At 39.2% G+C, this 59,356-nt stretch overlaps 1 protein-coding gene across 2 annotated transcripts; it reads right to left on the reverse strand.

The window, feature by feature from the left end:
• Positions 1–22,505: 22,505 nt before the first annotated feature.
• zfp64 (zinc finger protein 64 homolog (mouse)) lies at positions 22,506–28,326 on the reverse strand. 2 transcript variants are annotated; one of them, XM_015054643.1, is made up of 6 exons: positions 28,050–28,325; positions 27,770–27,937; positions 27,542–27,688; positions 26,717–26,779; positions 26,371–26,622; positions 22,506–26,298 (listed from the first exon to the last, which is right to left on the reverse strand). In XM_015054643.1, the coding sequence occupies exons 1-6, from the start codon at positions 28,069–28,071 to the stop codon at positions 24,965–24,967; spliced, it is 1,986 nt and encodes a 661-aa protein (XP_014910129.1). In that variant the 5' UTR covers positions 28,072–28,325; the 3' UTR covers positions 22,506–24,964. The 2 variants fall into 2 exon arrangements, with proteins under 2 accessions (XP_014910129.1, XP_014910130.1); XM_015054644.1 differs by lacking the exon at positions 27,770–27,937 and having other exon boundaries at positions 28,050–28,326.
• Between the last annotated feature and the right edge of the window lie 31,030 nt (positions 28,327–59,356).

Below are 59,356 nucleotides of genomic sequence, written 5' to 3' on the forward strand. Positions count from 1 at the left end.
AATATTTTCCCCCTCCTAAAATTTTTTTTTTTTTTTTTTTTTTTAAACAAAAAAAAATTTTTGGAAAAAAAAAAAAAAAAAAAAAAAAAAAAAAAAACCTTTTGGCATAAAATTACTTAGGCCATTATTTTAGGAAGTAATTTAAATTAACTCAACCAGTCCTGATAAGAGTTAATAGAATCAGACATAAAACAAATGTCTATTGATGTCAAAAAGCACCACTTGGTAAAGAGACATTTACCCAACTTTTAGTGTCACTACATGGGCACAATACCATTAAAAAAAGAACATTCAAATGTTATCTTGCTTAATCAAAATAACATTTGAATGTTATCTATGTTATCATTTTTAATTTCAATTAAAAATGGCATTTCTAACCATGGATATAAACCAGATTATGCCTGTTGTGAGGTAACAGACTGATATTAAGATTCCTTAGCTGTTTTTTTAGCATGATTGTCCACTTTTCAGTGGGATTGTCAGGATGTAGGCAAACCATATGTTTTTGTGTCAGTAAGGTTGTGGGAAATGCCCATATTTCAGCATTCCAGACACCTTTGAAGTGGAGATGTGGAACTTCAAAATGACGTCACGCCCAAACTGACCACGTTCCAGCTGTGGGTTGGAAAACCGGTGGGTTCTGCTCAGTTCCACTGACCAGGCTGGCTATAATCAGCATTGCAATATGACACAGAGGCAAAAAGTTGATTGATTAAATTTTGACTGTGGCTGATTTAATGAGACACAAACTAACTTTTTATTTGGAATTATCTGTAATTTGCAATGAAGAAAGTGTTGAAGTTAGGTTTCAGGATCAGTATTTTTGATACAGTCAGCTCTCTGATACTGAATTCAACTATTTTGCTCCAGGTTTTTTTCTCCAATAAGTTCAGAAATTCAGATTTCAGAGCTCCAACTTCAGCAGTACTGCTGCATTTCAGAAATATATCTTAAAGTAATCATTAGAATGCATATGAAGAACACTTCAGTCCTCTTTTTCTCTAGTTTATGCAAAAGTTTAGGTCTCTGTGTGTGTGTGTTTGGCAGTAAATAGGGTTGGGTGTGGGGCTGGGGGTGGCACTGTAAATCATAGGCTGGACAAAAAGAAGAACCCTATGGTTTCTTTGTCTTTTGATTCCCTGTGGGCAGTAGCTTCGGAAGAATTGGACTGTGGCCACCTGTGTGTCTGCAAAGCCACTTTTACACAGGACACAGTCCTTTTCTTTGTCTTAACAACATAAAATATTTTCTTTTTTGCATGATACAAAGTCTACATAACCCAGATAATGTCACAACTACTCTTAAGCCACTTTATTTAGCTTTACACTGTATGCAGAAAACACTTCTTATCTACACTCCTTTCAGTCAGATAAAAATAGTTAAGCAACTGCAGCAGAAGTCGGCGGCTCCTTTGCACCAGAAATTCAATAAACATTTTAGGCAGCAACTCTTTGCTGTGCAGTGACCAAACCTGTATTACTTGCTTGCTCTTCACAAAACCCAGACCGGATCAATAAGTTTCTTTCTCTCTCTCGTACTCAGCACTGTACTCACACAGTTTAACACACACGCACACATGCACACACAAAAATGTGGTCCCAGAATCTTGTGACCGCTGATGCATTTCGAAGCAAAAAAAGGGGAAGTGAGGAAAGAAAGACTTCAAACTTCAGGGCATCCAAAGCTCTACATCCATATTGATTAAACAAATTTGCCACAAATCATTTTACAAATGCCCAGTGGGGGGCTATAGAGGCCAGTGGAAATACCCCATTCATGCTCTGTCCTCCCCCGCAGGGCTGAAGCCTCGACTCTTGGCTCGTTTAAGCGTGCTGACAACCTCTGATCCCCTGGCCATCTGCAGGGTGGGCCGGCCTGCGCTCAGGGGCCTTTGTGCTCGAAACTTCAGATTTAAAGGGAAAACTGCAGGACAGAGCATCGGAAAATTTTCCTCATTTACTCTTGGTTCCTCACCATTTGCAAGGCACACAAGTCAAAGGAAGAAACTGGGAAACGGAAACTGTTGTGAGAGTTTTGTTTGGGTTGTGTCACTCTCTGCAGCCCGCAGCAGCTGCCTGGTGTGTTCATGCAGTGACTCACACAAGTTTAGGTGAACTTCAGCTCCGCCTTCTCCCCCTAACCACGCTGCTCTTTGTGAATGAAAGTGGGTGGAGGCAGCTATGTGGAGCACGCACGCATGCGGATCAGTATTTTTGAATGTGGGTGTGTGTGTGTGTGTGTGTGTGTGTGTGTGTGACTGCGTGTCCATGTGCTGAGCGGCTGCCCTGCAAGGGAAAGCAAACATGACGCTGACTTTGCACATGCACAACAACCAAGTTTGAGTTTTTGGTTCTATCAGCCTATTTCAACCCACCCTGCTTTTAATTTTTTTGTATTTGTTCTAAACGCCCCTGCTCAGTTTCAAATGAACAGATATTTATCCACAGGTGTGCTGCATGTTGCTATTTAGAGTTACAATGCATTTTTCTGTAAAATTTCTCTCACATAAGATATAATTTTCCATCTGCAGACAACAGATCATTGTTAGTTGTCCTATTGGTAATGCTATTTTCAAGTAAAATATTATTAAATCAATATGAAATCTACCCTCCCAAAATACAAGCTTTCGTATGAATCTCATGACATTACACAAGGTGTAAAGCAGCTGATTGGATTATTTAAATTTTTATTTATCTTAACTTTTTAATTGGCATATGTTTTTTCTTTTGCTAAATTCATTCTTTTAGGTCTTTAAATGTAAATGTTTGAGAACCCTTGTTGCATTTCAGAAAAAAATGTCAACAGAAATAAAACTTAGCAGACTGGAATGAAACTTAACTAAGTAAAGGCAGGGATTCTCACTTTATGTCTAAAGAGTCCATGTCTGATATCTAGATAAGACATGGAACAAATAAAAATGAGCAAATTTCTCATATTACATTTGCTTACAATGTCCAAGCAAATAATATTACAAATTTTACTGTGTGGTTGTTTCTCATCCTAATCTAAGATAATTTTTGACGACTAAGTGGTGTAATTTTATTAAAAATGTCAACTTAGCTTGGCAAAATTTCATGCCTGAACAAATAAATTGCTTCTCTTTCAATGGAAGAATAAATAAAATGAATAAACTCAGTGCAAATTGCAAAAAGACTTATCAAACAAGCTGAGAAAAACGCTGCAGACACCCACAGATAGAAGCAGGTGAAGGACGAGTTCCTCAATCTGAGTTTAAGGCCTTATGAAATTAGTTTAATTTTCCCAAATACTGTTAATTATTCTTTCAAAAATTATTTGGAAAGAATATTAGCAATGGTCGGAATTTCATTTCAATTTTTAACAAAAAAAAAACATAATATAATATGATTTGATTAACATGTAAGAATTCAGCATTTTAGCAGAAAAATAACCCAAATATGTTGATATTATTTTAATGTTTTTGTAAAGGTCTTGCAATGTACCAGTCAGTTATCTCTAAATATTTCGTAAGAAATAAAGAAACATGTTATTGAGTAAAAAGCTTTTATGAGATTAATCAAATTTACCGACCAGTAATTAATTAAGGGTGTATTTATTTCTAAAGACTATGTAAAGTAGAAAATAAAGATTTAAAGGGATTCAGTAAACATCTTACCCTGCTGAGGATCTTTACATGGAAACATTGAGCTAGGCTAATATTAGCTGTTTTTTTTTCTCTGTTTTGATTAAAGTTGTTGATAATTCGGTTTATGATATCATTTTTTGTGGTTTTATGTTGAAAAACCTTAAGTAAAAACTTGTGCTTTTGCTTCATAAATGAAGTGCTTTGCATGAAATATTGTAATAACTTGTGCTATAGAAGTGGACTGCGTTGTGAGGGTTTTCTCCAACATGGCTATCACTGGGTGACCATCCCATGGAGATAAAGTGCGGACTGGGTTCGGACTGACTTACAGTCCGCTCCGGATCAGAGACCAAACTCTGAGAATTCCTGCAGAATCTATGTTGTAATCTGTAAAATGTGCCTCATACCCCATAGTATTTACCACCAACAACTGTTTTCATATTCCTATTCATATGCCTCTTGTAATGTCATTAACCCAAAGAACCAGCAAAGCAGAATTAGCTTTCTTTCACAAGTACACATAAAAAAACATTTTAGTATAAAGTCAGTACTTTATATTCTCTTGATTCCTCTTAAAAATACACATAAATTTGTGATAGAAAAAAACAAAACAAAACAGGGCACTGGATAGCATCTTTAAGTCGAAGGGGAAAACAGTCCTTATCATCTCCAAAATTTAACCATTCATATTTTAGTCTCCTCAAATAATCGCCAATCTTCCCAAATTACTAAAGATAAATCTGCTACTTCTCTCCATTTAATCTTTTCTATTAAACCCAAATACATGTTATTTTAACTGCTTCCAGTTACTTTAGATCTTCCTCAACCTCTGAATACAATCAGGAGAAGGAACGGCCACCTTAAAAACAACCCCACCAGTGACAGCTTGTGTTACCCAAGTTACAAAGGATTAGATGTTCCTTCAAAAGCTACAAATCCTCAGAAACAATTGATCACTGTCTCTTTTTTTGGCTTTGGGGACAGTTCTCGATGGATATACCATTGTACATGCTTGCATATAATATATCTGGTGCCACAGTCACTTTAAACTTTAGTGCATCTCCTTTCCACTCATGCAGAACGTCCGCCTGGAAATTATTTTGCGCCTGTTTATGCGGAAGTCGCATGATGAGTGGGCTCACAGGGAGCAGCTGAGCTGAGGAGAACAACAAAACATGTAATGCTTCCAACAGCTGTGTGACTCTTCGTGTTAGTATGGGACAAAAACTGCTGACTGGGATAAAACACAAGCTCACAAGTTCAGCTCTTAAGAGGTATGTGATTTTTATTTGTTAATTCATGCAGAATCACACGCAGGTCTGCATCAGACATTCTAATATTTACTTTTATTGCTTATTTTTGTCTTGTAATGGTCTGTAGAGAGGCCTTAAATGTTTCTGCAGAAACAATTCAACAACACCCATCACTCATAAATATGTCACCTGACTGATGTGAGCCCACAAGTTATAGCGACCCTGGGACACACAACTCTTCCCTTTCCCAAACACGAACATTTCCACTGATTTGTGTCCAATCCGTGTTCTCAATCAACCGTCAGACGAGGTACAGTTTGGCGCTTTGACGTCTATTCACTCAACGGTTGTACATTACCGTAAAAGAGCCAGCTGTTCTTAAGACAGAAGAGCAGCGGTAGGTCATCCATTTCATTTGGCTGTCGAGTTACGCACAGCTGCTTTTGAGTTGCCAAGACATAAAATCAATATTGTTCTTTTTTCTTGTTTGCTGATGCTGCTGGAGGATGGAGGACCGAGTCAATAGAAAACTGCTGATAATGTAGAGACAAGATTTTTTATTTTGGTCAGACAGCTGAGCCAAAGCACTCTGGAAAAAATCCAGTCAGATCACATTGTAAGTTTTACGCTTCAATGTCAAATCTGACATTATTTATGAGAAATAATATTAGAATTTGACACAAATTAGTGGTTTTTGGTTTATTTATTTTTAATGGACTCCCTTATGTACATCCATTCTTTCTCCATCCACCCATAGTCGGAAGTTGGAGAGGCTGGGTCCGGCCACAATGAGATAAATATACTGCTCTGTTCTTGCCTGCAGATTTTTCTCATAAAAAAAAAACCCTTTGATAGTTCAGCCATCTGGCTGGAGCCCAAAAAAAAGTCCTCATAAAAGAGGCCCAAATAAGGTCAGGGGTCACTCCCTCCCTAGGTCAGGGGCCCTGAAAGGTTGTTATAGTGGACTTTACTAAAGTTGTCAGCTCAGATCTCTTTGACAAATTAAAGCACATTCTTCTGGTTTAACAAGTATTCCCTTACAGTCAAACTTCCTCCAAATGACACGCTGCACAGGAAAGAGGAAACGCTGAGTATACATAATATCAGCACCTTGAAAGCGGCGTACGTTGGAAGATATATGAGATTATCTTTTGATTGTCAAACAATGTTGTCATCCTTCTTTGGCTAGGTCTGCAGCAGCTTTCCCCGTCAGTTTAAAACCATTTTCCATATGTGGCTAAGTAAACACTCTTTACTCAACACATAGTACATTAAAGGTGCAATGACAGTCTGTCATTAACCCTGACCTGTCTGTGTCTCCGTCCAAATGTCCAGAGGATGAAAGGCTCGGCCTGGACTTATCTCACAGAAGCATTCAGCTGACAGCCGTCTGCGTGACAGCGCAGAGAATCTGCCCGCTAACACGATACAGATCCACACAGTTTGAGATGATATAACTTTCTAAATCTGGGACTGGCTTTGACATGACAAAATCTGGTTCAGGAGATTAGTGAAGAATATTTGTTGGAGTCATTTAAATTAATAAAATAACAGACAAACAGTAACTGCTCACCAGCTGAGATACATAGCTCACTGTTTATGCCAGTAAGCTATCTTAAAAATATCAGGGGCTGAAAAGAAATGGCTGATAACTATATACTGCTAAGAGAGATAGCTAAGTGAAAAAAAATAATGCATACATTGGGAGAAAGAGAATATTTACCACATTCGTTTAGGTACAGTAAACAGGAGGCTAAAGCTGTCTCAGGACGCTAAGCTAACTACACTGAGCAAAGATGCTTTAGAGAAGAGCAAACACTGAACATTAGCTGTTAGCTTAACAGTTGCTAACAGGGAGGAGTCTTTGAGACCTCTTTCTTAAATTTTTAAGGATAGTTAAACATAAGTAAAGATAAGTAAAGCATTTACTTACTTTTTAGTAGCACTCTGAAAGCTTACCATTCACAAGCTAGCTCACTTAAATTCACAGGCCCAAAAACAAGCCAGTTCACATAGGCTATATATAGCCTAACATTGACAGTAGTAACTGTATACTGTGCTCATCTTGCCTAAATTTTTTTATAAGTATTACTATTTTCTTTCTCACTGCATATAACGTAGAAAGATATTTAATGTTGTTAACTCTCTATTTTAGTTCAATTTTATTTTGAAATATAAATGTGATTAATTTCATGTTTAAAATAAATATGGAAACTTGTTCCCAGTTGACATTGATGGAGAAAAAAAAAGAAAAATACAGAAAGAAGGAAAGAAAGAAAGAAAGAAAGAAAGAAAGAAAGAAGCAAAGAAAGAAGGAAAGTAAGACAGAAAGAAAGAAAAAAGTAAAAAAAAATAAATAAATAAATAAAAAAAACATTCAGTCTGTGACAAGGCCCATCAGTAATAGCAGCCTTAACTCCTTCAACTTAATTTATTGTCTTCCATCCTGTATTTAAAGTAATGCTGAAAAACTACACTCTGCAAACACTGAAGCATAGCAGAGGTCTGAGTTTGGGATCTGGACAGACCTGTCTGGAATCCTGACCTACACTCAACAACAGACAAATAACATCCCAAAAGCATGACTCTCTTTCAAGAGATAGGAAAAGAAATTGAAAAATTATTAAGGGTTAAAGTCTTTACTAGCTAAGACATGAACACACTGCAGGCACGAAAGCAGGAACTGATCTTTTTGTAACATAATATCGAAGTCGATAAGATGAAGCATGAGATATTTTGGGGCTTTTACCGCAGCCAAAAAAGTTATTATGACAACTAAAAGCAGACTTGAGAGTTATTATTGTAAACTGATAATAAAAGGCGCCCTATAAAAGGAAAAAAAAACACTAGAGATTTATTTGTTTTCCAGAGTTAGTGGAGGTGAAAGAGAACATGCATCTATCTTTACACAGATTTGAGAATGTGTTTGGTTTCACCACCCGAGCACTCTCAATCCCATCTTAAAAAGTTAAACAAATGACCATGACAGCTCCTACGAGTGTGGGAAAACCTTATCCACCACACAGATACTCGGCTGGAGATTTGTCTTATGCTCATTGTGTCCCCGTTTAAAAGACGTGTCAAAGCTCTCGCTGCATGCTCCAGTCACTTCCAAAAAAAGGTGTTGCTGGATGATATGTGGTGGCAGTGTCCAGTTTCAGAGGAAATGGTGAAAGAATTAGTAGTAGGGGAGGGGGGATAAGCTCCATTTAATGCCACTTTTAAAAGAAACAAGGCTTGCATCGCTCCCAGGAGCATCCCTGCACAATCTTCAGACGGGGTTTGGAATAGTCAAAGGAAACGTACAGGAGTGAGTTGTTCCCTCATAACCAGTCGCGCATCACCTACATGCTGGCTGTGTAAAAAAAACAACAGATATGAGCAGCCGGCTTCTTTTTGGTTTTATTTACAGAGATTTGAAGATAAAAGGTAACAAATGGGGAGTTTGGACTCCTCAAATTACATTCAGATGAGAATACTAAGGCTCCTGCATTTCTTACAATCAGCCTAACTATGAAAGGTGAAAAAAACAAACAGTGTTTTTCTCACAGAACTTTTGCCTGAGGGAGCCACCACCAATAGGGGCTTCATCACAGCACGCTGTTATTAATCTTACTTAATTGTAGGCTATTCTGTTCAAATGTCTGCAGCTGTATTTTTCATCATTAAGAGTCTGTTTATAGTGGCAGGAAACTGCCCTAAAAAGTAAGTGATAGATATTCTTGTTCTCAGACTGAGAAAACAGGATTAAGTGTCTTTTTGAACTTTGATTGGCTCTTTTTCTTCTGTTTATTTGTGGACTGAAAATGGGAGAAACGATGAATTTAGCTCAAGAAACACGAGGAGTTCATAAAGCCCTATTTGGGTTTTGGATCTGTGCTCTAATTTCCAGAAAATACATTATGTAGCATTAGCCTGACTTAGGAACTTCATCAACTCTTTATTTTCAGAGAAATGCAGTGGCTTGAAAAACATTCATACCCCTTGATAAAAGCTCAGTCTCAGATTGAATGGACAGTAAGTCTTTGACTAGGCCATTCTGACATGTAAATATGTCCTCATGTCTCACATCTTGTAAAGCCTGCAGCAGTTTTAATCTTCTAATCATCTGCTTTCCGGAAGAAAAGCCTTCCTAAAGCATGACGCTGCCACCGCCATGTTTTGTGGAACTTTGCAGCTCCTCCAAAGTTCCATCGAGTCTTCTGGCTACTTCTCTGATCTTTGCTCATCATGCTTCCCTGTGCTATTTCTATTTTCAGTTGTGGATTACACAATGCTCTGTGAGATGTCCAAAGCGTGGGATGTGGTGCTATAAACTAATCCGGCTTTAACCGTCTCCACCCTGGTGTTCATGATGCTGTGTTGACTGATGTTCTCAAAAAAACTACCTCTGAGGCCTTCGGGGTGAGATGAAGTTACACACAGGTAGGCTACATTTCATAACGAAGTGATCTGGCATCACGGGGTTTTATTTAAAAGTATTAGAGAAAAGGGGGACAGAGTATAATTCAGATTGTTATTAGTAAAATAAATGTGAACACCATCAGATTAACAATAATATGACATAAGATAATTTGTCACATATTGGGAGAAATTTGTCAAGGCTGCAGAACAACAAAGACAGAACAATAGTTCAAACAAATTCAATACCAATAAAAATACCACAGATAATTAAATAATCATAGCATACATAACATTTTGTGCAGAGAAGCACATTGGTACGCAAAAGAAAATGCACATTTTGCTTTGCACAGTACATCCACACAAACACAATAATGTTCTACTTTGGGTTGGTGTGTCACATAAAATCACATTAAATCTGTTGAAACAAAGCATTAAAAGTCTAAGATACTGTATATGCTTCCTTTCCTTTTGTTTGCTTTTACAGTCACACTTTGACTTAATTAAAAAAAAAGTGTACTTTCAGCTGTTAATGACTGACTGCACTATGTTGCATAATAAACATGTTCAAATCAGTTTATTTTCTAGATGATTTAACTCCAACATGAACGTGTTCTTGGATTAGACTAATTTTGATTATTTTTTTAAGATATATTATTACATACAGCCATAGAGGTTACGCTACATTAGGAAACACCTGTTTGTTTGTTTTTTTTGTAATCAAAGTGAAGATGCCTCTAATGCCCCGTAGCATTAGAGGCATTCCAGTGACGCTGAAAAGGAATGAATCATGTTGGAATAATTGCTCTTACTCTTCCCTGACCACTTAGTTAAAAAGGGATTCAGATGGTTGGGATCTCTACCTCTCTCTCCTCTACCCCTCCTCCCATGGGACGGAGAGAGGAGAGGAGCAGAGCTTGGGGGGATGGGTGTTTGACTTGGGAGAGCAGAATTTGGAAGGGGGTGTGAGTATTTACATAAATAGCCAATGCAAGTTTCCCCCACTTTACCCCCACTCTGTAAATTCAGTTCTGCCCCCCTGATAGTCATTTACTCTCCTCATTAAACAAATTGAGCCACAAATATTCTGACTGTCCAAAGCGAGTCAGACAACAGAGCTGGATTCTATCTGTATTTTAGAGATCACATGATTCCCCGGGATCTCGGATCAAGTCAGGGATTTGACACTTTTGCTGTGGGACAGCAGTTACATATGCTTGTTAACACACACTCAAACACACCTACATTCAATTTGTTTAGACAGCAGGCCAAACAGGTTTTAGGGTTTTGCGAAAATTCTCTGAAAGTGACATTTGAGGAAAATTTGTCTCGGGGGCTTCGTGTTTTGTAACCTTTTTGGCAGCTTATATGTCAAAACTATTCATTTCCACTAACAGCCAAAGTAAACCACCAACCTTTTATGTGATATTATTCTTGGCAAAATTTAGATTTAATACCATTGCTTTATTTATGTAATAAATTAATTTCTAAAGATGTTGGTTTAAGTTGTAAGATAAACCAAAACCTTGTATTTGTAATAGATTTATCGAAAAATAATCAATGTGAATGGTTTTCAGGTTATCTTTCCTGTCAATATTTATATTTAAACATAACTAAAAATTGATGCCAAAACTTTTGAAACATGCTTAACGAGAGGAAGAGAAAAACAAGTTACACTATTCATAAATAGCTCACATTCAGCAGAGAACTAAGTGACACAAAGCAGTTTATTATATATGTGTTTGCACAATAAAATATGGTTTTATCATTTTTACAAGAACCACCATGTTCTTTTGTAGTAGGTACTGAGAATGGTAAACATTTGTCATTGTTGTGCATCAGCTGCCTTTGTACGCAAATTAATTCCCATGTACTAATCTCACAATGAACATATAAAATGAATCCAGCCTTTAATCTAAATATATCTTATTACAGCAAACACATAAAGAAATAATTGTTTTAAGTAAATTTAGTGATGGCACAATTCTCAGCACGTTATTAGTTTTCACTGCCTCCGTTTTTCATGTTCACATGACTAGAGGATAATCATGTGATCAAGTAACATGGTTCATTTTGTTTCTGCCAAATTACTTTTATTTCAAATGTCCAGATATTTAGAATAGGCCATTTGCCATATATTCTTGTCAGGTTACCATGAAAACAGGCCCACTCCATCACAGATATGATATGGTCTTCCACATATCAAATCTTTATTTTTTGGTAGCTCCACAAACAGGGTGGTATATGTGGCAGACAGTGTTTATTTACTGTTATGGAAACTTAGTGACTCCAGTTTTAAAAAATAAGGTATTTTTTACATTTATTTTGAAGAGATAATCAAGATGATACTATTGAAATAAATGTTGTATTTATCTTAAGCCTTTTTACACTTATTTGCCAGAGAGAAAAACACATTTATCTCTAACTGGATATCATGTTTTCCAATAGGAGTGAGTTTTTCAACAGTTCACTGCCAACTGTGGTTTCTCCCAACTTTAATCAATGATGTCACAGATCTGTGAGATTATACAGGTAAACATTACATAATTTGATGCTACACAAAATCTCCTTTATTTCCTCAACTTTAGACCCAGGCATCCACGGCAACATAGCAACTTAGGAAACAGTATCACAGCAGAATCAGGAAACATATGAAAAACTCTATTTCAGCAGTGCAATAAAATCAATATATTTACATATATAATAATATATGTAATAAATTTCATTATGTCTGTTAGAAGTTTCGAATTCTGTTAAAGGGACATTCGAGCTGATGGAGCATTTTTAGAAAACTTCCCAACAACTCTGAAAGTAGAGTAATTAATTCCCAAAACAGACTTTCTGAAACTGATGGTTGTCTAACTCCAACACACTGTGATGTAAATGCCTGAATTTATCACATATCTGTTACTTTAACCAGTTTTATTCTTCGAACTTATCTGTCATCTCCATGCCTGTGCTATCATGCCCATGTGAGTCTGTCAATCCTATTGAGTCGGTCTGATGTTTGCCGTCCCCAGACCCCGTCTGTGAGGCTAATTAAAACAATTTCAAGGACAAAGCAGGGGAGTCCATTGTATCAAACAACCAGCAGTGCAACGGATATGGTGTCACAGGGGCGCAGTTGTCAAGGATTAGCGCTGTTCTGCCGGCGCAGATGGATTTATGGGCCTCCCATCACCAGTGATGTCATCAATAAAACAACAGGTCCATCAGAGCATGTGTGAGCCGGAGACAGAGAAAAGGGTCAGTTTCTGATTTACCTGTTGCTCGGCACATTGCTGGCAGAACCTGTTGTTCAAGACGTACATAATGCATAGGTTTCTGCAAACGAGTTTTGTCAGACATGATGTCAGTTTTCAGTTGAAAGGGATGATCTGCACTACAGTTTCAGTGGAATATTACAAAGGAAGAGGAAGAAAGAAAACGGGGATCACATGATCACACTGAGAATCAAGCAGGACAGAAACAGTGATCAAATGTATTTTAACCTGATCTTTTAAACACACAGTCTCGTGACTGTTCTTATATGTGGAAGGAGGGGGGCATTTCAACAACCCGCATTCCTTTGCGGTGCAGAGCCCAGCCCCTCTTTCTGAAACACAGAGATCTGATGGTGACAAATCTTCAGCCAGCTTCCTCTTCTTCCTTTCAACTCGGCTAATGGCCCAGTGAGCTGGACTCTGCCTGTCCTGACTCACATCCTCTGAGGCATAATATTTATGTGGCCCATTCAGGAGCTGTCCTCATTAGACTGCTGTTAATAAAAACACCACAGGCACCGGTTCATCTCATCAAATCCAGACAAATCATCTAAATCATAACCTGGGATGATAGAGAAAAATATTCAGAAAACTTTTATTTATGAAGTAAATCATTACGTCTTTTGCAGGTGCTCGTCTGAACTGAGCTTTCAGATAAGGTGACTTGGAAACGTTCAGTGTATTTTATTGGGATTTCATGAGATCATTAGATATGATTTTGATTTTTTTTTTTCACAAACAAGTTCAACCTCTCTGACTGAAACTATTTTTTGCTGCATAAACAGCTGCATGCTTTTTGGGGGTTTATCTCCTGCTTTAAACATCAAAAGACTAAAACTTTAGTCAAATTTTGCAAAATATTTTAATTATGGTCAGTCAAACTGAATAAGTCTCTAAAGTTAGAACAGGTCCCATACTTTGTAGGTTTGTAAAATGTTTCATAACCTTGTATAATATTTGAACTTCTCCATAACGGCTTCATTGATTCTGAGATTAATTCGATTTGTTGCAAAAGGCGGCTGAATATCGACATATGCATCACTTTTTGGGTTCTTATTTGCAGAAAGTGAATAACCAATGTATCATTTCTCTTCTATTTAACGATATTAAAGTATTCTGTCACATAAAATCCTAATAAGACTAATTTGTTGTTGCAACACCACAAAATAAGGCAGGAATGCTTTTCAAGGTGCTGTAAATCTGGGTGGGAATCCCACAAATGGAGGTCTTGGCACTGAAGGTTTCATCCACGCTTTCAAGGCATTGTTCTTATCATCATGTCCAGGCCATACTTATCTCAGAGGGGACTGTATGTGAGCAGAAACAATAGGCCTGATTGAGTGCATTCCCTTAAAGGTGTTAGGTTACATGAGCCTGGTGCATTTAATAGAGGATATCTGTCTACCGGGGACTTTACCAAGTGATCTTTATCTGCCGACTTGTGAGAAACGGTGCATCATTTGTAGACTAATTTGTTTTGTTTCGCTTGTTGTGTTGCAGGTTGACACCAAAACAGATTTTGAAATACATTTAAACTGTTAACCTTCATAATTTGAGTCAGCGGTAGGGCCCAGTCTGGTTTCATGAAGGACTTATTCTCTATTTTTATCTTCCTCTTTCCCTTTTACCTTTTTACCTCACCTCTCTTCTTGTCTCTTTTTCTATTTTTCCCTTCTCTTTTCCATCTCTGTCCAATGCATTTGAAATAAGCCCAGCTATATCAGGGGAATTTATATATATTACATAATATATGTATATTTTATGCATTTATATATCAAGTGGAGCATTAGAGTGAAAGTCGTAATGCTCCACTTGTGAAGGAAATCTGCTTGACTTCTCCTTGGCGGTCCACAAAAACTTTTCAGATAAGCAAAATAAAGCTATTTGATTGCAAAAATTTGGACTTTCTCGACAACAAACTCACACAAAACAGTTTATTAAAATAAATCAAGTAGTCATATTTATAGCATGTTAACATTTAAAAAACTTATAAAAATTCTTCTCAATTTATGATTTTTATTTTTTTAAATAGATCTCATTCATAAGTAACTGTACATTCACCCATAGGCTTACATCCCCCCTACTTGATGTTTTTTTGTAAGAGGAGCCACAATAATGTAATTATCCTAACAAAGGAAATGGTAATCCACGAGCCAGTATGAGTGCATGGGTGGGATGCATCTGAAATGACCCGAGAAAGAGTGTGAGAATGCTTCTGAGGTATTTTCACACCAATAAGCTCCAGGAGAGCGCAGCTAAAAACAGCCACTTATCATCTCTGGTGAGTGCAACTGAAAAAACAAAACATGTTGCATTCAAAGACATGCATTTCCCCCAAGCGCGCTTCCTGTGCTGAGGTCACAAAGTTAACAAAAAAGAGGTAATACATTAACTGGATGGTGCAAAAAAAAAAAAAAAAATCTGCAAACTGGTCATTCAACTTGCTGCCCTTGCAGATATCAGTGACAGTATGACACCAATATCAGACCACCAGCAGATTCATAGCTGGGGGTGCATTCACATATGCTAATAAAGCAGATGTCCGCAGTCCTTGACGCATTCCAGGCAGCCTGTAAAAACAAAGCGTCTTTCTTCCCCCCAAGCAGCAGTGGCCCATCTCTGACTGTCTCCAACAGTCACAAAGCTTCATAGAAACATTTTAGTGTTATAACCGGATGATCCCTGCGCCCCCCGCCCCTCTGCCTCTTCCTCCTCCCTGCCACTGCCTCTAAAACAACCATGGCAATTTGATCTCTCATTTTGGGAGCACTCGGAATTGTTTGGCCAAGGTGTGGGTCGCCCGTCTGTAAAACTTTCCATGACACTGGAAGTTTCGGGATACGACTCTGTCCAGTGTGCCCGACTCCCGCTGAAATTCATCAGCCATTGTTGTCTCTGCGCAGGCATTTATGATGTCACTGCAAACATAAGCTTTGTCCTCAGATGAAGGATCAGCCAGGGTTCATGCCCTTATGGGGTCAAACAAACAGCAAATATGGACAGGCTATGACTTGGATCATGAGGCTGAGTGGACATTATGGTGGCAGGAAGGGAGCCTACTTTAAAGAAAACTCAAGAGGGGTGAAGGCCCCGTTTTTTTTCTTTTCTTTTAGTTATCCAGTGTTAAAATAAACCAGTTTTATTAATTATGCTCAACGTCATTATAAAGATTTAATCTTATCTTTTGTCTCTGAACCTCATTCTGCTCCATTCTCGAGAAAACAGGACTTCATATCAAAATGAAAACAACAGCCTTTCCTGTGACAAAGCAAAGACTGATAGCCTTGTTGAAGTGAATCATCAACAATAATAAAAATCCTATATGGGCAAAAGAAAAAAAAAAAACTCCTGGAGGAAACTCTTGGAAAGCTAGAAGAAAAAGTTCCAAAGTCCACAAAAGGAAGCAAAAAGAGGAAGAAAATTTTAAGCAACCAAAGGAAAAAAAAAAAAAAAAACATCAATCATTACAAACCCCACATTCCTCAAAGTGCTTTCAGACAGCTCCAAATCCTCTTTATCTCCTCAACAAGAATTAATGTGGCAGCAGTATCTCTATGCATTAAAGCACTTTGGAAGAAGCAAGGTAAACACAGGCTTAAGAATGCATGCATGCATGCATGTGTGTGCACGCGCTCCCCCATACACACCCGCAGAACAATGGCTTGTATGTGTAAAGATCAGATTTCCATCGTGTTTGTTTTTTTAGGATAAGGCATGTGCGAACAAAGAAAACAGTTTGCTTGCTTGTAGCCATCTGTCGAAACTTGTGGAATCTGCAAAATTGTGCACAGCTCAGAGCGCTTGTGAAACCACTTTCATTTAGACACAAAAGTTAAGTTTAGCATTGATTGATTTATAGTATGAAGTAAAAAGATTAATTTCTTGATCAATTTTAGAATCAATTTCAATATTTGTCACAGGTGTCACACATATTTGTAATATTTGGTCAGATAAAACATTTCCAAAGGCCCTTGGAAACGTGTTAGAATTTATGGAAAATTGGATTCCTTAAAATATCAGGACTTGAAAAATAAATATTGTTGGTTTTTCAACTGTAATTCTATAGAACATTTGTGTACAAGAGTGAACCTAGAGTCTTGATTATCTAAGTTTAGCATAAAATGTAGGGAGTAAATCTAAAAATCATTAAAAATTTGTTTATTTCCCTTTAAATCTTTTTCCCAGTTGTAACGGCTGCTTGCATGTTACAAGCAGAGCTGAGTGTGCGGGTTGCACTCATTCCTACTTTCCAAATCCTCTCTGCCAATGCCAAAGATCTTCTGGTGGAGGCAGTGTGATGATGCGGGCGGCGGCTCCATCCCAGGAGAAACAATAGTTGTTGCTACTGGGAGGGAAAGTTCAGTGCAAATAGATGTCATGATGGGATTCTGCTCCCACTTTAATGCCTCTCCGTTTACAGACAGAGTGCCGTTTATCAGAGACTTCCCCTAGAGTTGGAAAAGGATGAACTGGTATGCCTGCAGCCGTGACTTAAAACCCCTCAGAAAACTTTTGGCTGCAGACGTCGCCGCTAAAGAAATCACAAAGTAATCTCAGGTTTTGGGAATCCAGAACCACAATAAGAGATGTTGTCTGTAAACGAAGAAAACATGGAGCAGTGGTGAACCTTCTCAGGACCGACCAAGAGAATGAATCCAAATGTTTATCAGCAGTTTATCCAGAGGGTTGCAAAGGAATCAGGTAAGTCTAAAACACTTTAGGCTTTTTTTTTAACAATAAGAAAGAGACCAAAGGTCAAACCATTAATTAATAGAACAAAATGGACCATCAATATTCACCATCAAAACATCCTGATGACCCCAGTCTTTCTTCAGAAGTTTTAGGGACGTTTGAGAAAATCTTTGAGAAAAGATTCACAAATGTTTCTTTTCAAAGGTGTCCGTCACATTACATTTACTATATAACCTTGTAAGACCCACAAATACATCAGTATTTCAAACAATGTTGACTTTTCTTCTATTTTTTTAGTCAAACTTAGACATTGAACTCTATTTGGTCTTGTCCATATTTGCATAAACACTTCCCTCACATGGTCACAAACCAACACAACTAGAAAAACCTCGGCTGAGTACCAAATGTATCGAGAAGAAAACTAGTGAAATGTCTTTTCAAAATTATGGGGTGTCCATTATAATCTCTAGAATATTTTTCCATACTCTGTGCCATTTTTATGCAGAATCATTTTATACTATATGTAATATTACATTTTCATAAAACCTTACAAAAATCAAAGGAATATGAAAGCATATTTTCATCTCCAAAGTACTCTTTAAGCTACAAGGTTGAACTTTTTTTTTTCCTAGTCCTTTCTGCGGTTAAAAAACAAAAATCATACTTACAGTCAAGCATGGTGGTGGTAGTATGATGGCCTGGGCTGCTTTCCTGCCTCAGTACTACAGGATCAATGGAAAATATGTGACCATCACTTTGTGACCTTAAGTCCATTTTGGTGATCTAGAACACCATCATAAATAATAAAAAGGCAACAAAATTGCCTATTTCAGGTTTCCTGAAAACTTTTACATTTTTAGGTTTCACATTTAATCTTATTCATCTGAATTATGTTTTGGTTTTAAATTATGCCAGCTCTCTTTCTAGTGGCTGGGTCAATAAGAAAAAGGCCAAACCATGCAAAAAAATGACAGGCCTGCTCTGCAAACTGTGAGAGTGCGTTCGGAGGACAGACAAAGCAATACGCTGACATGTGGGAATGATCGGAAGCCGTCACAAAACTGAGCATGAAAAGAAGAAGAAAGAAACAAAAACTCATCATTACAGAGCCAAAGGTGATGGCCTAAGACTCACACTTAGCAGGAGTTCCCAACATAACTTGCATCCTACTAAATATGGAAAAAGTGAAAACAATTGAGCAATTGTTCTCCCTTCAATACACGGCACCGTGTGCACGGCCAAAACCATGCAAACACGCATTTGTTTAGAGTTGGTGGCACAGAAACAAGACAAGGAAAACAATGGCCAAAAAGTCTTTGTTACTGAATCACAAAAGCTGATAGCTGCTTATTTGCATTCAGAGGATCACAGTCGCTGCTAAACGGTGAAACCCACATTGTCATAAAGGGAATAAAGGCCGTTATTATACCAGCCTGTGGCTTCAGGCATTCCTCCATCCAGCACAGAAATCAGACTTAGTTTTCTGCTGCCTGGAAGATGAACTTTTAATATTTAAGAAAACAACAGTGAACTACTTCCTGACATCTAATTATAGACATTAAAGCAGACATGTAACAATTTCACAAGAGGCCTTTTTAGTTTGTAACATTTCAAAAAATTAAAAACAATGAAAACTTTAAAATCCATGTCCACTGAAGGTAAACTGTAGAGGTGGGCAGATCAATCCTAAATATCAATAATATCAACAGTAAATAATATTAGCATGCTGAGATTGATCATTTAGTTTCAGATTCCATCTAATATTATTCTATTTTTGTATTGTACTTTGTAACTCTACCTGTTTTTATTTTCTCTTAAATTATAATATTTTGCTCTTTGTTTATTTTGTAAAATTGCACATAAAGCATGTTAATATGTTATTAAAGTATTTTGTAGAATGCTGTTCCAGGTTTGAACAAAAATAATTCAAAGTAAAAACCACAAGAACAAAAGGTCAAAAGTTTGATAATGTATCAAACTTAAATAAGAAGTATTGGTATTGGTATAAGCACTTTGTATTGCCTTGTTGCTGAAAATGTGCTATAAAAATAAAATACCTTTGCCTTTTGCCTTTATCAGCGATATGGGCCCCGTATTTACTTGGTATCAGATCGATACAAAAACAAAATATTCAGTGTCGCACACCTTCAGTAAAATGTTCACATATGTAGCTCAAACTATTCACAGAAAGGTCTCCAGGTGTCAGAGTTTCCCAGTCTCTTGAACTTCTTCACATCTTAAATACCTATTTCAATGATCAAAGAACAAAAACATGCAAGTTAAAGATAAAACCATCCACAAAAGCAGTGCTATCTTCAAGCTAGAGTTTGCCCCGCTGTGATTCAATGGATTCCACATGCAGACTAATAATGTCTCAGCAAATAATCACGTTGCATTCAGAAAGGCAAATTACATAGGTTTTCTTTTTGTCAGCTGGCTGCAAACTGCTGATCAAATAGCCCTATCATCTTGAATTTCTATCACACAGGCAAAAAGAATTGACCAGAGACAAGATAAAAGCCTGCAGTGCCCTGACAAATCTAAACTCACTTAAGACGTCAATAGTGTCACGCCGAAAAGATGCCTGCATTGAAAAAAACCCACCCAGAAATCCATATCAATACGCTGCCAATCAGGTAATTTCATTAAGGCATTCAATGCCATTTGCTGATGGGATAGCAAATTGTGTGCAAACAAAGCAAAGGTCAGTAAAGTATTGTTGAAGTAAGTGACAGATTGCACGTGGAGAAGTGCAGAGGAGTAGAAAAATGCAGTAAGCCGCCGATTAGACGCCTATGATAAAAGGAGACAACTTTCTAATTCCATCGGCCTGTTTTGATACAAATCAAGGCTTTTCCGTTGGAGTCAGTGTTTCTCTCCTGAACAAACTCCTCTCTGGACCTGCTTAAAAAGGAGCGCTCCACAACTTACGATTTCTTTAAGCAGCTGTGAGTGGAAGTTGCTTGTTTTTTTTTGGGTGGCGGGGTGGAGGGACGTTTATGGCCCCATTCAAAGGCTGACATCTCAAACACAGGAAGGAAGGAACTGAAGAAGTGCCATACAGTATAAAGAGGTTTGTTTTTAAACTCCTGCTGCCTTCTGCAAGACAGGCCCTTTAACTGAGGCATAATTTAGGATGATCTGATATAGCAAAGGCTTTTGCTGTATAAAAACAATCAATATGACAGAACACTGCCATCATTATCCAGCCATGCTCCTACTGCAGCCATACAGTGGGGTTTAAAGACTCTACAGGGGTCCAACCCCCACAGAAAGAGCACCGACTTCAGCCCTGATGTCACATGTGGAAGAGGGAAACGAGTGGATTGGGGGGTGTGTGTGTGTTGGTGGGACGAGCTCTCAGGATTATGGCCTGGAAGCATGTTAGATAATAGATCAAAGAGATTCGCCGGAGAGAGCCCTTCATGCGTTTTCTACCAAACACTCCTCGTTATGAGGAGTGGCAGACGCTTTTATTCCTCAAAATGATGCGAAACCCTTGAAAAAAGAAATCAAATCAAAAAAATAATTATTGACCATTTGTAACTACTTGTTTCATCTTTTGCAGCCAAGTGCTGCACAAGATTATTCCACTTATTTTATGTTTCATCTGTATTGTTTTGGAGGTTGGTCACAACATAAATCCACACATTTGTCAGAGTTTGTGATGCCAAAAAAAAATCTGTCACTTAGTGAATAATTTCAGAGCTTTTTACATCACTAATATTACCTGCAACCTGTACAAAATTTCAGAAATATATTTAAATCAATGGTAAGAGGAGTCAGTATGTCGTATAAGTTCCACTAACGCTGTTAAGGTTTATCCAAAATGAAAAACATCTAGATATCTAGGTTGGTTTTCAGGTCAGGTTAGAAAATCAATGAAGCTTCCAAGATGGACGAGTCAAATTTTTACCTCTAGAAATAACTTACAGTGACTGCGTAGTAGTGGGTGTCACCCATGTTTGAACAAATATTAGTTTTCAAATGTACGCAGATGACACAGTGGCTTTTCCACAAGCAAAGAAAAAAAAACTATATCCAAGAAGAATGCTCACATAGGATTAGATTTTAAGTATTCATCACTGAATTCCAAAAAACTGAAGGATTTTTAAAAATAGATTTCAGTCAGAAGGAAGGAACAAATCTACTTTCAAGGCATTAAATATATTATACATTGAACACAGTCATCATCAAGTGGTTTAACACAGAGATATATTGAGGGAGCAGCAGAAGTTTCACAACAATCTGCTGTATTCATGAAAAACGGAAGATTGTTCTTACAAAAACAAACCTGCAAGCCTCGATAAAATTGGCAACGCTACATTTGAAGAGTCCCAATTGTGGGAAAACTCCATCTTTCACTACAACACAAAGTACAACACTGGTTTCTGTGCACACTAGACGGCCTCGCAACCTGGCAGATTCAGAGTGATCTTGCAGAGAGGAGTGGGCAAATATTACTAAGTCAAAATGGAGAATGCTAGAAAGAGTCATTACCCAAAATGAAAAAGTGTTGTGTAAATTCATCTTGTTCTCAGTTCTTCATGGAACTGAGAACAAGTTCCATGAAACCTGGGAGTTTTAATTCCAGGTTTAGATTTTTCCATTCATGACCTTTTGACCACTGATGAGAGCTGACTGAGGGGAAAATAGCCAATTTTTTTAAATTTATTTCGCAATTTTCACCTTTCTTCTGATATTGCCCTACATACTAACTGATTTGCATCACGAGACAAAAGCATAAGTAATGCATCACCTAATTTAATCCTAACATACAGTTTTAATGAACTATTTTCACTTTTTGTAGTTTCATCAGTACCATCGTTTGAAACTTTACATGCAACGCAGTACGGTTGCAAAATGAAGCAGCAATAATATGAATGCTACAGAGCAATTGTCTCTAACCTCCACAGACTTTAACCAACATACACTTCAAGGAAAACTCAAAAACCCTCCATAATCATTCCACAGAAAAGATGAAAGGACTCCCAATTAAATCAGGAACTACTAAAGGGGCACAATCATGTTTCCCTTTGTCCAAGACAAACTAACTCTGATGTGAAGTCTGGGTGTTGACAGACATCTTCATCAGGAAGTAACTTTGCTTGAGTTTGTGCTCATGCTGAGCCTGTAAATGCAGCAGCGTGCTTCAGTGGATCCATTAGTGCCAGAATGCGAGAGACGAGGAACGAAGAAATCAATTCACAGGAGCCTCCTATTCAGGTGAAGCATCTTCTGCTTACGAATACAGAGGGCTGACATCTGTGTGTAAAAATGGCCAGAATAATAGATGGCAACAAGCAAAACACGCACTTTATTGAAAAATCTATTGCTGGAGCAGCTTGGCTTTTAGAATCAAAGACCTTGATGGTTGAACTAATGTTATTTACAATTGACATCTGTTGATTCAGACAGAGGACTGGGAAGAATTCTTTCAACAAAAATGCACATGCAGAGTATGTAAGTAAACAACACATTATATCAATCTTTACTTTTGACACTCTGCTGCCCCCTTATGGACAAAATAAAACATGCATGAGCCCGACATATTTGATTTCAGGTTCCAGTCGTTGCTCCTCAGCACTTTACAGGACATTACTCAGCTAAAACAAATCTCAAACAAATAAAAGCAAAATAAATTCAAATGAATACAAATTTATTGAAATTGGCATTCATCAGTGAGCAGGAAAACAATGTGCAAACAATTGCTGCAGTTTGTCATCACTTCTGTCAGTGTATGTCATTCATTTTCCCTCTAAACGCAACTTTCAACTGTAATTTATCTGCCTAGAGCAACTGTAGCACTTTACTTGCTAGTTACACACTCCAAAAACACAAAATCATAACCAGTATTTTTAGTTTCTAGTGCAAATATATTAGAACGCTTGAAATAAGACAAATCTAAGTCACATGTAACTTTTCCAAAACATACCGGAGCTTGTTTTAGGTCAATAAATTGTTCAAAACTACTTGTTCCATTGTAAGATATTTCTCACTTATAATATGGAAAAAATGTCTTGTGATAAGTGAAAAAATCTGCCAGTGGAACTAATAGTTTTAATCAATATTCAAGAGTTATTGACCTAAAAGGTCCTATGCCTTGCGGAAAACTAACTTGTAAGTTAGAGCACTTGAAATAGGACAAAACTACAATATTAGCACCAGAAACTAGACTGAAAATACTTGGTAACATTTGTTGTTTTTGTACTGCAGCTACATCCATGTTTTCAGCTTGGATGTGTCAGACGTCTCAGGCAAATCAACAGCAGCTTAAGTCAACAGTATTGATATGTTGCAGTTTTCCTTAATTCTTCCAGACAACTAAAAGTGCTTATAGTTTCACTTAATTATGCAATTCCTACGACAAGTTTACTTACACTCATCATGGTCAAGTTGTTGTAATAATTTTATTTGAACCATTTTTTCCCTCCATTTTCCAATTAAGATTTTAGATTTGTCTTCAAACAGAGTTAGTAGTTTTAGGTTTAAATTTTAAGGAGTAAATACCAATTTGGTTGTGGAAAAAGTTTTGAAAGGAATTAAATTTTGTGGGAGAAAGTGTTCAACTGTGTCCCTCAGGGTTTCCTGTGGGTGGTACTTTGGGAATATGGAGAAACAATATGACCAGTGTCAGATCTTGGTCTGCATTACCGGCAGTAAGTTGGACACTTTTCCAATGACAGTTGGACTCCAAAGTTTCCCTTTGCAACCTTTCTGGACAGCATTTCTAGGCAATGCCAAGATGTTGAAGGAATGTGTTTTGGAGGCATCAGGCAGAATGTGAAGCAGCCAGGATGCCGATCAGCACTTTGACTGTGGTCCCGATCTGGAAAAGGATAGAGTGCTTCACCAGGTTGGGGTCGAGGTCCTACCCAAAGTAGTGCCGTTTAACTTGGGTTCTTGTTCACAAAAGAGGGAACATTGGAGTGGGAGATCGACAGGAAAATTAGTGTGGTATCTGGAGTGACGTGAACATGTACGGGTCTGTTGGGGTGGAGAGAGCTAAACCGAAAAGTGAAGCTCTCGATTTACTATACCATCTACGTTCCTGCCCTCATCTGTGGTCACAGGCTTTAGGTAATGACTAAAAGAATGAGAGTGAATACAAGGGTCTGAAGAGAAACTCCTTCATCCAGGAGGGACTCAGAGAGTAGAGACGAGCCATTGAGGTGGCTTGGGCATCTGGTTAGGAATTTCCAATGGAAGGAGACCCAGGTCACCCTGGAGGGATTGGATTGGGAACATCTTTGGAGGATCTGGCTATTCTACACTTCAAAAAACCTGCCACATAACAGCAACATGCACAGTTTTCGAGAGCAACCATAAAGACTAGGACTGGCTATGTTTAAGTAGATATAATCGGTGACCAATTCCAATTGGCTCACCCATTGAACCTATTAAAACTTTATTGACAATGGTTAACAGCAAAACAAAGTTAAACAAACTGAAAGAGTGGTCAAATATTCAATCAAAAGGCTTGTTGGTGTTAACTAAAAGCATTTGGTTAAGGGGAAACTTGCTTAGCAACATTTAACCCAATCTTACTGGAGGTGTATGATGTGAATAATTCATAATGCATTAACATTTAAATTTGTGCTCCTGATGCTTGTTTTTAAAAAGTATTGCAGCGCATGTTGTATGAAAGGTTCAAATAAATAATAAAAAGCTCCAGAATGATATAGAACTTGCTTCCTATGATGAGTTTATGTGAACTTCTCTTTGGAAATGTGAAGTACATTTCATTTCACTCATTGTGGCATGCTTCCAGGTGTGTGTGAATCTGCGTAGAGTGTGTGTGGAGAGAGCTGCTCCTCCGCGGCCTGCTGTGGCTGAGTGCACATTATCAGTGGGACGCCCTGGATGACCACGTTCTGGCTACCAATGCCAATGTTTGGAACCACCAGTCCAGTTTCTTGACAAGGCTCAGCAGGCTTGGAGCCAACCATGTCCGGTGGAGTTGCTACTGTCACCAGTGGTGAGCTCTTTTTTGTCACGACTCTTAGTTCTGTGCCCCCATCAGGAATGAAGGTGCTGAGGCCCTCCAGATCAGAGCTGTAGGTGATCAGAGTCTGCGTGCTGCTGGAGTCCTGAGGGGTGTCAGTGTCTGAGCTCAGCTTTGTCAGCAGGACAGTCTGGGGTTCGGCCCTGACGGTACTACAAGGCGACCCGAGAGGTTGCACAGCTGCCAGCAGATTGACTTGTTGGATCATAGATTGATTGACGACGACGTCTTGGTTGTCTGGCTCCAGTAAGACCAGTTTGGTTTTGCTCGATCCATCCCCACCAGCAGGGATTAAGGTGCTTTGCTGACCCAAAGGCTGTGGGACGATGATTTTAATCTGTGCGTTATTGTATGAAACCATTGAACTAGATGGGAAGGGAACTTCAATCTGAGCATTGCTTTGCGGCATTGTGATGGGAACAAGGTTGACCGTGTCTGCTGAGCTGGAAAGCTGGAGCTGCACCGTGTTCTGGGCGTCTCTATGCTGCTTCTTGTGGCTGCGCAGCGAGTCCTCCCTCACAAACGATGCATCGCACAAGTCACAGTGGAAGGCCCGGGCTGCATCCAGTTTGGCCCGATACCGAGAGCTGACGGGTTTAGGAGAGTTTCGTCCACCTCTGCCGGCATTCCTGACTCTTCCTCTCTCTGCTTTATCCGAGTGACACTGCTCTCTGTGGGTGACCAGACAGCTGAGTCGCTTGGAGGCAAAACTGCACAAGTCACACCTGAAGGGGCGCTCCTCTGAGTGGATCCGCTCATGGACTTTGAGCGCCCCCTTGCTGGAGCATGAGTAAGTGCATTTGGAGCACTGAAAGGGCCGAGCAGGCAGGTGTTGCCTCGCGTGTTGCCGCAGAGCCGACCTGCTGGCGGACTTGTAGTCGCAGTGTTCACACTGAAATAAGTTCTCAGTGCCGTGCTTGATGCGAGTGTGAGACTTCAGGTTTCCTTTCATAGCACAGCGGTACTCACAGAAGTCACATTTGTAGGGCTTTTCCCCAGAGTGAATGCGGAGGTGCCTTTTCAGGTCGGAGTTGATTTTGAACTTTGCGTCGCACTGCTGGCACTGGAAAGGTGCGTCACCTTGAAAGAGAAAGAGAGAATAAATGAGAGGTCAGCCAGGCAAACGTCAAATTAGCTTTTGAAGGAAGCTACCGGTGTGAGAGCGGAGGTGCACAGTGAGCTGGCTAGAGTTGCGGCTGGCATAAGGGCAGATCTGGCATTTGAACGGCCGCTCGTCGTAGTGGATCCGAAGGTGCTTCTTCAAACTGCTGCTGTCTGCCGCTGCGTAGGAGCAGTGCTTGCACTTGTGAGGCCTCTCGCCCGTGTGGGAGCGGCTGTGCATGTTTAGTTTGTCACGCCGGCTGAAGCGCTTGTGGCAGAGCTCACATTCAAACGGCTTCTCGCCTGCTCAATGAGGGAAGAACAAAGTGGGCTGACTCTTTGGGCTTTTCTGCAGCTCATCTCAAAAACAGTACAGTATTAAAAGGGACTATCCTACCGGTGTGAGTCTTGAGATGTCGCTCCATGTCTTTTTGGCCATACTGCGTCTTAAAAGTGCAACCTGTAAATGTGGAAGAAAAGCCAAACTCTCAAATTATTAAGAAGCTTTTAGAACTACATTGTGCAAACAATAAAACAGGTGTTCTCTCTGACCTAACAATGTGTGAACAAATTTTGGCTCACATCTTTTTTCCCAACTTTGCTTTAATTTCGTAAAAGTTGCAAATATTTGTTTCTTTCAGATCAATTTATTAAAACAGTTCAGAGGGGGTTCCACACACCCAAAAAAGTGGCAATAATGTTCTTTCTGGCAGTGCATACCAACTCATGTGGTGAAGGGACCTTTATCACTGTAGAATAGCAAACTTTATGAGATTAGCATTTACCCTGTCTCTCAAAGAAAGCTATTGCCTGAGCATTTAAAGCACTTAACTGTGAATGTGCTCTATCTGCTTAGATGCATTTCTCTCTTAGATGAAACCACTATAGAAGATATTACAAAGATCTAATTTAGTTACTTGTGTAACTACATATTTATTTACTCATTTACATAGAAAGTACTTCCATATCAGTGCAGTCATGGCAGAGTCTCCTGAGCCAGGTTCAAGAGATGCTTATCCAAAGAAACTACATAAATTAACTGAATTTAACTTCCTTCATAATTTGAATATAACTTTAAACTTTTCCTACATTGATAAACAGTAACTATTTATTTTTAAAAGATCATTGCTGATGCATTTTCTTCTCTGCATTGCATTAAAAACACCTGTTTGGTTCAGATCGGTATTTATGGTTTGAGGATCAGCAACTTTACAGAACCAACCTGAGAAACAGCAGGAGTGTCTTTTGGAAGTCAGGGCAGGTTTTAGTTTCTTGGATGGAGTTTTCTGTGCTTTGGTCAATGACTTCTTGATGCCTCTCACCACACAGACCTGGTAAGCATCCTCAAGAACAAACTCTGTGCTGGAACCTAAGGATGGAGGAGACCATGTCAGACGTGCATGAAAAGGCTGCTTTTAAGCGAGTTCCCATTGAAATATAAAACTGGAACCTGTAAGAGAGGCTGATACAGAGCTGACCGCGGTGTGAGAGGAGGGAAGGGAGCATCCGTTTTGCTTATGGGCGAGAAAAACCTCATAATTATTGTATTGCTGTTTGCAGAAGCCGCAGATGTGGATGTCTGGGTTCACCTCCACCGCAGCACAGGATCCTGCATTTACTAGATAACGAAAATAGGAAATAATGACTTCACCACAAAATTTATATATTTAGATTTGTTATACTGACACCCAACAACAATTCTGTGCTGATTAGGAGCTGCTTTGTCTTACCTTCGCTGTTGCATGTTGCCATTTTCGATGTTGTTTTGGTAAAGCTCAACTTATTTTTCGGCTGCTGTGTTCGAACGGACGCTTCATTTTGGCGTAAAACAAAAGCGACTCAAATGAAAATACGGCCATAAATAAAACCGCATATTTTCAACTGCGAGCTCCATGAAGATTAGTTTCCACCGAGAAAAAATAAGAGTTCACTCTTTCAAATACACCGACACTTTGAGGTTTTACGACACTATCGCTACAGTTTGCGGCATGCTAAGTTACAAACCATGTTGCATTGAATGCTGTGGGAAAAAGGAACTTCTTTCTTTCTTTCTTTCTTTCAACAGATGTAGACCATGTTGATATATCATTATATGTATAATTCACATTATATAAGTTTGTTCAAAGAGTTGCTGTAAATGCTGATAGCTGTGGCCAGGAAGAATCTCCTGTAGCAATCTGTATTACTACGATTCTAAAGAACCCTCTGACTGAAGACACTGCTGTTGCATAGCAAAATCATGAAGAGGATGCTCTTGGTTATTCGTAATGTTTTTCATTTCATGAAAAATCCGTTTTCGCACAATTATCTCCAGAGATGGCAGAGAAGTCTTTGTAAGTCCCTGGCTCTAATGCTGCTGTCCAAACTAATGATGGAAAAAGATATCATATTCTCTATAGCAAAATTACAGAAAATCTGCAGCATCTTGCTGCAAACACTGAAAGACCTAAGCCTCCTCTAGAAGTAAGATCTGCTCTGTCTTTCTGTCCTTCTTGTAAACCTCTTCATTGTTGCATCACCAGTCCATTCTGTTTTCTAGGTGAGATGAACACCGAGATGAATATCTGACAAAGACAAAGGAAAATCAGATATAAAGATGCATTATTCACACACAATCCTAATGCATAATATATCAAAAAAGATATGGGGCAAAAATAATTTCAGCTGCCATGGAGCAGATTTGGAAATAGCTCCATTTACTCATTTATTGTTACCACTGATAACCCACTACAATATATTTTACCCACAAAATTACATGTTTTCTGGCTTAGTTTTAAAAGTATCTAATGTCTAAACTGAATATTAAAGTTTCTTGCTGATTCATATGGCAAAGAAAAAATGTTTACTTCACTTAGCAGTCATGTTAGCATTTCCAAGGACCTGATGTGTTATGTTTGAAAAACATCTAGTTCAACTGTAAAAAGGAAGTTATTTCTAATTTGAAATTTTGATATACCCTTTATAAAGTTTGTCATGCTTAAGAATGTGAGCTAGCAGGTTAGCTACATCTTCAAATTCAAGTAGTTATCTTCTTTAGCTGACTATCTGTACTAAAACCGGCCTCAAAGACATACATCAAAACTATTTTAATCTAAGTTAAAACATTGTCTTATTATATACTATGAGGTGTATTAAGTCTTAACAGTTGGCTCAAAAGTAAACTTGAATTAGCTAAATGTAGCTTTAGCACTTGTTACAGGAATGTAAAGATATTTCTTGTGTGAGTTTTCAGACACAGCAGCTGCTGTTGCTGAACAAACAGCCATTTTCAACTAAGGACAATTTACTGGGATCGTTGGGGTGAGGGAATGAGAAGGCCTCTATTTATGCCGAAGCAGTTGTGCTGGTGTGAATAAGCCATGAAAGTGAGTGACACACAGCTCCATTTTCAGTGGCAGCTCCTTAACTGCCTGATTGCCACTGTGAAGCTGAGGAATTTCCTTACGCTGACTTTCCCGAACAGCAAAGGCACAGGACTGATTCCTTCCCTGCTGAAACAGCAAATCCTTGAGACAGACAGGAGATCCACACCCACGCATACAAGGCTTACACACACGCACACACACACACACACACACACACACACACACACACACAAACTGCGTGGCCTTTCATGGCCTGCCTTCATGACTGTGACAAGTTGATAATCGTCTTCTTTGAAGAAGATTTTGTAAGGATACTCAACTATTATATTCAGATACCTCCGTGGGGCTGTTTGTGTCAAATTAGTTACAAAAACAGCTTTATTTGCAGTTTTGAAATGTGATGACACAGAAATGACATGAAAAGGAGCTAATTAAATAAATAATTCGATACGTCCAGAATTTGCTAATCTTGTGCACATACAGTAAATCCCCGTCAGACTCAAGACGTGTCCCCACCCCCTTTCTGCCGCGACCGCAGCCTGTGGAGAGCAGGCTGAATGTTTTGATGAATTTTAATAGTTTCAGGAAAACTGTGCCTTTGGTTTCAATTTTTTGTTTGTGATTCACTTGGCAACACCCCAAAGTAGGAATAAGATACAGTGCCTTGCAACAATATGCATCCTTTGAACTTTTCCTCATCTTGTAGCATTACAGCTACAACCTCAGATGGGTTTTAACTGGGATTGAAAACAATAGGACAACATCATGTTTCTAGATGGATGGCCATGTCTTGGTTGCAGTTGCATCAAACTCTCTGATAAAATGAGCAGTGCTCTGTGAGATAACAAAAGCTTGGGTATTGTCGTACAACCTAACATGGCTTTAAACTTCTCCACAACTTTATTTCTGACCTGTTTACTGTCTTCCTTGGTCTTCATGATGCCGTTGTTCGCTAATGTTCTTTCACAAACCTGAGTGGCCTTCACAAAGCAGCTGATGGACTCTATTTAGCACTCCAGTAACACTAGAAGCATAGAAAGCTGAATACAAATGCACTGCACACTTTTCAGATTTCTGTTAAAAAGATTGAAAAGCGTTAACATTTTCCTTCAACTTCTGTCACATGAAATCCAAATAAATACATTACAGTTTAATGTGATAAAATGAGAAGTGTTGTTTTCAAGAGAAAGAAAGAAAACAATTGAAGGAACTTTCACAAAGAGAGTTCAAGGATTTTCATTAAAAGAAACTTAACTGGCATTTTCAATGCCAGTCAAGTCATCGTCTGACATTATTCAATAGGATCCAATTAGTTATTGAAGTCAAAAGGAAAGTGTCTTTTGGATATCAAGCTGTGTCCAATTCCAAGACATACCTTTCTCCCATTTAGTGGGACACCCACATTTCCAGTGAGTGATGTAATGTCCTTCTTTTCCCCAATGAGACAAGGGCAACAATAGGGGGGGGGGGCAATGCCTCTGTCACATTATTTCCCCCCACCGAGGCATGCCAGCTGCTTACAGTTGCTTAATGGCCACGAGCTGTCACAAGGCATCACAGCCTGCTGCCACACAGGAGCGGCAGATGCTTTAATTGCACAATGACTTGTAGGTTGTCAACAGCAATTATACCAGGCTTCCACCTGAGGGCACCCAAACAACACAGTCCACTCGCTTTAGAGGCACGGAGGCTCTCGAGCTATCTGCAAAATCTGATCTAAAGGTTTTGTCTCTGTCAGGATGAGAGCCACACGTTTATTCCAAGTCTCCTTTTAGCCTTAAAGCTCAGCCATGTGATGCAAAAGACCTGGGCTGGATTGTTACACTGCAGGCGTAAGACCCCCAAAAATCATATTTAGACATAAAATATTTAGCTTTTGTCACCTTGGGGCCCAGGGCTCACCGTGCTGCTGTGGGTCGTTGTGTGCAGAGTTTGAGTAATTCCACTTATTATTAATTCATATTTCCCTCCACCCCCCTTTTTATATTTCAGGAGAGGCTAATTTCACCAGTGCCAGTCCAAAGATTATTATCATTAAGAGGTGGAAAATAAATGTGTTTAAAGCTAACCTGCTACAGCCCACATCTACAGTGGCAGCAATTTAAAAGATGTAAAATGTGCGTCATGTTGTGTGGCCAACTTAGGGAAAGTTTTTTTATTTTATTTGTGTAATACAAAAATGAACGAGTAGAAATGATTCCCTATTTGTTTTGAGTCATAAGATGAATTATACACATGTATGAATTCCTCTGGTTAACAGCTGCCGACTTAGCATCAGATAAACACAGAGCCGAAGTCTGGCAACCCTCCCAGCCCCCTGACCGTCCCCCTTTATCAATAAAAAAAAAAAAAAAAAAAAGACACAGCACATAAGCGCTCACACATACAAAAGGAGCACATGCTCACACGCAAATCAGCACATTGCTCTTTGTATGTGCTAACTGATGCAGATGATAGGGCTACAGATGAGTACGGGCTAACCAGAGAGAGAGTACATGTGGCTTTCACTGAATAAAGCGAGCCGTAGCCTCAGGAGGAGCGGATTCAATCCAAAGATACATGCTGGGAGAGAAATTAAGAGAGAAATTTAACCCTTTTGTTGCATAAAATCCAATTCAGGGGCATTAAAATCATAAAGAATAAAAGTTCTTGTCCGGCTTTTGTCAAAACAAGAGCTGTGCTTGAAAAGGAAGATCCTCCAGAAATTTAGTATTTTTCCTTTAGTGTCAGCAGGGGGTGTCCAAAATCAAGCTGGGAAAAGAGACGGAGCGTATTCAAAGCAGCTCAAGCAGCCGCTGCTCCAGTTTGTAATAGCTGACATTTTGGAATCAGTGGGTCAGCAAAATAGAAAAGCCACAGAGATGTATCGAAAAAGCAGCGGCACACTTTTGATCACACATTTGTTTTTACACTCAGACCTAATTCTTTCTGCTGGAAGTGACCATTAAAGGGGTAGTTCTGAGTTTTTTTAAAAGGTTTTAAAAGGTTAAAGTAGTTAATATCTTGCTTCCATTAGATGACTCCTCTCGTCTCCTCATTTGGTATAAATCTATTATAGTTGGTCTTGAAAGTTGAAATATGTGGCAAGTTGAAGGGGAGCCAAGACCAAAAAGCTCTTTTCTCATCTTAGACCTCCAATCAAAAACGTCATTGTGCTTTATGCAAACTTTAAACTGCTGGCACATATGGATTGGATAATTATCTAAAAAGAACACAATGACTATTTTTCTATTTTACCTCAACCTTCTGCAGTGGGATGCCTGGTGTCCTACTTCTATAATGCCTCTTCTTTCTTCTGCATGTTCATAACGTATCAAATCAACAGATTTTTCTTGTAGAGGTACAGATTTCACACTTGCATGGCTTAAAGCAACTGCGGCCTGCTACTTGATACTGAGTAATGCAAAGGGCTAACTGTGTGACGCAGTTTATTTTTAATTACTCAATGATTAGTGATTTATCTATGAGCAGATGCTGATCACATTCATTAATTCTCATAATTATCAACAGTGATTTAACAAGGCAGGAAATAGATAAATATCAGTTTGCAACATTTTTATTTCAATCGCATTATTATTTCTCACAAATCACAGACTTTGTTGCATCATTTTCCCACATTTTATTTGTTATGAAATGCTAAGCAAAAATCATCATTTCAGAGTTTTGAGATAAATCTGATGACATCTTGTTCTAATCACCAAATCTGCAGCATTTGAAACAAAAGCAGCACCATCAATCTCATCATTGTTTAAAGGGGTAGTTCTGAGTGTGGCTGCATTTCTTTTATAAATGTGCGCAAAACTTTGTTGATATTCCGCTAAAGTCACAAAAACAATTTTGCGATTTGGGTGTTTCCATTATAAAAGAAATGCAATTAGAAACACATGTGAAGAAGCTTATTCACGAGGTAAGTCATTTAAAAAAACCTCATGCCACTTCCTGTCATCTTCTTTGTCAGCACTAACATTTGGTTGTTGATGACATGATTTGTGTGATTATAAAATGAAAGTGAAAGTGTTTCCATTTCAGTTTTGAAAAATAAACCAATTCTCATCAGGCCAAATAAATACCTTATTGGAGCTTCAAAACTTTTTAAAGCCAAAAAAGAGTTTTTATTTAAATTGGCATGTGTCCATTAAGCAAATTTAGTTTTGAAATGTCAATGTTAAGGTTCTTGAGGTTAATGAGACACTCACAGGTTTCATTCACAGTAATAAAACAGAACTCATCTTTCACTGTTAAAACTGTGTTTTCTTTTTGTTTTCTGCTTTTCAAGCTCAGAAATGTCCAAGATTCTTCTAGAAAATTCAGGAATCTAAAATTTCTGTGATTTGTAGGGAAATTAATTATTTTTTTTTCCATCTACTATGGCCTTAATACTCTGACTTATAAAAGAACTAAAAAAAAGCATTGTCCCCAATCCAAAATAAATTAAAAAACAAATAAGAAGAAATTGAGTTTTGTCAGCTTGAAAAGAGTTAAAAACCCAACAAACCAAAGTGAGAGAGCCACAAATGAAGGGAACAGTGCAGAACCTTCCCAGGTTGACTTGCTGACCAAAACTACTCCAAGGGTGCATTAACAACTTATCTAGGAGGTAATAAAAACACCAGGCGCAATATAAAGCACCGCAGAGCTAAGGTCAGAGGTCAACAGTTCAACAAAAAAGGGATGCTGACTGAATCTGATATCCAAGTTGAAAAGAAAACTCACTCATCTAAAAAGAATAATATCAAAGTGGAACACCTTTTAAAAGTTTCCCTGTTCTGTATGGGACGAAACTAAAACAAAATTTCAAATTTCAGCCTGACAGTCAGAGCTGGTACCTGACTTCTTCAGGACCTGGACGACTTCCCATAAATGATGAAACCATCAGTTCTGCTCTGCATTAAGCTGCAATTTGCAAAAAAAAAAAAAAAAAAGCTGTTTATTTCACCTAAAATCCTAATTTTGAGTGTAAACACATTTTTTTCACAGCATGATAGCTAAATAAACTAAAAAAATCCATTCGTGACTTTTGGTTTTGGTGTCCCAACATGATTAGTGGTCTCAGTCTCGCCAATACTTAGCTAACTCTCTGAGTGCAACCCTGTCACTTTGGTCCTGACCCCTCTGAGTTGAGCTGTTAGCTCCACTTAGACAAAATTAAAACACCAAGAGAGTTATCTAAAGCAGGCAGGATATTAACTCCTCACCTCCTTTTCTGTGGAACCTTACTTCAAACATCCAGAACTGTCCTTTAATGTGGCTGCAGAATCAGGTTTCAGGTGCTGCCTCTTTTCCCCAGCAGTGCAGATCTGGAAATTAGGCTGTGGGCTGAATATTTAGGGGTTTGGACAGATCTAAAGAGATAAGTCATGTGTGATGTGAGAATGGGAATGTGCTCACGTTTCTCGTGTGAAATTGTCAGTGATGTCATGATGGAGGAGGAAATCTTGATACTTAGATAACTACGGACCCCGTTTTTTTTTTTTTTTTTTAAATGCCCCCACACACACGTATATATGCACGCACACACACACACCTACATAGACACAGGGCATCATCATCGTCACAGAGGGAGCAAGGCTCATAATTGGACAGAGGTGTCTGTAGATAATGAAGCCAGACCTCACACCTGCCAAACCTTGGGGATTTCACTTGACTGGCCACTTAAATCTTCCTCACTCTGTGGGTCTGGAGGGCAAGAGAGTGAGTAAGGAACTAATGGGAAAAAAAAGCATGCGCGACAGGGAGGATCCCTGTCAGCATGAGTGTAGGGTACACCCCACCCATCCCACACCCCACACCCTCTGTCTCATCCCACCCTCCATCACTAAATCAGCCCCCACAGCTCGTTCCATACAGCACCCACCTCACTTCACTTCGCTTCGCTTCACTGTAAATCCTCTGGTGTCAAGAATTTCAGACGGAAATGGGGAAATGCTGCACCAGCTATTTTGTTTCAAACTCTCAAAACACTCGCTTCTGCCGAATTGTCTTTGGTGACAGCGTTGTGTGCGGGGAGCGTATTGTGCCAGCTTTTAGTGGGGTGTCATTCCAGGTGCTGAAAGGGAAATCAGATAGACGCTTCAACGGAAGAGGAGGGAAAAAAAATAAAAAAAACCTCTCTGTGCGGGAAAGTTTACCTGACAGTCGTCACTGAAGGTGTGACACTGTATCACTGGTAGCAAATGCTACACCAATTAGGGATCGGGTTTAGGCTGGAAAAGTCTTAACAATTTATGGGAAGCAAAATGGAGAGCTGCTTCGTCTCCCTGCACGACTTGATCCATAAATGAGGCACTGAAATCATTGTCAATCTGAATACAAATTAGGTATTAGATATAACACAAGTCGAGACTGTTCTGTTCTGTTTTATTCATTTGTGTGTAGTTCTAGAACAACACAGACAGCTTTGAGACAGCTGGGGGGGTATCACTCTTTGTTTGCTTGTCATTGTAGGCAGCCACGTCAGTTTGAGCGTGTGCGTCTGCTGTCAGAAAGTGGCTGATAAATGATAAGAATCAATAACTTTGTAGAACCAACAGTCACAAAGAGACTGATGGTTTCTGCTCGTGGGTTATCTGTATCCAAATGGCCCGGGTGCATCATTCATGCTTTATTTTTTTTCCACTCCTGCAGATATTGGATAATAAGCACAAACATGCGCCTGTCAAACTCTGCTGTCTGGTGGAAGTTGTTTTGTGCAACAAGCAGCCAGGCCATGCATTAATGCTGTGACTTTGGGGCTGGAACAAGGTTACATCGACAAACCTCTGTCACATTTCTCAGAGCTGAGACTCTCCTGACGGAGATTTACATGCAAATTTACTGTTTATGCGCTGCTGCAGCAGCAAACAGAGTCGCACAGATAAGTATTTAGCTGTCACTGAAACTGCAGGCAGCGTATACAAACATATTTACAGCACCATAGACTAAGCAGAATAGTAATTTCCGATATTTTATAGTTATGGTGCAACAATAAGCAACATTCGTAGGGGGGAAAAAGATTTATTTAATACAAATTTTCAGCTTGTATCTAACTGATCTCCCCAGTCATTCGTGATGCTGTTTTATTACTTGAGAATAAACTATTCAAATTTATTTTTCATAAGGATCCTTTTATGGAATCCAAAAGCATGAGCATCATTCTAAGAGATGTGAAGAGGAAGAAAATGAAGGATACAAGCATACAATCAATAAGTACTTCATAAACCGCCCTCCAAATCTTTTCAGACCCTTGATATAGATATATAAAAGCTTAGAAATAAATTCATGTTTTATTGCAGTGGTTTGGGAAAATGTAAACTTTAGCTTGAGTACATTTATTCAGTAGCTCTATGTATGTAACTCTATTGCATTTAATTTATCAATATTGTACCTACTGGACATTTTTTGGATTCTGGATTTATAAATCAGGGATCTATGCATTTCTGTTTTCAGGTTTCCACACTTCTAAATGGGAAAGACAAAAGACAACACCATTCATGTAAATCTGCAAGAGAATAGCTATAGCTATAGATTAGTGCAACGGATGCGCAGTTCCACCATGTAGTTTGCTAATTTCTGCTAGCTAGTCTGAAGGAGTTGAGTGGGGGAGTCACAGGTGCTCTGTGAAGCTTAGAAACTGCAGCTCTGAGATGGAGCTGCGTCTCGAAGGCGGCGCTCGGTCCACCCAGGCAGTTTGCACAGGTGAATGGTTGCCACAGGAGATTAAGAATCAGGGCTACACTCCAGGTATATTTTTGATGAGGGAATAACATTGTAATATCATGCAAAACTGAAAACAGTAGACTTTACAGAATACACTCCCTTCAAAATACAAATATCAAATAAAAAAAACTCTGGACCTGTGATACAAAATGGTGGTAGAGTCAGTCTGGGCAGAATGGTTTCCCATCACCGATGGAAAATATACATAATTTCAGTTGTTAGAAATGTTTAAGCATCTACATGAGCCCACATGGCTTACCTGTGGGCTCATGTAGATGGAGATAGTTAGTTGGATAATATTGCATGCCCACTTGTGGTTTGTGCTCTAAGTGCTGAAAGGTGAAAGCTCCACTCTTGCCCTACTGATGGACAGATAAAGGATAAACAAGAAGAGAGAGTGTGAGCTCAGTCAGTTTTGGGAAATGCTCAGTAATCGTAGACCTTCCAACATCATCATCTCTCCATCTTCACCAGCTTGAACTGCCACAAAAGGCCACTTTTAGCAGTTAGTCAACATTTGCTAATGTGGATCTTCTTTCCAAATTGCAGCGATAAGCTGTGGTGAAATGCACCCTGAAATGAAATCACACGGAAACCGAAGGCTTATCAAGATGAAGCTGTGCAATAATACAAGAATTATCCGTCGCCATCCGTCATGTATTTGTTTGCAGGAAACAGATTACATGGATCATAATTGAAATATTATTTTACCTTCATTTGAATTATTTATGGAGATTCTAGTAGGTTCATACCTTGGTGGAAAACACAGACACATTGTGTGACACGAGGTGTGTGTGTGAGTGTATTTTTATAATTGAAAGTGTCCTCAGAATATGGTTGTACGTAGCTGTATGAAGCATATCAAAAGGCCCGTCTTTGATACAATTTACTTGAGATCCGCTGGACAGAGCTGAGCTGTCCATTGGCCCTCCATTGCTAATGAGATCAGGGGTAAAATGGAGAGTGGTGAGCCGGCTGTCATCCACTAGGTGATGGTTTTAAGACTAAGCAGTGATACTTCATTAATTAACCTTCACATTCTATGTAGATCTGCTCATCAAGATGCAGTTAATTAAAGAAAGGTCATTCCAAGGGCTGCTGGGAAGCTGCGTTATTACAATGGAGGGATGGCACTGCTTTGAGTGAGATAACACAGAGGAGGGGGGCAGGGAGGAGGCGATCACCCAGTCACTGCTGAAATGGCAGACAGCGTGCCAAAGCCATTTTCTGAACTTCTGACCACATGGGCCACCTCTGCTGAGGAGAGAGCGAAAAGATGTATTTTTCAGTTGTTTGTGTTTTTATTTCATACCTTCCTCCCTTTTTTATAAACTGAGACAGTGCTGAAAAGCTCTAATGGAGAAAGGAGGAGTAAAATATTCATTACACTCAATCGACAGCATCTATCTTTTAGCATCTCAGGATGGTTTGTCTACTCTCCTTTTGCAGCTCCGTGTCTTTCCTGCCGATTTCTTGGGTAGTCTTTAGTTTCTCTGACCTTGCTCAGTGTACAGAAACAAAAATCCATCTTGAGTAAATAAAAGGGCCAGAAACTCAGCGGAATATGAAATAGTTATGTGTCATCTTAAAGTGAAATCCATTTCTGACTGGTAACTTATTCATTCAGATTTCTGTCCATGTATCTCTTTATTTTCTCTTTTTCTCCCCACATGTATACAGTGCTTTCAACTATTTATAGTAGTATTTATCCCTTTTCAACTTTTCACATTTTTTTTACGTTAGAACCACAAGATTTAAAGCAAATTTGGGTGGACTTTCTGCCATAGCCCCATCACAAAATGGGAAGAGAAACAAAAATCTGAAAAGCATTTGATTCATTTGTGTTCACCTCTCATGTACCCTAATGAAATACAATGATATTCCAAGCTTTTAACATTTCGTGAAGCACCTTTTCAATTCATCATCTGAAAAAGGAAAGAGTATTCTGTGACTTCAAACACCAACCAAGACTTGGCTTTCCACCAGAGCATTAAGCAGAAAAGCAGCCAAGAGGCTCAAGAGGACATGAAGCAGCAGCATCCATCAATCAGGTGGAGCACAGACATTACATTTTGTCTAACAGTATATTAGCTGCGTGTTGTAATCTGTGCATTATAAATTTACATTTCTTAAAAAAAAAAAAAAAAAAGTATTAGTTGCCCACTCCAGAAATCCGGTCTTTATAAAAGAGTGAGTAAAAGAAAAGCATTGCCAAAAGTCCTGTTTAATATTTGAAAGAAAATGCATCTTCAGAAGCCACTATTCCTAGGTGCAATGCTACTTGACACTTTATTGACTGGCATTTGCAAAGCAGCCAACCCATGAGCAATATTGATTTATCTTGTTCTGATTGGTTGCACTCCCAAGAGCGAGGAAGACTCTGGAAGTTAGTTTCTGTGGTAGTCTTAATGTGTTAACAGTGTTAGATTACACTAATGTGTAATCATATTAAATATTATTGTTGGTTTAAAAGAGAAAAGGTACAGGAAAAAGACACTTTGGCACTTTATTTAAGTTTTAGTTGCACCGCCATGCCACCAGGTGGCGCACTGCTCTGGGAGACAGTCTAGCGAGGTCATATTAGAGGTCCCTCTCCAATATGGCGGAAGTGAGTTGATGAACTTCAACTGTCGTCTGTCTCATCATTTCCCTGTGTTTTAAAGGTTAGTACGGGGTAAAAACTACATGAAAGGGTTTGTAAAGGACTTTTAAGAAACACACGTAAATGTGAATGTATATCAGTTGTTAAACTGTATTTTGTTACGTTTCGAACTATGTGAAAAGATGAAAAAAGCTGGAGTCACAGCGATGCCTCGGGCACTATTTTGATTTAGTTTCATACTTCTTTAAAGCTACGTTTTAGTTATACAGCTGCAGTTTGTATCCTGACGTTGTGTTAATTGTGTTTGAATGCCGTTGTTTAACACCAAGCACAACAAACATGTAGTTTATATTGTGAACTGTGTCATGTAAAAGGCTGATTACATCAATAGTCTTGGTTTAAAGGTCACGGTACAAAAGGAAAATGTATTATGTATATCATTCACGACTTCTTCAGTTCGCTAATTGGTCCAAAGATATCGGCTTCATTGGGAGAAATCTCAGACGGCACTGAAGGGAGATGAAAATCAGGCAGAATTGCATAGGAAGGCAATGACCAGTCTAGTTTAGTGGTTCACAGAAGAATGCACTAGAAAAATCAGTGTTTAGATGTGCAAAGCCAGTGGAGATATATCCCAAATCTTGTAACAAATGCAAAGAAATGTGTGGTTCAAGTCTGTTGCAACAATGTTTAGAATATGTAGTCATGCTTTTGCAAAGTGACACACATGCATTTTGTGTTTTGCAGCAAAATCCTCAGTACATATAGATGTTCATGTGATGCATCTGTCAGACACAAGAGCTTATTTTGTGCAACTCTGCATACTGCTAGGAAAGGGGACAGTTAGACAGAGCATTGGATGGAATAATGTGTCTACAGAGTTGCCTTTCGGCCAACCACACGTGCGCGATCAGACGTAATGGCTTCCTCTGCTGTTCTTGCCAAGTTTTCGTTTTGATAATGGCAACCCCCCCTTCTGTCGCCCCTTGCTCTCTCAGCCCCGTCTTATTTGGAACCTTGGTGTCAGTATTTCAAAATGTTGCTCTGCTGCAAAATTGTAGCGAGACATCAGTGCCTCCCCCGTGTCCACTCAGTCCTCCTGTAGTCATCCCTGAGTGTCTTTTGGCATTGCTTCCCGTGGCAGGTGTAGAGACAAATGAGAAGCAGCTCTCAAAACCATGTGTGCTTGCATTCATGTGTGTGTGCTTGTGTTTGTATGTGCATATATATATGTATCCCTCCCACCCTGCTACGATACAGTAACTAGTGACCCCGGACACAGTGCCATTACAGCGAAGAGGCAGGGCTCCCCTGGCAGCGGCTGGGCTGGCTGGTTGCTAGGTGGGGAGACATTACCGCGGGCCTCTGCAATAATTTATCCTAAGAGCGCGGCGAGCCGTCATGTAGCCCCTGACAGAGAGCTGCAGTACTTTATCAGCCTGCCTGTAAATCAGCCATGTGTGGGTGCAGACGGCAACATTGTTTGATCTCTTTCAGACACTCTAATAATCTGCTCCCCTCTGATTGATACCTTCACACAACAAAGCACATTACACCAGCGAGCACAGCAGTCGTCCCCGTGTGTGTAGCTGTGAGCGTCTGTATGCAGTGTCTATGCGTGCGTGAAGGAAATGTGTGTGTGTGTGTGTGTGTTTCTGGTGGTCATCAGTATTGCCAGTGGCCAAGAGAGGGATGAATTAGTCTTCTACAGAAACAGAGGGTCATTTGGAGTCTCGAAACCAACGACAGGATAACAGGTTCACAAAACGATCACCGGATAGAAGGAGGGGCTGAGGATTGGAGATGGTGAAACCAAAGTCAGAGCAAAAAAAACAACAAAAAACAGAAAATAGAGAGCAGCTAAAGTAGTTATTCCTTCACTAAACAGTGACCTGTTTGCCATGTAGTAGTAGTATTTTACTTGGTACAGGTGACAGTGATAACACTTTTATGTAAACATATTTCATTTTGCTTTGATACTTACAGGCTGCAACGTGCTTAATTACAGCTATCAACGTATTTTCTAATCAGAATAAGAATCATCTTTATTTGTGCTCACAAACCAGCAATTTGACTTTGATTCCTCTTTGACATTAATGAAGATATTTAAAAAAATAAAAGGCAATGTTTTTTTCTTTCTTGTAAATAATAATACATCAAACTTACGTAGCACTTTTTTAGACACTCAAAAACAAAAATATGTAAATACACTGTTTTTATTAGGATTGATTTTTGCAATAGATTAGCAAACTACTAGATGACTGTGAAATAGAAGCCACATAGTACTGCTCTGAATTTGTTTTCATATATGCCATCCAAATCAGTAGAAAACAGAGTCTACCTGCGTGTTACAGAGTCTAACAAAGACAATCACTGAACATACAGCCTGAGCTACAAACTGAGTGGTTTAAATGCCACTAGTGCCAACCATGAAGAAGAAGGTGGCAGGAAGTAGCATGTTCCTAGCGTGGCATGTTTTTTAATGAGATATAGCATGAAGAGCTTTGTTCACGTGCAATTTTAATTGTGTTTATAGAAACACCGCAATTGCAAATTGTGTTTTTTTTTTAATTTTTTTTAACAAATTGCAGAATATTGACAAAGTTTTGTACACATTTGTAATGGAAACACAGCTAATGTCTGGTGATGTTCGGCAATGTCCAACCGGTCACAGTGTCAGTGGATAGGAGCTTTTTTTAAATTTGTTCTACATTAGTTAGCACAAAACTGAAAATGTCCAAATCCTGTTAAAACTGTTTGATATACCTGTCATGATAATGGTACTAGAAAAGTAACATTCCTCAAGAAGGTAGTCATAATAAAGACTTCGAGACCCTCTGACCTGGCAAGTTCTGACTTAAATGCAGTCTGTGGCAAAACTACAAAAGTCTGACTTAGTTTGAGCTTAGTCAGAATTTTTAAACACTTTTGAAAGTCGTGAACCCTTTTCGCTCAGCTTCATAATTTTGCGCAATTTTGTGTTGGTCTATTACAGAGATTCCCAGTATCATACACTAAAGTTTGTGGTTGAAACACAACTATAAACAATTTTGCAAGATGCAGTAAACATATTTTATGTTGGATTTCATATAAAGAGACTTCAAAATGTGTTTAGAGAAACACAGACAGTACAACCTCCCAGCTGAACACTTGCACCTTTTCCTTTAAAATGCTGATATTTATTTCTGTGTGGCATTCGCGGCCCTAGATCAACTCAAAGTGAATTGCATTCTTTCCAAATTGCCCTCAAGCTCCGTGCTTGATATGGCTCATATACAAAAGGAGAGCAATGTCCTGTCCAACAATACCCATACCATTTGTGCCGCTCAGCTTCAGAATGTCATTGGTTTGAGTGTGACAATAAAACATATCTCTCCGGCTTCTTCTCTGGCTTGCATTTGAACATGGCTTCCAATTATTCAGCCCCAAATTCAATAGCAATTTTCTGCTCAATGAAATAGTGGTTTCAATCTCTGGAGTAATGTTACTTTAGAGAGATTTTCAAAATGGCATGTCTGTGAGTGAATAGATGGACGCGGGAGGATTCATTTAGCTTGAGGAAATGATACTTGTCTGCTGAAGCTTGTCATTTATTGATGAAGAGAATTCTTCTTCAGACGCTATAGGATCTATAGATTTAATGTTTTTTGCTCCACCAGTAGAATCCCCATTAAATAAAATGCTTTCTAATTTCCAGCTTTTTGCCGGAATCTTCTGAAAGGATAAAGGAGGCCAGCCGGATGCACAACCTTGTGATTGCGTTTGGTCAGACGGAGCCCATTTTGCTTCAGTGCGGCATTAAAAGTAGCAGTGAACAATAAAAAAAATGCAATTATAAGTGTGTGTGTGTAATGTATCAGTAGCCCATCCAGGGCCCCGTAATGAATGCAATGCAACGTGCGATCACTGAGCCGTGCGCACGCCCCGCTCAATGCATCTCTGAAAATAAACAGAGCAATGGAAATGGTTCTCATTAGTGTTGTTTTCATATTAAGTCCCCCAGACAAGGTTGACAAACCCAGCTCCCTGTGCCAGGCTCCTCAGGGACCGCCGCTTCAATACAGCTAGGGCAAACAACACCAGCCGATCCCAACACCATTACCACCTCCTATAGTTACTTATCCTCTCCTCCTTCCCTGTGGAGGGCTGCGTCTGCACAGGAAAATACATTAAGATCTTCCAGCAGCGTAGAGAAAGAGTCCTCCTTTCATTTGTCACCATTGCTATTGGCCCTAAAAGGGACAAATGTCTGTTCTCCATCTCTGCGCAATAGAATTGGAGAGATTTGTTCTCAGTGTATGTATGTATGTGTGTGTGTGTGAGAGAGAGGTGGGAGCTATTTTGTGCTCCAGAGACGATCAACTGCGAGGCTGTTTCTGCAGGAAGGGAACAGGTGTGCCGAGCTTCTGGCTTCCACCATGTGTTCCAGTTGTTTCATCTGCACCTGTTTCCCCGAGTCCTGTATATGATAATCAAAACACTTATTAACCATAAAGGGCTCTCGCTCGTTTGGCTCGCTGTCTCTGCTTCTGCTGGGAACAGAGCATCGTGTAATCATTCATCATTTCAGCAGATACCGTGTCAAATGTCATCTACTGTGATTATTATGTTCAGATTAAATTTAAGAAAATCTTCTATTGTTACTTTGAAGATTAACTAAATATAAAAACAGGAATTTTTAATCAATCATTCAGTGAATTCAGTACAGCTGAATCCCATTTCCTAGAGTTAACCTTCCACCCTCTAATCTTCCTCCTAACCCGTTGCACTTAACTCTGGTATTTGTTAAAATATCTCACCGTATAACAGGATACGTCTTTAAGAAGCTGCTATATCATGAGTCATCACTGCTTCCTTAAAGGTAAACACAGTTGTCAGTCATTTTATGCTCTTTCATGCATGATAAGATCGGAAATATAATACCAAATATAATGTCGTGAGGTGTTTAAATGGAATTAGATGAATTAAATGAATTTAATTGTGTTATACATCAGAACACACCTCAGTTCAGTTATGTAATTCGACAGGGAGTACCCCAGACTGAGTGGGCTAGTCAAAGTCTGAATTTAAAACCAGTTCAAATGTCAAGTTATGGCCTAAACCAAGGGTATTTTATAGGGCAACTACTTTTACACAAAGGGCATTTTGGTTTGAAGAGCTGCTTTTCCCTCAAATAAAGGAAGTCATCGATTGAATTTCATATTAACTCAGGTTATTTTGCCCGTTTGTCTATCTTTATTTTAACAACACTAAAAATAAATTCACTTAGTCACTCGACCATGAAATGAGGTAGTTGGATGCAGCAGAGCCACTATTCATATTTTGTTCCTAGAACTGTTACACTGCTACTTTAGCATTAAATGCACAGTACAGACAAAGCTGGTGTAGAAAAACGTATTCACGACTTATTGTTGCATCCACTCTGTGTGTCTTTGGCAGTATTAACCCCCCAACACGGATGGGCTACTTTGCCTACCTGAGCTGTGATTTGGCAGGACACAACACACAGCTGCAGGCTACTGTAAATATCACCTTTCTTGTTATCTCCAAGACCTGCTTTTCCAGTAAACTGGGGAACATGTAATTCAATGCTGCATGTGGGGGCCATTTGCCTTCAGAGGACATCTAGGTGACATGACTTAGTGGCCTCAGAATGAACATAAAGATTAATAAGTAATGGCTATATAAAGATGATATTAGCACTCAGATATCGCCTTTTTTTAGATTAATGCTTTTGATCAAGAGGAAGCGGTAATACAACACGCGGGGCAGACAGCAGCAGGCATCTGGAATATAGAGAAATTTTCGCGGTTGTTTCCAACTAAACTTTTGTTTAATTTTGCTGTTCTTGCATCATGTTTCCGTTTTTTGCAGACGTGGAAAACATAAACCGATAAGGCAGCCTGGGCGTGCGTTGACGCTCACCGCAAACTAGCTTGCATGTTACAATTTATCGACAATAATGATAATATTGAACTGCTGGCCTCAGACTCTGAAATGAAACGGTATTTGGTTGTCTTCTGTAATACTGTTGTTGGTCCCCCTGGTATTTTGTAATTTGTTGCAGTGTTTGTGTTCTCTTTCACACTTTAATATCAGAGTATTGCTTCAATTTAAGCTCCGAGATAAAGTTCTATTTCATTTTGAGGGATTAACTCACAGGGTAGCGCATGTCTCAAGGTATTTGTTGTTGTTTTTTTTTGTTTTGTTTTATCTATGAATTATTTAGAAGCTTCAAAAAAACAGAAAAAAAAAACCAACAGATAACGGCTTGGAAGACTGCGTGTTCTGTCTCTCCCTGCAATCTCATACAGATGTTTAATTTGGCCTGCAAGCACAGAAGAGGACTCACCGCGACTGGGATCAGGTGGCCGGGTTTGTAATTTCCCTGAAGGAGGAGCATGCTGAATGCAGGAATAATCATAAAAGTGGCACTGAACAGTCGAAGCCACGGAAATATGAACTCATGATTGCTGCTTGTGCTCGGAGATGTCATGGATCTTAGGTTTTAGAATAAAATAGAGTGCAAAACAGAGGCAGAGCAAGGGGGGAAAAAAGCAAAACAAATTATTAAACCTGCGAGTGGTAGATGGTGCTTTAAAGGTGAAGTCTGCACCCGTACTTTATTGTGCAATTATTCATAATTTACTCAAAGTTCAGAAGGGCCGTTAATGGAAGAATCCCTGTTTTCTTTACACTCTGCAGCACTTTTTAAAAATGCTAATGGACTCCAACAAGCATCTGAGCAAGGATAAAAGTAATTCCTGCTCAAAAGGTCACTGAGATGAGTTATAGCAGTATAAGCACCTGAAAGCTATTCCCTTGTTAGATTTGACAAAGAGAGGCTGCCATTCCTCCTTTAAAAATAGTCTTTGGTAATGAATGATCATTTGTGGAACGTGGTCGCTGCCGGCAGTGACTTTTCCTCTGACACAACTTTACTGCCGGCTGATTTACATGCCAAAAAGTTGTCCCCAAAAATATTTCAAACAAACGCAGCAGACGGCAGTGACACACGCAAGAGCTCTCATTGTGCTTCTTAGAAGGGGTGGGGGGGGGAAATGGCTAATTAGTTGGCCATGAAAAATGCAGCCTGCTCCTGTTTTATTATCATCCTCTGTTTGACTCAACAACACTTCAAGGCTTTTGTTACAGATTTGCAGTTATACGTCCAGAATCAGCACAAAGTGAAATTTCTGCATGCCCACGCTTTGCTTTCACAAAGCTGAGTTGCTGCTATCAATTATAAACCAGCCTGGTGTCGGGATGAGAGTACCGTCTATACGGTGGCTGCTGCATGCACCTCAGCATACACTCTAAAAAATACACTGGCTCATTTTGGAAAATTCTTTGACTTTTACAATTTGGCTGTTGTTGAGATAATGTTTAGGTTAACATTTCTTAGGTTTTTATTATGACTACTAGTCTAGTGAAATTAGTATTAAGTTGGGAGTACATTTTGTAAAATATTTCCACTTTTGTAGCTATAAGTTTGAGATTTTACACCCTGATTTATAAATAAAAATATGTAGATTTTAAAGGTTTTGGCATCAGTAGCTACACAGGAAGAAGAGCAGAGACAGAAGGGGAAGACATGCAGTAAATAGACCAGGAATCAAACCCGGAACAGCTGTGTCAAGGACTGGAGCCTCAGCATACGGTGCTCCAACACTGAGCCATGCAATGCATCCTTGTTAAATAAACATGTATTCGGCTTTACTATAACTTCTGCACAAATTTGAAATAATTTGTTATAACAGCTGTAGTAAAGTTATGTCACTTTTCTCACTTTGAGAGATCTATCCCTTGCCTCTCTGAAATATTTTTGTTCCCTTGATTAGGATTCTTGCTCTGCCTGGTTCAGACGCTGATGCCTCCATGGTAAAAATCTTAAGGAAATATTTGGCAATATTTCTGTTAGTTGGAACATCTTTATATTACTTGATTATTCAAAACGTACATCATCATACAATGCAGTTTATTAGAATTAAAGTGTGTCATTTACAACTCCAAAGCCTTATAAATAGCTTAGAAATTGAACTAACAGACAAAATATTTAAGTAGCCAGCAAGCTAGCTAAATTGGTTAACTATAGTATCTGAGCTACATTACAGTTAGAATATTTCTGAGTTAAGTTTTATTCATATGCAATAAGTGACTCAGTTCTCAAATTCAATTAATAATTATGAAACAAAACACTTTTTCAAAACAAGACATTGACCAAGTCTGACGGCAAAAGAAGTCCCCATCTTCACATTTATATATTTTTGGGGGTTTATGTGGAAAATAGGTTCAACATCCTTAGGACTTCTCTGTTGAATAAAAAAAAAATCATATTCATAAGTTGAAGGTTTTTTTGGTTTTTATTATTGACACTTAAGTTAGTAACTCAGTAAAATGTCTTCTTGCTGCAAACGTTTGTTTTTATTGTGAACTTTACAAATTTTAAGCTTTGCAAACGAAGCCCCTGAGTATTTTTTCGAGTGCATGTGAAAGTCCTTCCCAGGTCCCTGAAAGGTGCTCCTGGTGTGGAGGCCGGGCTTTTGGAGCAGGGATCACGGTGACAGTTTCAGGTAGAGGAGTCTATTAATAGTGTATCTCTCAGCCAAAGCTTTTCATCATTTTTGGTGTCTGAGGGCTTCCTGCTTCAAAAATAGGGGCTGAAGTTATGCATCTCAATCCTGCCCTTCATATTTCATGCTGCTGGGGATTATAAATAAAAGGACAGACTTTGACCTGGGCTATTTGTTATCCAGGATCCTGGGCGTGAACGGTGCTTTGTCTTCTGTCAGCTTCTGGTGTTTTTCCTTCAGAAAGCAACAGGATTACAATCAAAAGTGTTTGGCAGACAACATGAGATATAATCCCTGTATAATAAACAAAGCAGAACAAAAATAAATTGCTCAAAGTCAGCCAAAAGGGAAAATCAGAACAGGAAAAGAGTGGAGGATTTGACATAAGGGCAAACTATGGGTCAATCTCAAGTACCGTTGTGTTGTTTGCGGTTTCCCTCCAGTGTAACTCTCTTGTTTTGACCACACAAACTGGCCTGGAGTCTCAGGGGAGAAGCCTCTCTGACAGGGCGAGGAGGAAAAACAGAAAACTAGAAAGCTCTCAGTCTCTCACCTTCCCAATGGTACAATAGATGGGCCCAACATATGCCAAAACACGCTGTCAATGCTGCTTGTTGTTGGGAAGACCTTTGATCTCGAACAAATAGAGAGCCGAGTCTCAGAGCACCTGCCTTGGGGCATGAAGAAATATGGGCATCACATAGGGTCAAGTTCTGGAGGAGGCAGTAAAATTAAAAGCTTTATTGCCATCTTTATGGCTTCATCCCTGATGGCAATTACATTATCTATGGAAAATGACAGCTTTGTTCCCATTATCAGTAAAATCTCTGACAGGGAGTGTCTAATGTGCTGAAGCTGAAAGTGATGTATGTCAGTCTGAGTCTGTCCTACTGTTGAAGCGTCCGCTTGCAGAAATTTAACAAGCTGAAATTCAAACCCACTTTGCAAATAAACAGTTGCTCAGACACAGTTAATCAGAAAATACTGAGAGAAGGTTTTTTTTTTTTTAACTTCAGCTCAGAGTGTTTCTATCAAATGTAGACTGACAAGCCTCTCTTGAAATTAATGATTTTGTTTTTCTGGGACCACTCCGCCGCTAACCACCCGAAACCTCACACATTGACTTTTCTCCACAGATTGCAACTCGTCCATTTTTTTAATTGTGTTCATTTTTACCTGGGTCCCACTGGACCGGCAGCAGCGGTGGTCGTTGTCATCCGTCTGCTCTGACAGCAAGAGAGAGAGAAAGAGAGAGAGAGAGACAGAGAGAGAGAGAGACAGAGAGAGAGAGAGAGAGAGTGGCACAACGCCACTTTCCACCCTGAGCTGATGTGTCAGGCTTATCACACAGCCGAGCGATCCTGAGGTGACATCCTCCACTGAATCAGTGACATTTCACGGACGGTGCAAATCTATCCATCTTTGTCAAGCATCCGCCTCGATTTTAGCATTCCCCGAGTTAGCATATTGATCACCGAGGAACGCTTGAGTGAGGACTTTTTGTTTTCTGCTCCTTAAAATGGGCTTTGTGAGTCCACTGGACTCTCCTGTCAAAGTCCACTGCAGTGGTCCTTAATTTGCCCGCTTCAAAGTTGCATAGAATACAGAGAGCTTTTGTCATTCAGGGCCAAGAAGCATATCAACCTCTTTCTTTTTATTGATCTATCTAATTATGTTTTTGACTCTTTGAAGTTTAATTCCACAAGGGTGTTTTATACATTGTAAAAGGCCAAAAAGCCTAAGACCAAACTGTTAGTAGACAGAAGCCCAGATGCACCGTATTAGGGTTCGGAAAAGGCCAAAGGAGCGCACACCTCCAAAATGTACCTGCACGTATCTGTGCCGCTTGTTGCAAGGAAGCAATGAGTTTTGCTTGCTACAAATAATTTTCAGCATGTATCCAGCAGACCTTCAAAAATGTGTCTGCTAGAGAAAAAAATCTAATTTGTTGCATTTACCAATGAGGAGGAAAAGAAGAAATAACAAGCAGCAGCATATAGAAATAAATGAGTTTATAAAATGATAAATCTGCAGGTTTGGGTTCCTTCAGCAGCTGCGCCACAACACAGACTTCTTCCAAATTCATCCTTCGTCAGATTGAGCAACACTCTGCCTTGTTGCAGGCTAAAAATAAAATCTAACTTACTGTAAGTTACACATTTAGTGAAGTAGATGTGCTACAATTCTAATTTGTTCACAGAGTTGCACAAAAGCAATGTAGTAACTTAGTATTTACAGGAAATATAAAAAGAACCCTTAGGGCAAAGCTGTGCAGACCAATGCAACAATGAAGCCGAGGGTCACCTGAGATAAGTTGTTCAATTTGGGAGACATTATCAGAAAAGAATCACAAATAAATGTAGGAAATTCACAGATTTTGACAACTAGTTCAACATTTTTGTTTGTAATGGCTCAAGCAATGAGACGAGGATATTTAGTTTTATATGGAATGACTATTATGCATCCATACCTTTAGTTCATTTTGTGACATACGCATATACAAATCAAAGAATTGTAAGAAAGCAGGCATGTCCAAAATATTTTCCAATCTGTTGAAAGCAATGAGAATCTGCTGCTCTGATGTGTTCAAAGGACTAAATGCTCGTTAGTTACCTTCCTCTGAACCATGTTCTTCTGTACTTCCTGAAGCCCTGCACCACACAGCGTCAGTCTCAGAAAGTTACTGTATAATACTTATGCTGGGACATTTCTCTGTGGGGGCCAATGTAAACGTTTTCATCAATTTTTCACATTAACTCTGCCAATACACATCAGAAACCCTATCATGCTCATGACCCTGACGTCTCTCCTCCAGTTGTCGTTTCTTTATCCCTGTTTGGTAGCTACTAACCTCTTGCATAGCAGGAACACCGAACACATCTTTGGAAATGCTCCAAGGCACTTGTCAAGCCATCACAATGTGGTCCCTGTCAAAGTCACTCAAATCCCTGACTTCACTATTTTATTTCTGCCTCTGAAATTCCAAGAATTGACTGTATTCATGCCTCCGAATATATCCCATCCCTTTTACATTTACCCCTGTAACAAGATAACCTCTGTTTTCACTTCACTGCTCTGCTGTTTTTATGGGTTGTCTAATTGGTTCAGGTGGCAACTTTCTTCTTTGAACTTTTAACAACCCTGCTACACTGCGACTGAGGTAACCAGCTAAATTTGCATTTGCATTTACAACACAGAAGAACTGTTCTTGCAGAACCCGTTGACACTTTCCCCCTTTTGTCACCTTCCAATCACAAACTTTAATTTGTTTCATTCGGTTTTTATATGGTAAACCAACACAAAAGTAGTCGACAATTATCAATAGAAAAAGACACATGGCTTGCAAATCTTTTACAAGTAAAAATCTGAAAATTGAAGCATTTGTTTGTAATATGTCTTTACCAGACTAATAATTCAGTTGTTTTGGAACAAGGATGCATCTAAAATTTGCAGGACATTGGAAATTGAGGACTTGAGTTAGTAAGAAACCTGTAATTTAGATGTTCTTCTGGACAGATAATCTTTGCCCCGATCTCATGTCTTCTTTATCTTCTAAGATAAGGTCAAATTCACAACAACCCTGTTTAGTCAAAGCCGAGTTTATTTGCCTAGAAAGTTTGATTAATTTGGGGATTCCAAAAGAGCAAACTCTGGTCTACCAGAAAACCTATCTCAGTTAGATTTTAGTGAACTCTACTGTAATTCAAATGCATATGTGGATGCAAGTGGACCCAAGACCACTCCACAAGCAGGAAGCGGACTATAGCACAGGGCACTCTGGGTAAAAAAAAACCTTGCAAGTCTAACGCTAGCATGAGAAATGGCTTGTGGTCTTTTACCAAAGACAAGGGAAATCCTACAACCGCTAGAATTCGCTACTCATTTTGTGAAGAAGGTTGTTGTGCTTTTGTTGTTCGGAGGTTTTGGTGCCGTTTCCTTCAGCAGTTCTTGGTTCAGCACCACCTGTCAAACACTCATAAGATTTGGCTTGTTTGACACAGGACAGTGTGAAATGAAACAGCACCAGCTGAAATGTAACAAATGTAACTTTGGTCCCAAATCAAACCGAATGTACTGGACTATCTGGTGTGAAAACTCCCTAAACTATTTTAGTTTTAGGATTGGCCTGTGTTTATTTTTATCCATTTCCCCATCAACTATGACTAGCATGATGCTGCTGCCACCATGTGGTCATGGTGCTTTCAGTATTTCATTCAGCAGCTATTTTTCTTCTACATATGCCAGATTTGTGGAGACCCAGTTGTTGTCATCTCATCAGATTCTCTCCCCTGAGCTGATCTCCTCATCTTGTCCATAGTTAAAATAGACCACGCTATTTGCGGGTGGCAGTGGTCCCTAACCCTAAACTTAAATTGCATTTTTTAACATCAGCAAAATCTCCTCTAATCCTACTTTACAAATTGAACATACCTTTATTGATTCTAATGCTACTGTGGATTATTTTGAACAACACACACATGGAAGCATTGCTGTTTATAAAAGTCCTAACCACCTGGGTCCAGCAGTGTGTAAGCAGCTTCTGTTATTTGTATTAGGGTGTGCAATGTAATAACAAATTAATAATGCAAAGCTTTAGGGAAAACTGTAACCCCTAAAAATGAGGGCGTCGATTGTGGTCGTGCCAAAGCAAATCAACAGCGACAGAACAGCACCAGGGACTACAACATCTGCAGTCTGTGGTGTTGAGGTTAACTTGTCCTGTGATTACAAAATGCATTTTCCAGGGAGCAGGTGTTACCCTGACACCGATGTGATCATGTATGTGCAAATGCTCCAAGCGCGCAGACACACACACAAAGCAAAGCCTCCAGTGGTACGAAAAAAAAAGAGAGGCCAGGAGAGCAGAAAGAAGAGAACGTCTGCTTCCCCAACCGTTCGCTTTTGGCCCCTACGGCTGTGAGACCCGTGTGAAAACATGAATGAGCAGCCTGCAAATCGATAAGGACAAGAGGTCTAGTGTCTAGCAAATCCAGTGCAGACTGACATGTTCTCCATGTAATCTCCTGCATTGTGCTGCGAGGGGAAAGATTATCCCTTTCTGACTGGCTCGTAAAAGGTTGCTTTGCTGTAGTTCATGTCTGTGTGAGGGGAGGGGAGCATATGGCTCACTGTAAACGATGCTGGCTCCCCCTCCTCCTCTGTCAGAGACTGGATTATGTCCAACATTATCCACCCTCTCCCTCCTTCCCTAACACGCACTCGACTCTCCAATAAAAGGGCTTTCTCTCTCCTCTTCTCCTTTCAAAAATCATCGGATTTATGACAGTGGATTTCGGAAAAGTTCTTCGCCAGTTCTGATGCTCGCTAAGTGCCCCGCCAGGATTAGAGGAGGACTCTTGATGTGTAATCTCCAGCGTGTGTTCAGCAGTGCATTGTGGTCGGAGTTATCAGCTGTACAGCAGTACACAGAGCATAATGATAAGGCTCGTTATACACATCAAGTGCTGAAATCAGAGAGTGAGAAAGGTGTTTGTTTAGAATCAGTTGAAAACACGATCACATTTAATTTGACTTGCACTGCCTTTTCTACCTCTCGACTCTGCATTCGCAGGCAGCAGATTGGAGGAGATGGCTAGCTCCACTGTAGCGGCGTTATTGTGGCAGATGCAAAGGGAGCCGTGCCTGACTGCTTACATTAACTGCAAATTGAAACTTAACACTGCAGCACAATTTACAAAGGCACAGTAAAAGGCTGCGAATTTACCGGGATAGACCTGTAAAAAAGTCAGGGTACATGTTCTAAATCAAAGTGAAAGACAGAAACGATCGAGAAGGAAACGGGGGGGAAATTTTGTGCCCAAAGTGATTCACACTCTTAGATGCTTCTGAGGCAAAAACATGCCATAAGTCGGTCAACTCCATGCAACACTGATGTGAAGAAGTTCTCATAAATATTGGTATGAAACAGCAAATTAAAATTTTAAAGCTGCAGTATTTAACTGTTATAAACAAATGTTTCTTATGTGTTTGTTAAACTAACACATAGATATTCTGAGAAAAGATCGAGCTCCTCCACCTCTTCTCTGAGCTACTATTGCTGTTTGTATAAATGCACTGCGCCCAGTCAAAAACAATCAGTCAGAGCCAGGACTATCGCTGTCAATCAACCTCATGTACTTGCTGCAGAGAAACAACTTACTGTCACAGGAAAACTGTTTGTCCACCATGGTCATGCTAATTAGCCTGAGCATTCTCAACAGGCTTTGTTGTCAGGGAGAAGCTGTATTTTAGCAGAGAGCAGCGTGTGCATGAGCATGATTGACAAAGCTAAGACACTCCCCTGATTGGTTGTTTCTAATTAGCACTGGGAGACTGTAGAGGAGCTTGATTTTCTTCACAGATTATCTGTCTCGTACTTTACTGTCCCAACATAGTGACAGTTTCAACAAACATGTAGGAAAGTATGAAAGTTACATACTGCAGCTTTAAGGAAGCTCCCAGCAACACAGACACATTAAAATTATGGAGAAAAACGGAAACTGCTATTTCTGAACAGCCTAGCATTCCTTACTTGGCGTAAAATTAAAACACTTTTAGTAAAATGTGCAGAGTACGGAATTAAAAAGCTATCAGAAGAATATTTCAAGTTTTCTCACTGTTTTAAACCCGCTACTATCGTCTTTTAACACAGCTGTATGCATGAACTGCTGAGGTCCAGACAAAGCAGGCAGACAGTCACCTTCACAGCCTGCTGTCCCTCTGAACAGTCGGCCCATGTTTCTCTGCAGGGATGATGGTGCTGGGTGGCCTGTGTGTGCAGCTGTAAAATCAGAGTCACTGAAGCGGTTTTGACTGGCTGCACGCAGTATGTCTGACAGAAGGTCGGACTTTGGGCAGGTGTGAGACGAGGAAGAGTCAGGTTAGACTCTGTTAATAAACCCTCAACCAGTTCCTCAGTCTGCCCTTGGAGATCGCTTACATCAAAGCACCAATCAAAAACTGGTGCAGATATAATTTGTCATCAGGGATTTCCTGCAGGAGAATTATAGAGAAGATACAGGCCGATCGATACTATGGATTTTCACTGCAGTGGCTGATTGTCCAATTGCCGTGAAACATGTACCGAGATAAAAGGGCACGCCTGCCATTTTGTAACAGACTGCCGAGTCAGCATAGGGCTTGTCAGATACTTATAGGCTGCTGTGATAGAAAATTATCATGCTGCAGTGTCCGAGTACTATTTAACACATTTCCCCTCCACGGGATGTGATTCATCTCAGATTTCTCTCTTGCCCTCGCTCTCTCTGCTTTTGAGGTAGCATCGCTCCGCGTCATTGTCAAGAGGGGCTGTGGCCACACACGGGTGACGTTTAAAAGGAACAGACACACACGGATGCCAGCGCAATGCAACCCCTCCGCAAGAAGATGTCATCTGGAATTAAGAAAGACGTTGGAGGAATGTGTTAAATCCCTCAAACTCCATTCAACATTAACTCAGTGAATCATTTTGCACGACTTCAAAAATGTCTCTTTCAGACTAACCTTCAGAATCTATTTGTAATAGACTGACGAACGTTTTTAAAAATTAAGCTTTTAAAGATCTGTTGCACCCACTAGTGCTAGACTTCAGTCAGGCTGTGCACAAATTAGCTCTGAACAGGCCATTTTGACTCACCAATTCAAATCTGAAAGGCAGGCTTTCTATAAGATATATTAAAACTGTGGTAATCTGGATCCTTTTTTAAAGCTCCACACACCTTTCTCTGTGTAAAGATTAAATACCAAGATATTGAAATATCTTTAAGTTTTACTTAAACAACACAAAATACATAGCCTGGTAAAATCCAGCCCCTTGTTTTATGCTTTCTGGGCTCCAGACACTCGGCTATGGAGAAAAGACTGTGTAGGTGCAGGTGTAGACTCTGTTGAAGTTTGAATGAATGGATCAAATTTTACCCAATTTCTCAATTGCTAACATTTGGCTGTCGCATATGTAATGCGCCGGTTTGACGCTATGAAGCTTACCAGAAATTGCGTGTGTTGTAAACAACCGCTCCCCACTGCAAAGAGAGAAGAGCCGAGCCGAACGACATCTTGCCAGCAATAAAATGTCTTAAACATTTCTCTTGGTTCGACTTTAATTACTCAGTATTTGGAAGACCGTGAGCTAAATGTCTCTATTCACTTCCTCCTCTGCCATTGCCAAACCGCAGGCAGACAATTCTAAAACAGTGCAGAAAATTGATGTTATCGTTCACAACTCCTTCTGATCATTCAATTATCCAGTTGAAATTCTACCAGAGAAATCCAGCTCAATGGGAGAAATCACATACGTAATGGAGATGAGAATCGAGCAGAATTTCCATTTTTAAGCATTCTGGAAATGTTTGAAATGCATTTTTACTTTTTCATTTATTCATATTTTTGCTTTTCACAGGTTCCATATTTGAAATCTAACCATTCATACAACCTGTGCATTAAACTCATTGGGAATTTTTGTATTTACAATTCAGAGATTTGCTGAAGAGGATGAAAACCTCTTAAAATATGGGACTAAAAAATACGCAAGATAGGAAAAATGCTGGAATATTACAATGGGGAAATTTTACAAATTTATTTACAGCTCCTTAACCATGATTCATCATCAAAGTAAAGTTTGCTGTCAAATACATCCCATCTAAAGTTTTCAAGCACCTTTTAAAACTGCAGTCCAAGTAAGAAAATGAACCTTGTGTTTATTAGCTGCACCAACCTTCCTTTGACTTATCCTCTTCATGTTCAGCCAGAAACAACGGTTTGGAGTTGGACAACAACTCCAAACCTTTTACAACTTTTACAATGTTCCAATAATTATTTTGGTTCCTCAGTTTCCTCCGATGTCTGAGAAGGTTTCTTCCACAATTTAACAGGCACAAAAGGATGTTTTATGTATTTATTTTTTGAATTCTTCTTCCATAAAGATTAATATAAATCTCTCTACATTCTGTAAATCAAAGGTATTGAGATATGTCACATGAGCTTCTTTTCAAATTCTGCTCACAATAGCTTACAGTAATTTCATTAAACCCTCTTCAAGAAGAGCTATTTTCAGGTCACATTTTTTTCTTCCCAACAGTCAGAGCTGCACATTGTGATCCACACTAATTCCTTCACCACTGCGACATGTGACCAGTGCTGTTAGCACTTTTTATAGCACAATTAAACAAAAGCCACCAAGCTGCATATCTGGAAACCTTTGAGAGATGGAGAACGGGTGAATGACGGAGACATTTAGCAAGGGAAGGCTTAGTTTTGATTAACTTGCAGGAACCTGTCTTTTTTTGTGTATGCAAAAACAGTCTCAATACTGAGGCCAACAACTTATAGGGCTTCATGCCAGGAAGGGAAAATAAAAGACTGCAGCATGGTGACAGAAGCAATGACCCTCAACTCAACCATCTTTTACTGTTTACGGATGTGCGGTTGCTGTAATGACCCACTTTTGAAGCCGATCTGCCACTTTAGAACATCATCTTTTCATAGATTAACAGTTGGCAGTATTCCTCATGGGAACGCTGGGAAGGTTGGGACCAGAGCAGCTTATTCCTGCATCAGAGACGGATCGTTTTCATTGAACAGGTACAGATTTAGATTTAAGCTGTGCAGTTTAGAACAAACAGAGATTTCATCACTGACAAATTTCATGCTATATGAAAGGTTTCTGAACTGTCATACAATGACAGTAAATGCAGAGAGAAAAGTGTTGTGTTAATTCATGATTCTTAAAACATTTCTAATACATTATTGTAATTGGTCACTTTTGAGTTTGAGTGGCTAGAAGTACTAACTAACTGATTCTTTGTGTACAGGAGCTGTAGAACAACAGGAACTGCATAGTGACTTATGGCCACAGGTTGTTACTAAAAGTACAATAAAACAAGAAACGTAAAAATCATGTATTTAAAAATAAGCATAGTGTATTCAACAAATCCAGAAAAAAAAATCACATTTCTTGATTCATTTGACTTGTACCAGTTTACAGAAAGAGAAACAATTCACTGAAAACAAAGCTTATACAAATACTCAGTAATTGGAAGGTTTAATACGATTTAATCTAGCAGTACATACATTGCTAAAGCTTTAAGCAGCTAGCATATTTTCATGCAGTGAAATGTAAAATCTTAGGAAATGCATAAATGTGAATAAATTAGAAATGCAGCTGGCTACATACGAGTAAGCACAGATGTATTTTGTCTAGCTTTGATTTCTTAAATTCACTTTTTAAAATAAATTTTCATACACACACTGTCTGCTAGTTTAGAGTGTTTCTCTGAGACGCGGTTGACACCGAAGCAAGACCCAGCAAGCATGTACCGTTTTGTTTAAAAAGTCACTTAAGCTGATTCACTTCATGTACATGTGCTCATCAACAAACGACATACTCTGTACAAACAAGACTGTTCAACACTTGTTTGATTTATGAAGGTTTTCCAAAGGGAGATTTTCAGCTCAAATTGTGCTGCCACACAAATGGATTCAGTTTACCCTCATTTAAACAAGGTTGAAGAAAAAAATCACACTTATGCGTCTAAATTTCAGGTATTCCTGAAAGTAATCTTGCTGCGCAAGTATTGTGAAATCAAGCACTGCACAAAATAACAGGAATTTGTGACCCTGATCAATTGTTTAATTTTTTTTCGCATTTCTTGTTACATTTATCCTGTTATTTCAAATGAAAAATAACAGCAAAATCTGGAAGAATAAAAAAAAAAAAAAAAAAAAAAAAAAAAAAGTTGGGTGGAAAAAATGGAAACCCCCTTAAATAAAACTGTTGAAAGATTTTTTTTTTCCCTTTAAAAAGG

This window comes from Poecilia latipinna, unplaced genomic scaffold (genome assembly GCF_001443285.1).
Source record: "Poecilia latipinna isolate Pla-1442-1.1 unplaced genomic scaffold, P_latipinna-1.0 Scaffold1266, whole genome shotgun sequence".
NCBI lineage: Eukaryota > Metazoa > Chordata > Actinopteri > Cyprinodontiformes > Poeciliidae > Poecilia > Poecilia latipinna.

Bases quoted from the DNA above. Each gene is read 5' to 3' on its own strand.
- zfp64 (XM_015054643.1), bottom strand. From the start codon at position 28,071: ATGGCAACATGCAACAGCGAAG. The intron at 26,623-26,716 runs GTAGGATAGTCC...CTCATTGAGCAG, and splicing joins ACATCTCAAGACTCACACCG to GCGAGAAGCCGTTTGAATGT. The intron at 26,299-26,370 runs GTAGCTTCCTTC...TTCTCTTTCAAG, and splicing joins GCACCTCCGCTCTCACACCG to GTGACGCACCTTTCCAGTGC.